At 47.1% G+C, this 71,568-nt stretch overlaps 2 protein-coding genes and 1 long non-coding RNA gene across 3 annotated transcripts in view; 2 read left to right on the top strand and 1 right to left on the bottom strand.

The window, feature by feature from the left end:
• The window catches only part of LOC149325874 (uncharacterized), a 10,486-nt gene extending 9,355 nt beyond the window's left edge, over positions 1-1,131 (top strand). Inside the window, exon 3 of the long non-coding RNA XR_016286237.1 lies at positions 1-1,131. This exon is cut by the window's left edge and continues 305 nt beyond it. This is a non-coding gene — a long non-coding RNA (uncharacterized LOC149325874).
• Positions 1,132-25,820: 24,689 nt separating this feature from the next.
• Positions 25,821-30,015, bottom strand: LOC149325873 (uncharacterized). Its single transcript, XM_089564401.1, has 4 exons — positions 29,758-30,015; positions 28,968-29,013; positions 28,233-28,244; positions 25,821-26,769 (listed from the first exon to the last, which is right to left on the bottom strand). Exons 1-4 carry the CDS (start codon positions 30,013-30,015, stop codon positions 25,823-25,825), a joined length of 1,263 nt encoding a protein of 420 aa, XP_089420527.1. The 3' UTR covers positions 25,821-25,822.
• A 9,568-nt stretch (positions 30,016-39,583) lies between these two features.
• LOC149325872 (uncharacterized) lies at positions 39,584-58,893 on the top strand. Its single transcript, XM_089564400.1, has 3 exons — positions 39,584-39,667; positions 51,436-51,652; positions 58,760-58,893. The coding sequence occupies exons 1-3, from the start codon at positions 39,593-39,595 to the stop codon at positions 58,891-58,893; spliced, it is 426 nt and encodes a 141-aa protein (XP_089420526.1). The 5' UTR covers positions 39,584-39,592.
• The last annotated feature ends 12,675 nt before the right edge of the window (positions 58,894-71,568 follow it).

Genomic DNA, 71,568 nt, shown 5'->3' with positions numbered 1-71,568 from the left:
TTCATGTCATCAACTAAACACCCGCGCCACAAAGCCGACATAACCAGTAACTGTTTTCTCAGAATCATCAGTGCATGAACACCGAACGGAGTGATACCCTTGCCGAGAAAAGGCGCTTTTACGAAATGAGTTTGAGCCATGCCCGCCAGTGATACTCGTCCAGACTGAGCCCACGACAGAAAAAAGTCCGAAAGAAGACAGGGACCAGGACGGTAGTCATTCGGCTCATGATATCTAGGCGCAGTCCCTGATAAATGCTGCCGACATGCAGGTCTGCTCTGACAACTACATAAAATTTTTTATCTTGCTAAACGCCTTTCACACATACATCTGTCTTTGCACTTAGTAAGCTTCCATGTTGAGGCAGCTTCTGTGCCTTCCCTACCGCCCCTCTTTCATCCGTTCCCTGACCGTTCTCCCCTCCTCAACACAGTATACGATGCATGGACAACATCGCCCTTTTTGATACACACTGGCAGAGCGTCTAATGAGCTCATGTTGCTGAAGACTTACTAGTGGCACGTCTCCAAGTGTTATCTGCCAGCTATGGAGTCTCGGTGAGCGGACATCATGTGAGGGGTTTATATTTTGCGTTTCTATCAAATAAACATGTTGGTTAGTAAGCATAAATGGCTTTTCGACTTGGTATATTTTGTTTTAAAATTGAATCGTTAGCGGTTAATAATATTTTTATTTGTAATCTGGAGTTGATATTCCTCTTACCCTGTAAAAAAAATTTCTTCAACAAAACATGGTGCTGGGCTAGTTGGTTATTCATACTTGGCATGAATGCCCATATCGACAAGAAGGCGGACCACTGCATTAGCGACCCATCTATAAGCCTGTACTCAGCGGAGCGCGGTTTTTTTTGAAGAATTTTTATAACAATCTTTGTAACAGATTTTACTTCCTTGCCTGGTCGTATGTCATGTGCAGTTCTTTCTTTTTTTCTTTTTTTTTCTTTTTGCAATCTGGCTCTGACAATTGCTACATTTACAGCTGAAGAGGTGATTAAACCTTTTTCATCTGTTAGTCTAAGATAGCTGGCGCTGCAAAGTGTGGCATGTGATGTGACTGGCTGGTTATAGAAATGTGACCTTGTGACAAAATAAATCGGTTGATAGTTGCGTTCTTTTGTGTCTTGTCCTCCCCTGTGGTTGTCGTTTTTGCGCTGTCTTCCTACCAAGAAAAAACAAATATCTCTACATCGTTATAGAAGACACGCAGTTTCCGTAAATGTTCCCTATGGTGCACACAGAGAAGAAGCGCACTATCGGCCACACACATTTATGGGATGCGTGTTCTTGGTAAGCAAACTTTTGCAGCATTTCTTCACGATCCATCCTCTAAATAGTATTACCTTGTCATGAAGCATGTACGTTTCCAAGCATCTACGCACATGTCATGTGCTCGGCATGCATGCGGATGTCGAAATACCTCATTCACCGCGCGATGCATCCCGCCAACGTTTGTGGTTGACGGTACGTCGTGCGGTCTTCAACGAAGTTCTTACGAAAAGTATATAAAAGTAGAGGCGCCCGAGTCCGAGTTGGGCAAGCGAAAAAATTAAAAAGGCTGCGCAACAGATTATGTGCACACTCAGAGGCAAGCATATGCAGGAAGCACGTCTTGTTTAGTACAGAACAAAGAAATTTCCGCTCATCAAACACAGAAACCAAAATAAAAAGAAAAGCCGTATGCAACACTCTACGGCTCAAATGTTAAGAAATTAAGCGCTCAAGGTAATGGTTCGCTAAGCAAGGAAAAGAATGACGGGCCTGCATGAAATAAACACATATTTAAGTACTTCGCTGGTGTTGTAAGAATGACTGGGCTGTTAATAAACTGATGAATTAGTGTGTATGCAGAAGAGTTGGAATGCGGGCCAGTTGGTACATTGTAAATGGAAAAAAACCAGTGGCGTGTACACTCCTCTTGCCCCTCGTCTTTTGTTACTGTTTTTTCTTCATTTAGTGTGTATGATAAAGCGAACGGAAGACTCGTTTTTATATTGTTACGTGGCCCAGCACCTTTACTACCCATATTACCCATACCCACACTCTGTTACCCATATTGTTACCCAGCACCTCCACCAAATGTTATGTGGCGGCCAGCGAAGAATGAGGCGTGATGAACGATGGATAAGAGGTGATTTTAATGATCTGAACGAACAAACGTAGCGTTTAAAACAGGACACAGAAAGATGAGGACAGGACGGGGCTACAACTTACAACTGAATGAAATCGATAAACGAAAGACACATCCCTTCTCGAGCAAAGACACGCATGCGCAAACTTGAAAGAATGACAAAACTGTGATAAACTAGAAAAAACCGGTAAAAGAAAAAGAGAGTTGTAGCCCCGTCCTGTCCTCATCTTTCTGTGTCCTGTTTTAAACGCTACGTTTGTTCGTTCAGATTATGTATGACCAACTGGCCCCACAGTGTACTCTGTTAAAAATGATTTTAATGGCCGCTGGCCTAACGCGAGCGCTCCGTACCGCGCCACTGCCAGCTTCGTCTTCTTCGTAACAATATTACGTCCTCCTTCAAGAAATTTCCTATTCATGTTTACCAAAGTTCATAAGCATAAGCCTTGCAAGAGTGTTCAGGAACTCAGATATGCGTTGCGGCGAGAACCTAAGACAACGCAATAAGCAACACTCAAACGTGGCATGCAAGCAAGAATCCAATACCGTAGATTGAAATTTCACGTATCAGCAGTGTAGCCCGCACCAGGAATAAGTATAATTGGCTAATTTTGTAGGGCAAGTATTATATTTAGGTTAGTTTTATAAGTAGGGTCCCAAACCAGGCGACCGTAGTTTTTTTGCATGTTAACTTGTAAGCTTCTGCTTCTGGGAAATCTCACTGCGACATCTAGAGGAGATGGTTATACAGTTGGAAAACTTACTTTGAAAATGCATTACGTGTTCAGACCATTTCTTACCAAAGTCGAAAACGAGGCCTACTGATTTGAACCTCTCCACAATTTCAATAACATTAATTTATGGCTCTAGTAGATTTCTTACATTGATATCCAGGCTAAGACGACGGTAAAACACAGCCTTAGTCTTGCTGCAGTTAATTAACAAACCATTAGGTCTCGACCAATTGCGCACAGACAAAAGGTCACATTCCCTGTATTAATTAGTTCGACGGCAGAGGAGCCGCTAAGAAACAAAAACACCTGTCACCAGAGTACTGAATTGAGCTTACACTGTGGGGTGTAATTGCACTGTCGTTTGCATGAAAATTAAAGAGGAACGGACCGAGAAGGTCACATTGCGGTACAAGGCATTGAATCAAAACAGACAATATTTGTAATTACCGGCCTTAACGACTTGCATTCGCATTTAGATAAGCCCAAAAAATTCGAGACAAGGCGCACGTACGCCATAGCTCTCGATTTCACAGAGAGACTCACCGATGCTGTAGCACGTGCTAAAAGGTCCAGCACTTATGTTATAACTCTACAAAAACTCCGTCTCTTTCCAGCTATCTCAGCGATAATGTGCTACAGTTGCATAGTGCAGGCAGCTGGAAAGTGGCTTGTGATTTGTCAGCGAAGCTTCAACCGATAAGACACTCTGGTCTTGTCGCATGCCCATGTAATGGCAGTGGTACATTTCTCCCAATTTGAGCGTGCTCTTTGTCTGCTGGTGACGTTGATGTATAGATGACACCTAGCTGGTGAACTGCTATCAATCATATGTTGCATAAGGATTGCCCAAGCCAAAACTTGCATTATCTAAGGACAAGATAGTCTCTTGTGTTGGGCACTGAGGTGTAGGCACTGGTTGCTATGTCGGAGGATTGTTTACATCTTCAAAAAAACAATGCATGGCACTGCTGCAGATGGATGCATGATCCTTGTACACTAGGTCCCTCAATAATCCTCTCTTAACAGCCAGATGCAGTATGGACCTCACAATAAAAATTACCATACCATTTAACCTCTCAAATTATGGGATATTTGTCGGGGCGGTCATGTGAATGATACAGCCATTACTTTATCCTTATCTGTGATAAAACCTGTGTTTTGCCCCTCAATAAACAGCTAAGTGTTGCACTGTGTTCGTCCTTTCCGCCCTTTCTTCTACGTGTCTTCTTGGGCCTGGATCCATTGCGCTGTTTTCTATGATTATGTCCCAACTCTGATTATAGTTGACTGCCTACGTTTTCCAAAATCACGGCATTATATAGAAAGAAGCACGTATACAGAAACACAAAATTAAAGAAAAATATTTGCTTAAAAAATATGTGAGCAACAATGCAGTCTAGGCACATTAGCCAGATATTATTTAAGTGCGAGATTATAAACAATTAGTACAGAACTATAAACCTGTAGAAGAAATACAGCTGCGAAAAATCAGATATGTTGTGATAAAATAACACCCATAACACAAACACCAAGCGGTGCAAGCTTGCGATCTATTTTACGAGCTCTCGAAATTTAATAGCGTTGATTTAAATTAAAATATATCATGGTATGGTATTCCAGACACCTAGATATAAATGATTTAGCAAAATCAGAGGTGATGCATGAGATATGTTTGAAAAGTTTAGTTTGAAAGTTTGAAAAGTTTATTCGGCTATATTTACAATATGCCCCTGGGGAGAGGCAAAAGGAAGCAGACAGAGCATGCCTCCTGACGAGGCCTACAGCCCGGCTAACACATCAGGACACAGCTAGGTCACTAAACGGAAAATCACATATGCAATAAAAAAAAACACTTTACAAGAAAAGAACAGCATATTTTAGGGTAGAATGCCTACTCACAAAGACAAGCAAAGAAAGACACTCCTAAAATCTTAAAAAAAAGAAACATTACAGCGTTACGCCCGAACTGTCTAACCAGAAAAATACAACACAACTAATACTAGCGAATTAAGGATCTTTTGCAAAATTGACAACAGACACTGGAGTACAAACATGCAAGAAAGAGAAAAATCCACAACACTGATAAAAGAACAGAAAACAGCAAAAAAAAGTGCCAACCCATTCAAATAAACACAAAATTACAAAACAGGAAAGAACAACTTCAATTTCTTTTTAAAGGCAATAGAACTCGTAGCTTCTTGAGCTATTTCCATTAAAGATGGGTGCGCATTACATAAAGCTGCAATTTGATTATTTATACTTTTTGTTCCATACTTTGTTCATGATCTTGTGGTAGATAGAGGAACCATGCACAGTTCGTATTGCCACGTATCATTACATATTTCCAGTAAAATTACGTATCATTACGTGTTTCCAGAAAGATACATATTTCGGAAAGAAGTGAAATCCTCCTTAATTTTATGAAAAATGTGAATCGCTAAACTAAAGTGATAGGAGTTAAGGAAGTTTAACATAAAATTGGTATTATCATCGCACATAAAAACTGCTCTAACTAGCCCGATCCGCCACACTTCTGAAAGAAGAACTGTTTTAGGTGGCAGAAAGGCATCATGAAGTAGATAAAGCTCATGAAAGAGAGCAAAGTGTGGAAGTTTGCAAAAGCATCAGGGTATCACTTGGGCGTGTGTTTGTAGTGCTGTCATGCAAGTGTATAGCGATTGGAATAGATTAACGGAGCACCAGTTACACTGCAATTCAGTGTAATGATGCATATTGATATTGGTCCCATGTGGCAAGTTCCTTCTCATTTTGAGGTTTTATTGGGCGAATGTAATTAGAACATTTGAGATAGTATAATAAAAGACCCACAAAATACTTAGCAGCTGCTGAAGTGAGGTTAGTGTGATAATTCCATGTCAAACTTGACTGAACATGGACTTAGATACTTATAAGTGGGCTTAACTGCATTATTTGGAGATAGGAAGAGGTTGATGAAAAATGAATTACATATGAAGGAAGCGCTATACTGGTGTTAAGGTTCATTAGGCAAGATGGATACCAGTTACTCACGGGACTGAGATTATATTTCAAATGTAGTTGGTGGACATCTGAAGTGGTATGTTATAGTTATGATATGTAAACAATCTAATCTGAGATAATTCACTGCATAAGTAGGACACAAACCCTACTGCTTAGTTTATTTCATTTCTAATGCATACTTGTGCTTTAAGTTTGTTCGGTCTTTCTACTGTTTTCATAAGGTTCAGATTAAGATCCTGGTATGCTTATACATGTCAGAAACTTAAGTATTATTTCCTGTGCAAAGCTCCATTTTCCATGCTTGAGTGATAGTATTTCACTTTTTCAGGACCTGATACAAATTTAACACACGTTGGAATGTAAGAGATTTGGAAGACTACAACATTCAATCGTTGCTAAGAGCTGATGAACACTTCTGGAAATTGTCTTTGGGCACACAAGACGTCGTCAAAAGAGAGGCAGTTAATCTTGAACGAGAAAAATAGAGATGAATGTAGTGAGAAGTGCAGGCTCTGTAGTTTTTCTAGGTAAAATCCCAGCTGAGTCAAAGCCCAAGAAAAGGAAGCACTTGACCCAGAATAGTGAATGTTATCCGCTCCATGTTTGGAATTAATAAAGTGGAACTTTCGCAGCAAACTTTAGTTCCATACTGTATAGTCTGCACAGATATGCGTATCGTATTTTTTCAGTGCTAGTAGTAATGGCATCCAAAATGATGCTGATTCACAGATGCTGGTAATAATCCCCTTACTCTACTTTTCTACAGCTGGCACTTACCAGCACAAGTACGCACAGACGAGGTCAAAGGGGGAAGTGGCGCAAAATTTGTTCCTGCTACCCACAAGACGCCTATGCTTAATAGGTTTTAATAACGACTATGGCATATGTTCCCAAGACAAGACAGCAAAAAACTTGGCCTCTATCTCCAACTTGATTTTATAACTGTAAGGTGCCCTCTCTAACCTTTAAGATAAAAGCCTTGACAGATGAAGAAAAAGCAGTGAATTGAATATTCTTCTGATAAGAGAGTCAGTGAGCATAGTTAGGGATCAGCAGAGTGCTATTGATTTGGCAATGACTGTTAATGAAGAAAAAGGGTAGTACAGTTTGCACAGCAAGTACTGCTGCCAGGAACTGTGAAGGCAAGATGGGAGTGAAATCAAGCAGGCAAAGACAAAAAGATCAATTCTGTGGTGAGTAGAATATCGCCATGCTTGCTTTTTTTTTCCTTTGCAAGGTGTCACACCACACTTGCCTTTTCGTTGCACTGTGAGGTGTCATTTACCATGTCAATGTTACTGGGGAGATTTGTTAACTAATCCTTTAATGAGCCATTCAAAGTATGCAATCAGATAAATTTAGCACGGTTGAGATAGATGTCATCAAACGCAATTTGTTTAGTGCTGAGCACTGCTGAGCACTGGAAGGTTATAAGCTACGGAGTGTCTAGCGTTCCGTCCAGACGGAACATTTGCTGCTGCTGCAGTTCCGTCCAGACCGAATATTTACTGCAGCTAGAGTTCCGACCATACAATGGACAGTTTTAGTTTCACGTACACAGAAGCTTCACGTAAGTAAAGCGCTTACGTGTCACCAGTGCTCATGCGCAGAATGTGAAGTGTCTGTGTGGGTCGCACGGACGTATACGTGAGATTCAAATCTTTGCGTTGCGGTCTTCACGTTGCTTGCGTACGTGGCGTTGGCAAGATGGCGGTGCCCTGCCCGCCCGCTTCACAATGATAACAGCTTCGTTGCTAATCCCTCGACGTGTTATCGTGCTGTAAACTGCTGTATATGCCTTCAGTTGGTCCATTCTTGCTCTCGCATGAAGTTTTAGGTGTGAACTAGCTTCTGTTTTCCAGTAGAAATCCGTTTCAGTAGCTTCTAAGCCTGACGGAGAAGCGTTTGTGGTCGTCATAGCAACGAGTGTGCCGACGGTCTCGCGAGACCACGCGAAGCTCGGAACCTCGCGGGAAATCGCGAGACCCTCGGCATAGTCAGCGGGAAAAACAAAACGGTGCACGTTTTGGCTCCACACGCAGACGTTGTCAACATGAGTAAGACACCAGCGCGCCTTCGCTTCTCGAAAAGCGATGATTTAAATATGATGCGGGACGTGAAGGAATGCAATCTCTTTGAAGATAACAGGCAACATACAGTTCGGTGGAATGAAATCGCTCAACATTTGTCAGAAGAAAGGGGGAAAGTGTTTACCGCTCGCACTGTGGCTTGGCCTGGCTCCGCTCCAAGCAGCTGGACTAAGCAAAATTAGTTTTCTTTATCGGTACTAGATGGCGCGGCACAACATGCTAGCGCATTTTTTAGGTTCTATGGTAGATATACACAGTTTGCGTCCCGTACGTGTAGCTAAAACTGTACGAAGCGACACGAGCGTACGCTACGTAGACTGCTCACGTTTACGTGCGTGAAGGTTCTACGTACGTCAAACTAAAACTGTGTAATGTCCTTACGGTCCATACCACAGAAAATGGGTGATTTCTACCCACATAAAGCATTTCTTTGCCTCTGGAATAACCAGTTGACAAAGCTGTGTCCAGATGTTCTCTCTACACATGTATACGGCACCAAAATATCTGTCCGCGTACTGCGTTTAGTTACATCCTCGAAGGTATGACTTCCGTGCATGCGTGCAGGATCGGGAAAATGACACTGTTAGAAGCAGAGTGCAGAAACTCTTCGCGAAGTGATGTGAAGCCCAGTCGCTATTTGTGCTGCAAGATGACGTAGTGCGAAAAAGACTAAGACGTACACAAACGGTCAACAAGCATTATGCAAACGCGCCAACAAACCCAAGCCAAAACTCGATATATTGCCATTTCTCACTGACTGCTTGGAAAATAAAATGATACAGCAGAATATCCTGTCACACATTAGGCGGAACACGATTGCCACTTTTTTAAATGGACTTGCAAAAGTCGGCAAGCAAACTGGTTTCCAGATCCCTAACGCCAGCTTTAATTCCGTCTTGACGTAACTCTTGTGGAAGATAATGCTGGACGGAACTATACCGTGTCAGAACAGTTCCGTCTGGACGGAACCCCATCGCTACATGCAATTCCGTCTGGACGGAACTTTGGAGCAAGTTGTAGTTCCGTCTGGACGGAACTCTAGCGCAAATTGTAGTTCCGTCTGGACGGAACTCTAGCGCAAATTGTAGTTCCGTCTGGACGGAACTCTAGCCACAGCCTATAAGCTATAAGCTATAAGTTATAAGCTTTGTTTTACAACTTGTATTTAGCATTTTTCAATTTTGCTAAGCCTGTTCTTTTTGCATATATTGTCACGTTGTAGTGACAGCAGTCCAGCGGTCAGGAAGACACCAGAAAGACTTGGAAACGAAGCTCTTTATTTGGGCTGACTTGCGCCCGCAAAAGAACTGAATCACTCGGTGGCGGCGTAAGCAACAAGCGTGCTCGTCAATCTTCGAACTACGAATCCCCGCCGCTCGCGGCATCGCTCAATTTAAAGCCGGCAAGGAAACTTCCAGATAACAGGTCAAGATCATCTACGGTAATCCGGAAAAACCTAGATGCAGCCTTTCATGGCTGCGAGCAATCGAGATTAGTCTGGTCGCTTCTCGCGTCACGAACAAAAGTGATAACCACCCTTTCCTGCTGCCTTGAGCGTGAACGAACAAACGCTGCAATGATACGTGGCATTACCCCCCTTCCAAAGAAGCATCGTCTCGATGCTTTTAAATGAAAATAAACACGGACAATGAAAACTTCGAGTCCTTTAGCGTTCATAATATGGCTTCAGGCGTACGACATGTACGACTTCCGGGCGTGTGCGGCGTCGCTGAGATGCTGTCGTGCCGTCGGGGATGACTTCATAGTCGAGGTCACCGATGCGACGAAGAACCTTGTACGGGCCAAAGTAGCGTCGCAGCAACTTTTCACTCAATCCACGGCGGCGAACTGGCGTCCATATCCAAACACGATCACCTGGCTTGTAATGCGTGTCTCGTCGGCGCAGATTGTAGCGTCGGGCGTCGGTGTGCTGCTGGTCTTGAATGCGAAGCCGCGCAAGTCTTCGGGCTTCCTCGGCGCGATGAAGGTAGGCGGCGACGTCGAGGTTGTCTTCGTCAGAAACGTGCGGGAGCATTGCGTCGAGTGTTGTCGTGGGCTTCCTGCCGTATACCAGCTGGAATGGGGTAAACCTGGTTGTCTCCTGGACGGCAGTATTATACGCGAAGATCACGTAGGGCAGAATGGAGTCCCACGTCTTGTGTTCGGCGTCGATGTACATGGAGAGCATGTCTGCGATGGTCTTGTTCAGACGCTCTGTGAGTCCTTTGGTTTGTGGATGATAGGCAGTTGTCCTCCGATGGCTTGTCTGGCTGTAGTTTAAAATGGCTTGCGTCAGCTCCGCTGTAAATGCCGTCCCTCTGTCTGTGATGAGCACTTCGGGGGCGCCGTGTCGCAGGAGAATTTGCTCGACAAAAAATTTTGCGACTTCTGTTGCGGTACCATTAGGCAACGCTTTTGCTTCGGCGTATCGGGTCATGTAGTCAGTGGCCACGATGATCCACTTGTTACCTGATGATGAAGTCGGAAAGGGGCCGAGGAGGTCCATTCCTATTTACTGAAAGGGCTTAGTTGCAGGTGGTATGGGGTTCAGGAGTCCGGCTGGTCTAGTCGGAGGCGTTTTGCGTCGCTGACACTCACGGCACGTTTTCACGTAATGGGAAACGTCGGTAGCTAGCCGCGGCCAATAGTACTTCTCCTGGATGCGGTGCAACGTGCGAGCAATCCCGAGATGCCCTGCAGTCGGCTCATCATGACATGCCTGCATAATTTCTTGCCTAAGATTCTTGGGCACGACAAGAAGATGTACTGTCCTGTTTGGCGCGAAGTTCTTCTTCAGGAGGACATTATTGTGAAGGACGAAGGACGACAGTTGGCGTTTGAACCCCCGGGGAGGCGATGCGGTCTTGCCTTTCAAATAATCAACTAGGCTTTGCAACTCAGGATCCAAGCGCTGCTGCTGCGCGAAACTGCTGTCGCTTACCGGTCCTAGGAAAGCATCGTCGTCTTCCTCTTCCGGTGCTGCGTCTACGGGGGCTCGCGATAGGCAGTCTGCATCGGAATGTTTGCGGCCAGATTTGTAGACTACAGTTATGTCGAATTCTTGAAGACGCAGGCTCCAACGAGCAAGGCGGCCGGAGGGATCTTTCAAATTGGCCAGCCAGCAGAGAGCATGGTGATCGCTCACAACCTTGAATGGTCGTCCGTATAGGTAGGGGCGAAATTTCGACGTGGCCCAAATAATGGCGAGACATTCTTTCTCTGTCGTCGAATAGTTGGCTTCGGCTCTCGACAGTGAACGGCTAGCGTACGCGATAACTTTCTCCTGTCTGCCATTTTTCTGAACGAGGACCGCTCCTAAGCCCACACTGCTTGCATCGGTATGAACTTCGGTTTCGGCGTTTTCATCAAAGTGTCCGAGCACAGGAGGGGACTGTAAGCGGCGCTTCAGCTCGTTGAAAGCTTCCTCTTGCGGCCTTTCCCATTTAAAAGTCACGTCAGCCTTGGTAAGTTGGGTCAAAGGTTCAGCGATGCGCGAAAAGTTCTTAACGAATCGCCGGTAATAAGCGCACAATCCAAGGAATCTGCGTATAGCTTTCTTGTCATTAGGCTGTGGAAACTGTGCGATCGCAGCCGTCTTCTGGGGGTCTGGGCGAACTCCATCCTTGCTTACGACGTGACCAAGGAACAGCAGCTCCTCGTAGGCGAAGTGGCACTTCTCTGGTTTCAGTGTCAGGCCTGAAGACTTGATCGTTTCCAGCACTATCTGAAGCCTTCTGAGGTGGTCTTCAAAGTTTGAGGAGAAGACAACAACGTCATCTAAGTAGACGAGGCAAATCTGCCACTTCAAGCCTGCGAGCACCGTATCCCTTACTCGCTGGAACGTCGCTGGTGCAGAGCAGAGGCCGAATGGCATCACCTTGAACTCGAAGAGTCCGTCTGGCGTGATGAACGCAGTCTTCTCGCGATCTCTTTCGTCGACTTCAATTTGCCAGTAGCCGCTCTTCAGGTCCATCGATGAGAAGTACTTAGCGTTGCACAGCCGGTCCAATGTATCGTCGATGCGGGGGAGCGGGTAGACATCCTTCTTCGTAATGCTGTTCAGGCGGCGGTAATCGACGCAAAAGCGAAGGGTGCCGTCTTTCTTTTTCACTAGGACGACTGGTGCTGCCCAGGGGCTCCTCGATGGTTGGATGACGTCGTCACGAAGCATTTCCTCAACTTGCTTGCGGATAGCTTGGCGTTCTAGCGGCGATACGCGGTAGGGGCTCTGCCGCAGTGGCCGGGCGTGTTCGTCTGTGACAATGCGGTGCTTGGCAAGGCTGGTTCGTCGCACATTCGATGTTGATGAGAAGCAGTCGCTGTACTTTTGAAGAAGGCTGCGTATTTGGTCTTGTCTGCTCCGGGTTAATGCTGGGTTGATATCAAACATTGGTTGATGGCCTTGGTCAGATGGTTCTACGGGTTGGTCGGGTAGCGCAAATATGTCTCTGATGTCTGCCAGCTCGTCGAGGAAAGCGATCGTCGTACCTTTGTTTAGATGCCGGTATTCTTCGGTGAAGTTGGTTACCAACACCTGGGCTTGGCCATGTCGGATTTCGGCGATTCCCCTTGCGACGCCCAATCCTCGATCCAGGAGTAACTGGGTATTCCCCTCGATGACGCCTTCGGCATTTTCGATGTCTCCAGTACCTATGCAGGCCAGGACACTTGATCGGGGCGGCACGCTCAGTGCTTCGTCGAGGACGTTTAAGGCAACGTGATGAGTCGCGCTCGTCGCAACAGGTATGGCTTTGTCCGTGGAAAGTTTGATCGACTTAGATCGAAGGTCGATGATCGCTCGATGTTCATTCAGGAAGTCCATTCCCAAAATCACGTCTCGCGAGCACTGCTGTAGGATCAGAAAGGTTGTCGCATAGGTTCTCCCGTTTACAGTAACTCTCGCGGTGCAGCGTCCTGACGGCGTAATCAGGTTGCCACCTGCGGTGCGGATCAGCGGGCCATCCCAAGTTGTTGTTACCTTCCTGAGTCGGACAGCGAGTGGCCCACTCATGACGGAGTAGTCAGCTCCGGTGTCCACCAAGGCAGTAACCGCGTGATCGTCGATCATAACTTCAAGGTCACTTGTTCGCGTTTTCGCATTGCACGTTGTCTTCGGTGTACGATCTCGGCTTCGTCGAGTAGTGAGGCTGCGGTCGGCGTACTCCGACGTTACTTCACTGGGCAGCGGTAAAAGCTTCAGGTCTGGCCGCGTCGTCTTCGTCGTCGTCGGTGTCATCGTCGTCGGTGTTGTCGTCGTCGATGTCGTCGTCGTAGTTGAGGCATGGTCTTCAGTACTCGTCGATGGAGGATCTTTATCATTGCGCTTAGAAGCAACCTCACCTCCAGAGGCTGCTTTATTTAGTTTAACCTTCGGGGGCTGGGGGAGCGTCCACGCACGGCGTAACCTCGGCTAGGAGATACAAAGCGCGGGGACGATGGCGACGGGGAACGTGATAGGCGGCTCGGCGATGAGTATTCTTCCCGACGCAAAAACTCCTCGATTTCGGCTGGTCGCTGGCCGGGTCGGGGTCGTGGAGCGTCCTAAGAGAACCCTCGGATGCCCAGTCTTCTGTATGGGCAGTGCCGGAGGACGTGACCGGCTTCGCCGCAGTGGAAGCATAGTGGGCGGCGCTGGTCGGGAGTTCTCCACTCGTCGCATTTCCTCGGCTGTGTGCGACGCTCGTAGGACGGGCGGGTTGGGGCGAGAGGGCGGCGGTCCTGTGCAGCTGGCTGAGGGCGATAGGGGCTTGGGTCCCGTCGTCGAGGTGCAGGACGGCGCACAGCTGCGGCGTAAGTCATGGCTGGGGGCTGCATAGGCTGCGTGGTGGTCGGCGTCACACCCAAGGCCTGTTGAACTTCGTCCCGGATTACGTCAGTAAGTGATGTAACCTGCGGCTGCGTTCCATTTGGCAGCAATCGTCGGAGCTCTTCTCGTACAACTTGGCGTATAACCTCCCGCAGGTTATCGTTGTTAGCGGCGTCCAGGCAGTTTGCTGAAAAAACGCGCTGCTGGCGCTCATATTGGCGGGCTCGGGCGTCCAGAGTTTTTTCCATCGTGGAGGCCTCTTCTATGAATTCCGCGACAGTTTTCGGTGGGTTCCGTACGAGGCCGGCAAAGAGTTGTTCTTTAACTCCTCGCATAAGCAGCTTGACTTTTTCTTCTTCCTTCATGTTCGAGTCGGCACGCCGGAAGAGACGCTTCATCGCCTCAGTGTACACTGCAACGGTCTCGTTTGGGTGTTGTATACGAGACTGTAGCAGCTGCTGGGCTCTCTCCTTTCTCACGACGTTTGTAAAAGTCTTGAGAAGCTGCTCTTTGAAGGTTTCCCAATTCTCGAGGCTGGCTTCCTCATTCTCAAACCAGACCCTTGCTGGTCCCTCCAGGGCAAAAAAGACGTACCTAAATTTCATGGCATCGTCCCAGTTGTTAAAAACAGCCACACGGTCGAACTGCTCCAGCCATTCTTCGGGGTCGGCGCCAGGCGAAGCGTCGAAGGTTGGTGGCACCCGGGGCTGCTGCAGAATGATTGGAGTCGTCGTCTGGGGCAAGCTCATGGTGGACGTTGCTGCTGGCTTTCGCTTCCGGGTAGGGTCCGGCAGAGTCCCGAACTCAGGTGCGTCCCCTAGCAGACGTCGGCTTGCGCGGTGGACTGGAGTCAGGTCTTGCGGTGGATGACTCAGAGGGCTGGCGTCACGACTTGTAGGGGGTGTCCGGAACATGAAAGGCTACCCAGCACCTCCACCAGATGTCACGTTGTAGTGACAGCAGTCCAGCGGTCAGGAAGACACCAGAAAGACTTGGAAACGAAGCTCTTTATTTGGGCTGACTTGCGCCCGCAAAAGAACTGAATCACTCGGTGGCGGCGTAAGCAACAAGCGTGCTCGTCAATCTTCGAACTACGAATCCGCGCCGCTCGCGGCATCGCTCAATTTAAAGCCGGCAAGGAAACTTCCAGATAACAGGTCAAGATCATCTACGGTAATCCGGAAAAACCTAGATGCAGCCTTTCATGGCTGCGAGCAATCGAGATTAGTCTGGTCGCTTCTCGCGTCACGAACAAAAGTGATAACCACCCTTTCCTGCTGCCTTGAGAGTGAACGAACAAACGCTGCAATGATACGTGGCAATATTATGTATTTCGCCCCTCCTGCTTGGGCCTACTGTAGGCCTGCAGTAGGTTCTAAAAAAAATAAATAAATAAAATATAGATGGCCATTTAAAGGGCAAAATAATGCCGCATATAAATAACCACCAGGGTGTGAAAACAAGGCTGGTGAATGCCTAAAAAGTAGGAGGACTGACAACAAAAAATGAATGTGGTCAGTGCAAGCGCGGTTAATATCTGTGGCGGTAAGTCTGCATAGTAAGAAGCTCAAATCTAGACAAGAGGGGTGGAATTCAAGCTTCAAGGTATGACTAAGGAGCTTAACACACCGGTGAAGTGCTTTCTGCTTCAAAAGAACAAGGGGGTGAAGTTTTGTGGGCAGGTGAACGAAAGAACCTCTCCAGTAAAGTACAAAAGTGAGGCACTTTGACTTCTCTAGCTGTGCAACACAGGAAAATAAATTATACTACAGAGAAATATATGCAAATCAGCAACATTTTACTGCACTTCATCGCTTAGCCACGCAGCATAGCCACAGAACATATGCTGCTGTTCATGGCTGTTGCATCATGTGCAACCTAAATGCTGCAGTTCATTCACCCAGCCAGCAATTCATGCTTCACATACAATTAACACAGTGTGCAGTGTATCTGTTAATACCAGCATTCATGAATTAAAAGTTTTTACTCAATATATTGCTTCATATACACTAAAAAAAAGATAATTTTATAGAAAGAAAGGCTGCATTCAACGTGTTTCACAGATCTCAAATTATATGCTAGTTGCTCATAACCCCCTTTAAGTAGGAAATTAATCGCTATTGCTTATTATCACTTTGTAACATAAACAACTGGAAACGTAAAAAATTGAAACTTTGTGTTCTATTCACAGGTGGTGCTCACATTTCGTTTCAGTCATGTAGTGAAAGTCTAGCAAGAACAAGAAATGCAACAATAAAAATGAGCATATATTTTACTGCACATATACAAGTCCGTAATTCAAACGGCGAAATGTGCAACAGCTAAACTGCTGCAATAAAATTACTTTTAGTTAGGTTGAAACCAGAATGGAAGAACATTTTTGCGATGATGAATTGAAATTTCCGAAAATCAGAACTGGGACCAACTGAGTCAACTATGGAATCAACAGAAATTGAGTTGTTTACATTTAGCTTCATACTGATCACAATTCTATTTAGCTTCATATCGATCCCGATTCAGCATTTCGCACTTGCTATTTTATAGTGAAAAAGAGCCTGAAATGGTTTAAATTATCCTTCTTTCTCATAGCCACAACCTCAGCATTTCTGTTCATAATGCCATTATTTTTATTTTCAGTTTTGTTGCACGGTGTAGAAAAAAGGAATACGCTTGTGCACTATACTCGTGCAGCCACTTTAAACATGGAGAGATTGAATAAGACTGAATGTGAAGAAATACACTCATGCCGCAGGAATGATCAATTCTGCCTGCAGGTGATAGCTTTAAGAATGTTGAAATATGAAAAGTAAATAACACAACTACTCAACCAAGTGGTATGATATATAAAACCTTATTTGAGTTTGTAGCAATCAAAACACTCATATCTGCAAAATACACTTCATAGTGACAAAGGGTAAAGATCACCATACACCTTTTCATCATATCCCCATGTTTAGAGAAGAAGCGAGGTAGGGAATCTCAACAGTGATGCACAGTACGAAATTAGGCAAAAGAGCTGAAAACTAGTACATTTAAAATATTGAGCCCTGCTCGCAACACCACAATTGTGGTTAATTGGTTTCATATGTTCCTTCTGCACATTGTCGCATTCTTTTGCACTCCTTCAGATACCATCTGAGTGTGTTGTAATTTCCTCTTCTGTAAGCCCAATGCCGCACACAAAAACACAGTTGAGCCCTGCATCCTCCTGAAATAAAGGACTCTATGCATGACTATATAGTGGTCCTTACATAAATCATGAATTTGGACTGGTTTGCACTTTGACCAGTGTAATATCTACGAAAGTGTTGACTTTGTTCCTCGCCAGAACAAGCTGATTAGAGCGAGTTATATACACTGTACCATACTGTAATATTTTTATAAATTATAATGTTACTTATACGCTGCTGCTCCTAATGGTTATAGTGCATTTTGATACTGTTGGTACTGCAAGTTATGCATATAGTGTGAATCCTTTTGCCTTCTATGTTAATGCAACGCATGGATTTGCAATACATCACAGGATTTTTTCACTTCAGAATGTGACACCAAGCAGCAATGTGTTTTGCAATCAGCCTGCTGTAAAGCAGGGCCCTAGGTTATCTTCCACGTTACAGATAGCAAGAGGGAACAGCACAGCATGGCTGCACTTTTCAGACAACTGCGACGGCTGCCACTTTTCAGATGTGACTCTAAAGTGTGAACATGTTAACAGTTGATAATGCCATCATGCAACTTTGCCAAAAATGTTTGTCCATTTAAAAACAAACTTATGCACTTGATCATATTGTTTGCATTGATAGTAGTTATACCAGTTTTCTTTACAGCAACAAACTCCCCAGGCAGTGATTTGAGGACATACCTTGTTGTCTGCATTATTTCAGCCATGACTACAATGCTCTTGACGCAGGAAATAGTATGCCATTGACAACGGCATCCAAAAGACATGCCAACAATGCGTGCATATACACCATCACAAAATACAAAAGAGTTCACTCGACGATACTTGTCTGCACAAGCAGTGGTGAATGTGAAGCCCGAATGTGTGAGTTTTTTGAAAAGCCCACTGCTTGAGCTCTTGCCTATCCCATGAACAACTACACGTGACCTCAAAGTAAGTGCATCCTTTTTCAGCTTGTAACCTTTCATGAGGCTAACAATAAATAGAGTAGCATTGGTTTTAACAGCTCCTTTGAGGGATGATGGCAAGCAAAGAATAGAGGCAGCTTTTGTCAAAGAAAATTTTAATACAATTTGATTGTGAGCATGCCTCGTCCCTTTGACAAGTTTTATCAATGTTCCATTCATTGACTCAAATGAAAAAAGCTGAATAAAACCACAATGGTCCCCAGTTTCTCACTGTGCCAGTCAAATAAAATAGAAGGTGCGTATTGTACTTCATTTCTGTTGTGCCGTAAAGTTTCTGATACTTTTTAAGGAAGTGAATCATTCTTTGCTGTGTGTTGTCAAGCTTATCAAGAGCAATGGATGGACCTAAAAGGATATGCATTATTTCAACAAATTCTATGCAAATATCAAAATATGGATTTGACAAGATGCCTTCAAGAACAATATGTGAATAGAAGAGAAGCCAATTAAGCCAATCGGTGGCTTTCCAGTATGCCCGCTCTGCTAGTGAACATGGTAGCCTTGAAAACTCATGGACAGGCTGCAGGGACGTCAAACGTTCATCCCGCTGTTCAACATAGGCACTTAAGCTGAATTTTTTCTTTTTCCTTGCGCTCAGCCACATACTGGTTGTGGAGCGTACAAATCCTAGACAGACAGCATGCATGTAGTCCACAACAAAGTTCATAGGAAATGTAAAGTAGCTGAGTGTAAGCAGTATGCTGACTCCCTTAATCCCTCGGCTCGGGGTGCCCTGTGACTCAACTTTTCTGGCATGCCTTTTGAATGATGCAGAAGTTCTGGCCTTTGACTCTTTCTGGCCAAGGGGATGGACCCTTGCATGCCCTGATCCCTTTGCCACCACGGTGCCCTTGTCTTCACACCACGCACAGCCATGGGCCCCATTGAACATGGTCATGTTTATGACCGTCCCCCCTGGCAACTGTGTCCACGGTGAAGGGGCCAGCAAATACTTTTGAGGTATGCTGATTGCCATGCATATCAGACCAGCAAAACCCTGCATTTGCAAGATGGTTCATCTCTTTGACGTAAGGTGTCATGAGCATTCATATCTGGTTTGTCGTGTCCAAACCATACAGCACCCAAGAGCATGTTTTCAGAGCGCTTATGGGCTGGCAGCTCGTTAACTGCAAGCTCCACAGGCCACACAGAATATCCAGAAGACTTGTACAAAGGAGAGCCATCGGTGTTGCCTGTTAGGGTGATGTCTCCTGGGGATAGTGGCAACCTGCCATAGCCAAGGCTTTGCCGAATGCATGAAACGTCATAACTTAATGGTCGCTCACTTTCTGACATCACATTCATGTCTACAAAGTGGACCTTCAAAATTTTCTGCAGTTGCTGTTCGATGCTCAAGACAACAAAAAATGACAAGTTTTTTGTCAGCTCCTGTGCTGAGTACTCCGAATCGCAACCTACACAGCTAACGCCTTCACCACTGTCCTCACCTATGTACACTTTGCACGATGGACAGTAAAAGTGATTGGATGGCAGCAATTCAAAATTCTGAAAATTTTTCAGAAGTGTGAAAGTTGTCTTGGCAGTGGATGTGTCAGCAGGCAGCTGCAGCTCAACAAGCCGAAGCAGGTCCTCAGTTGCTTCTTTGGAAAGCCTGTGACGCAGGCTGAATGCCACGACGATTAGTAGGCTCTCCTTTTTTGTCACCTGGGATCCAGGGTACAATTGGGCACTCTGGAAATGCAAAACAAAAATGTAACTTCCGATATGGATTGCTGGGAAAACTCGCACATGATAAGAATTTTTCACATGCAGGACAGAAATGTTGCTTGAGGATTGTACTCCTCTTATTTTATTATGTTCGGTGTTAATTCGTTTGATTCATTACGTCACCCATAACCTTCAGCTGCTAGCTCAGTTGAGGTGACTGCAGGACAAGATCTCTCTGAATAGCTTCAATCATCTTATATCTTGCAAGATATATGGTCACATATTATCAGAGAAAATTTCTTTCAAACATATTGCTCTATCTCATCTTACTCTGGCTTTCTTTATTTGGAAATACAAATACTACATAATTAACCTATGGCTTTCTCATGAAAATAATTTGAATGGCCCATATAGATCGCGATGAATGCTTTTATTACCATGTGCTGATATAGTGACGGTTCAAAAGCTGAGCACATTTAATGAGACCTTTAAATTTGTTAGTTAAATCTGGATGTAACGAACGTCCATATAGCGAATTTTTCGATATTACGAAGTTTCTCAATTTCCCAACGCCGCCCTTGAAGCGCGTGCATTTGAGACCGCCATGTGACGAAGATGTTGCGGCAGCTGACCTTGCTACACCATCGATCTGTTACCTGGAGCTGAGTTGCTCGAAATTTGGCAGAATCATGCTAAACTTTCGTGACGATAAAGCACGAATTGACGAGAGAGGAACGCCGATAGCAACGAGCGACCACAGTTGACACAACGCGCCGCGCTTCAGCGCCGTCGGCGCATCCGGCTTTTTCTCTTTTGGAACGTGACACCACACGGCATTATGACAGTTCATGCTCAAAAGCAGCGAAAAATAATAGAGCATAGCAAAAAAAGAAACGACAGCAGGCAACTGCCGCCGCGCGGTCGCACGTGTGATTACGACGGCGATAGCTCTCGCAAGTCGAGAGTGGGGAAGGCGGAGAGCGCCAGCTTCGCTTAAGAGTCCGTTTCCTGGGGCAATACAGCGCGGGGAATATCGAGAGGGAACACATGCCGCGCCTCTCCTCCTCCGCTCTCGGTCTACGGCGGCATCGTTGCCGCGCGCGTCTTTAGCTCGGCCCTGCTGCGTGTGAGCCGCGGCGGAGGCGGCTGCTGTCGCAGTCGAGCAATTAGCGCGATCGCGAAAAGCTTCTCCGCGTTTATGACTTCGGGTAACGCTGTTTTTTTTGCATTTATTTGTTTTTTTTTTGGTTTCCGTTCTGCAGTGTCCTTTCGAATGTCCTGCGAAAACTACATATCTTAAGAAAAAGTTACTTTTACGAAAATACTTTTTCAGCTTCGTTATACCCAGGTTAGGGTGGAAGGTAGAAATAAACAATTAAAAAGGAGCTATCGAGTTCTTATTCACAATTCATCAATTCGTTTATTTTATTTAGGCCCATTTACAAACAAATAGAGGGGTCCAATCCAGCTAATTCGGTAAAGCGGCTTTAGTGCACTGTGCATATAACTTGCGGTTAATTAGCGGCTAATAAACGGAGCACTCGCTGCAAATCGCAAGTTGATTAACTATATTTTACAATTAATAGAGATGAGCAACCGACGTGTCACGGTTTGGATGTCGATGCCGGCTTTTCTACAGAGCAACCTCAAAACAAGGCTTTTGCAGTGGCAAAATATAAAAGCGCCAGCGCACGTATTATGACGTACTAGGTCGCCGCCTTATCGCGTATTCTATCGTTGACGCGCGTATATTGTACAGCGTTAGATAATTGCAAAAATTCTGAGTTAACTCTAAATTTCAGAGAGTTAATTACAATCGAGCGGGATCGCGATCATGAAATAAAGGAAAAATTGTGTAATAATTAATGGATACCTTTCACGCGGCAGACACTTCATAATTGGATCCTTTCGAACCACACTGCAACACTTCCCCATCACAAGTAAGCGAGAGTAAAGAAAACAAACTAAACCGGCTATACCTGTTCTTCAGTATCACTGACAAAATTTTCATCATCGGTGTCGCTTGAGGACTCTTCGCTGTCACTTTCACTGCCGTCTTCATCTCTTTCGGAATCCACGCCAATGGAGGATGGAGGTGTGCGGTGCACAATTTCAGAGGTTTCGCTGTGTTCTCCGAGATCACAATGTTCCCATTGGTGCAAACCAGAGGTGCGGCTGAGGGATTCATCTTCTGCGGCCCTTCGTTCTTGTTCAGCTGCAGCGCTGCCTTGCTGCTGAAACTGTGCGGAGCGGAGTCGAAGCTCAGTACGCCCTGGCACTTTTGCATCAGCCTTATACAGATAGTCGCACCGGCGCTTCGACATATTTGCTTATTTAGGTGTCATATCTCGACGAGACATTGATGAGTAGGCGAAAGCTAAAACATATATGCCCAGGCTGAGTTGCACAAGAATAAACCCGCTCTTTCCAAGCCGGTCACGGAGAGGAACGCCAAAGGCTTCTAAAGTGGACGCACAAAAAAGAATCGATCTGCGTTGTACGCGCACAACGACGTTTCTGCTCGTTACCAGCTACGTCGTCTGCGCAAGCACTAAATCAACTAAACATTCGGTTTCCGCGCCCGCGACGCCGCGAGCCGCGACGGCGCAGCGTGACGTCATGTAGATGTCATGTTTAGCGCGAACATCGCAGTAAATATATAATTTTATTATTTTATTTGCGTAATATTTATAAGTTGTTAAAAGTTTAAGAATGGTTTAATACAGTAATTTGAGACTAATTTATGCTTGGAGTTTTACTTTTGGCTCAGCTTTGTGCAGTCGAGCCTATCGGATCCGGTCCAGTCTGGGGCTTTGCCGGTTTCGCGCCTTTTTGAATGCCTCTTCCCACGCCGCTTATTGTTCGACTCAGCTCCCGCAGCTCTCGCTCAAACGCGTGCGCCTTTTTGGATTTTAGTTTCGCTATGTCCCACATTCTCGTGAAATGGCTAAATGCAGATGCGTGGGACGTATACCCCATTAGAAATTTAGTAGATTTCGAAGCTGGGGGCAAACTAATAGAAAATCCAGCCTACGTCGACAGCATGGCAGGAAGAGTTTTCAAGGTTTCTTGCGGCCCCAGCGAGGACGACTTGCACGACGCCTTCATCCTTGCCGTCGGTAAGTAGTGCGAATATCGTACTCTAGTAGGTAATCTTATGTCACATTTTGTAATAGGTTCTACTCATCATGATTCTGTTCCTTTTTTTATATATAATATAGGGAACGAGAAAGCCCTCGAGAAGCGGCGCAACGCTGTGCCACCCGACATGAAAAGCCTGGGCGGCCAGCGAGTAGCTTTAGGCGACGTAAGTTTACCTATGCACCCCATATGCTTATGCTTGCGCGTTTGCACCGACAAAAGTGAACTCGATCCATGTGCGAGGATTGACTTTCGTTAAAGCCGTGCTAGCGTGAAATGACCGCACATATGTCGTGCCACGTAATATACACATCGCATAAAACAAATGTTAGTCGCCTGCTGCACCGAGGCAGTTTGTGTCACTAATGATGCATGCCTACAAGGCACCTACCTGCATATGTGACAAGAAATGTTACATAGCCCCAGAGGCACTGTTTTTTCTGCCTCTGACCTGGCAGTGCATTAATATTGGACTTGCAGTAGGAGGTAATGATACCGAGTTGTCGTTTTAGAAGTCTGCACTGTGAAATGAAATACACCTGAGGTAAACTAGGTTTCCATTCGTATTTCGATTAATATCTCTCCTGGGGAGGAAGATCTGTTGTTTCATGGCAAGTTCGTTGCAGCATAAGCATGTCAAATTGACCAGAGTGTGAACCGTGATTGGCAGCTAAGCTATTTCGCAGTCTCCACTGTTGTGTGCCTCCGTGTTCATCCTTCAGTAAATTTGAGTTTTAATATGCCAGCACCATGGATGTAGCGGTCACCAGTGTTTTAAGAAAAGGTAGGTTGCTGTATTCCATACAAGGAGGATATATAAAACTTGCTGGAGTGGAAGCCGCCTATACGCGCCTATGGGCGTGCCGAACGGGCGGCGGCCATCTTACCAGAGGCAAAAAGGAGCGCAGCGCTCCGCCGCGCCTGGCTGCGCTTCAGGTTTTTCGCGCTGCTGATGAAATTGCGCTCATACAGAAAGCAATGAAAACAAGTGGTTTTAGTTGTAAGTGCTTATTTCCCATCAACCAGCACCAAAATGCCGTGATGAAGGCAGTTTAACTGCAGAGGTATCAAGGAGAAAGGCATGGCGCATCCTGCAGAGGCAAAAAACAGCGGAGCAGCCGTGCTTCTACTTTTTCGCGCTACTCATGAAGTTGCTAGCATTCAGAAATCAACGAAAACATGTGGCTCTAGTTGTAAACGTTTATTTTCCATCAACTAGCAGCCAACTGGTGTGAAGAAGGCAGTTTAACTACGGAAATATCGAGGAGAAAAGCATAGCGCAGCCGCGCTTTTTCGCGTTTACAAAGCAACGCAAACGAGTGGTTCCATTTGTAAACGTCTATTTTTCGTCAACCAGCGGCAAACTGCCATGTAGAAGGCAGTTTGCCAGCTCAGATATTAAGAAGAAAAGCTTAGCGTTGCGTCGCTCGTGCTTTTCCGCGCTGCGGATGAAGTTGCTTGCATTTGCGGAGCAACGAATACGAGTGGTTCCAGTTATAAACGTTTCGTTTCCATCAACTAGCAGCCAACTGGCATGTAAAAGCTAGTTTAAGTGCACAAATTTTCTGGAGAAAAGCGTAGTGCTGCTCGTATTTCGAAAGGAATGCACATGTGCGGTTCTAGTTTTAGACGTTTATTTTCAATCAACCAGCAGCCGACAGATGGGCAGAAGACAGCTCAGCTGCCCAGATATTAAGGAAAAAATCTTACAGGCAGTCAAAAACATCATGACAAATACCCTACTGGTGATTGAAAATAATCACCCTTGACAAAAGTGGTCTCACTTTGCTTTTGATCAGTTCACGGTTTCGTTCTTTTGTCATGTGATGTATTCTCACTTTCACATATTCTTCAGCGATTTTTTTGCACAAATGATAAATATAGTTGTCAAGTGGGTCAAGGTCAAGGATGTGGTCCTCCAGTTTCTGAAACCACTTTGTCTCTGTGGAGGTTCCCAGTACTTCAAGGATGAGGTGTTTCGATCTTGTTGTCACCATTTTAATAGTATCATATTCTGCCTGTAGCCGTCGAAGCCCCTTTTCAACTGCTTCACAAAGGCTAACAACGTCTAGTGCCGGTGAAATAAGTCCACCTCGGCTCTTTTGCCTAATTAAAGGTGGCGGCTCATCCGAATGCAGGGCTGCGATGCACTGTTCACATGTTACCGTTGAACAAACTTTCCGAACAACAAAACCCGCAATGTACGGCACTACAGCACCGCCAAAAGCTGACAGGCTTTCTGGGCAGTCAATGCGATGAGTATAGTCATGGTCGTCGACCTGCAGGATTGATGACCAGCGCATATCAGTAAGCATGCTGCTTTCATCTACCAAAGCTCCTGTAGTTGTTGCCTTTAGAATTGAGACGATTTCTTGGGAGCAGTTTCCAGAGCTTGATGAAGTCTCTTCTGTCTGAACCAACAGACGCTTGTATGCAGCCGTAAAATGCGCCGTGGTTGGATTGTTGTTATGGCTCCCTCGTGCACGTATGGACCCGAAGAAGTTTTCGGCGTGGTCTTGGCTAAGCTTGTGCGTCAGCAAGCATTTCAGCTGACCCTTGCCAACAAGCTCATCAAACAGTTTTTCTGTGCTGGTCATGCACACCAAAAATCCAACAAACCTAGTTTTCTTGAGTCCCTGTATAACTGTACGTCCTGCCGGATCTCTTAGCCCATGTATGTAGGTTGGGGCCTCGGAAAAGAATAGCTTCCAGCAGCCTTCATTTTGCTTTCGAAGAGGTGCCTTGTATGATCTTGCAAATGGATTTCGAGAGTTCATGATGTCGAACAAGTGATCAAAAAGCCTAATGAACTTAGATGTTGCACTGGCACCCTTGAACTGTGGCAGTTTAAGCACCTGTTCGCAGAAGTCTAAGGCGTCAGCAACTGAAGCACTCAAGGTTTGTACTGCATATCGTACTTTAATTTTTTGTTTTTCCCACTGGACGTGCACTTTTGTGAGCTTGTTTCCAAGCCGCAACCCTTCGCCACGTTGTAATGCCTCCAATGCCACTATATAAGCCCACTTCACATGATTTCCTTCCATGTCAATAAGGTGGCTTACAGTTGCCAACCAGTTCCGCACAAGCTATATCATGTGACACGCATCTAAGACAAACTGGATGTTTTTGGTGGAATCAGCAGGGTTGACAAAGCTTGTGGCAAATTGTTGAGAACCTGGTTGAAGCTGAGCACCTAAACATCTTGACATGGTGAAGTTAGAGGAAGCACCATCAAATGTAAGAGAAACGACATTAGCATGCACTGACTCAAGCTTGTCAATGCACTGCTTAGTCAGCTCCGCCCTCTCCGCGCCAGTGAGTGTGTCAATCAAAAAGTAAGCGACAGGCATCTTGATTCGGAGATTGACACCAACAATCATGTACACACACACATTTCTCGCTTCAGGGAGACTGTCGTCATCTAGCCCTGTTCCAAAGTCCACATACCCGACTATTTTGTTTCCAACAAGTTCGACATGTTTTCTTATGGCCATGTCGTCCACGATCAGTGCGCAGTAGAATGGCTGACTCCGTGATTGTGCAAATTTTTCAAGGAAGCAAAATGCTTCATCTGTAAAGCCAGGCGCTCCATCGATTGATCGATACCATTGCCTAAGAGTGCGCTGTGAAGGAAGGGCGTCATTGAATTTAGACCTGACGTATTCATACGCGGCCGGGGAATAAAAATGCAATGTCAGCGCGAATGCGCGGAGCTCAGGTGCGTATGTGCCCTTTTGCTTGCTGCCCACTCTGTTCAGAAGCTGCTGAATATCACTTGAAAATGAAGATGTGAACACCTGTGATCCTTCTTCTGAAAGGAGTTTTTGTTCTTTGACTTCTTTGGTAACTTCTTGTGCTGTCTCATTTCTCTTTGCGAGTCTTCGCTTCATTTGCTGCAAAGTTTTAACTTCCTTTTTCAACTGAGTTATTTCTTCCTCAGAGGCGCTGACTTTCTCTTTGTACCATTGTTTAGTGGGTGAAGACACAGGTGGCTCTTCTTCGCTTTCAGGCTCTTCAGGCTGCAGTGAACAGTGTTACGACTCATCTTGAGACCCGAGATGAAACGGAGGGAGATTCTACGTAGCGGCAATTTTGACGGGTCGTTTAACTTCAACTTGACCCCTCGATGACCTCGCAGAAAAGGGCGACTTTCTGGGAAGTGGCCGACGAGGCTCTTCCCACACTCGGCTCGGCGAAAACGACCTCCCCTTCGAGAAGCAACCGACGACAGGAGAAGAAAGGGTGTCCCTCGTCTTGAAAAGAAAACCCGGAACGAATCCGAGGAAGCCTGCGCAGCTGCGGCTGTGACGTCAACACGACACAATGCTATAGGAATGCGGAATGCGGACTGCGGACTTAGGAATGCGGACTTGCCAGTTCCCACGTGCGGGCTCTAAACAGGTGTCTTGGCCAGCTGCGTCTGTGACGTGTGGTGGCGATCTTTTGGTGCCCCATGAGTTACCGCCTAGTGAGGGGGCTCAACAGGTCTTCGATGGCGTTGCTGGTGCCGATCTTTTGTGTCGCTATGGAAGGTCCCCTGGTGCAGGGGCGGAGTCTTGGGCTATATAACCTGCGACCAAAGTGGGCACGAACGCTCTGGACCTTCGGTAATAGGTTCATCCAGTGTGGCTCTGGACCTTCGGTAATAGGTCCATCCAGTGGCTCTGAGCCTTGGGTATCAGGCTCATCCAGACGCTCGACGCTATGAACTCTTAACGTTTGATTCCTTGTACTTCCTTTGTAAAATTTTGTAAATAAGTGTCTCAGTTTCTGGCCATTAAATCTGCTTGTTTTTGTAATCTCCAACCATCTGAAGTTCAGACAGCAGGAAGAGCGAGAGAGAGAGGAAAAATGGCGTCAGCGCGAACGTGAGAGGGAAGCAAAACTACTGAAGCTAAGGACTGAGCTCAGTAAGTTAGAAATGGAGTTGAGCAAGAGGTCGGGCAGTTGTCCCCAGCAAGTAGTACCTGTTCTCAACAAGGAGGCAGGCGAGAAGTGTAAAACTATTCCGCAGAAAAGCCTCCGCGTGGAGAAAGAACAGGAAGAGCGAAACCTTTGCGAGGAAAAAGAAAGGTGTGACGCGCGTACTGTTAGCCCTGAGACAGATAGCGCGTTGGCAGATAAGACAGTTCCTTCATCCCGGACGAGCCCCCTTGGTGACGCAACAACTGGCCACGCTACCTCGAGCCGCAACAACTGGTGTCAGAAGTGGGATCTGCTACCTTGCGTCTCAACAACTGGTGGCAGCGGTGGGATCTGCTACCTTGCGTCGCAACAACTGGTGGCAGCGGTGGGATACGAAGACCCAACTGGGATCCGAAGCCTGGGATCCGAAGCCTTGGGATCCGAAGAGACTGGTGAGATACGAAGACCCAACAACTGTGGATCAGCGATGAGAATCTGAAGCCACAAGCGACAACAACGGTCGGCCAGCGAGAGTGCAGCTGTCTTGGACATGATCACGTGTGTGGGTGAGTGCTTGGCTTTTCCTTTGATGTGGACCAGGTTCTAAAAGAGGGTTAAAATTTAGAACTGGTAGACACCTGTGCTTAAATCTTACAGGTTTGGTATTTTTGCATAGTTGTTTTGGAAATAGCTCAGACTCAGAACTATCATGGACCTACAGAGACTGCAGGAGTCGGACCTGTTGCTGTTGTGTGAGGAATTGGGGATTGAGACAAGGGGTTTGGCACGAAAACCCATGATAATTCAGGCCATTACTGATTTGGGGGCAGATGATGAGGAGCTCATTGAAGAGTGGAGTCTCATCGAACAAAAAAAGAAAGAGCGAGAAGAAGAGCAGCTCAGACAGCAGGAAGAGCGAGAGAGAGAGGAAAAATGGCGTCAGCGCGAACGTGAGAGGGAAGCAAAACTACTGAAGCTAAGGACTGAGCTCAGTAAGTTAGAAATGGAGTTGAGCAAGAGGTCGGGCAGTTGTCCCCAGCAAGTAGTACCTGTTCTCAACAAGGAGGCAGGCGAGAAGTGTAAAACTATTCCGCAGAAAAGCCTCCGCGTGGAGAAAGAACAGGAAGAGCGAAACCTTTGCGAGGAAAAAGAAAGGTGTGACGCGCGTACTGTTAGCCCTGAGACAGATAGCGCGTTGGCAGATAAGACAGTTCCTTCATCCCGGACGAGCCCCCTTGGTGACGCAACAACTGGCCACGCTACCTCGAGCCGCAACAACTGGTGTCAGAAGTGGGATCTGCTACCTTGCGTCTCAACAACAGTAACTGGCTGGGTTGTCTTGATGCTTGCGGCCTGGACGCTTCCTCTTCACCTGAAATAGAGACCGTATGTATTTCTGATGAGTCTCAAGAGGAAAATTAAGAGGAGCTGCGAAGCTACGTCTTATCTGCTACCACAAAACTTATTAGTTCATAAAGGTGGGTGTATGTAATTTTGAATTTTAGCCAAAAACATCTTTTCAAATTATTAGCCTTTTTATTTTCCTTAGTATGTAAGCTTGCATACTAATTAGGTCTCTTCTTGTTACTACTCACGCAAGCTCACTGAACACATTTGCTGATCGAAGCCGCATCCGTACAGCCTACGGTTATGAGTCTAAAAACGGTTTTCGCACTTTGTGTCCCGTGAAAACGAAACAAAAAGTGAAGCTGTGCAAAATCTAGACACAATAGTGGTCTCTATCCAATGTTATGGTTACAGCCTTGCTGAGGCAACCCTGCTAGACGGTAAATTTGATGTCATTTTCAGCGAATGTCATTCAAAAGCAATGCCCTTCATTACCTGTGACAATGGAAAATTTAATGACATTACATAAAAACGACAACCGCGATATAATGAGTTCGAGAAAGGCAGTCGCATTTCTCGCTGTTCCAGCTGACAGGTCACACAGTGTTGATTTTTATCCGCTTATCGCGATCACTTCTTTTCGACGAAAACGAGACCACCGACGCTAGAGTTCGGCTACCGTGATCCGTGATGCCACAAATACATCGCGCGAGAATCGCGAATCATTTGTCGTCCTAGCGATGGCTCGACATTCTGCAGTTATACTCACGGGCTTCTGTAGATGTTCCGGAAACGCAGGGAACGCAGATGGGACACTACCCGCACGCAGTCGCGTTGTCTGTCCAGTGCGGTCGAAGCACCCCGGCGCGAAATGCACACAGCCAAGGCGATCTCCATCTTTCGCGTGCCACCTTTCACGACGAACAGCCAGCTCCCACAGGCTCCGCAGCTCCGGATCTTTTGGAAACCTGTCGATAATTCCAGGACTATTAATCGTTGCACGCACACACAACTTATCAGTTGGCATCCATCGGCAACGCAAGCGTAGTGGCTCAATCGAACGTGTTTTCGTGTACTTAGAGGTAAAATGTGAGGCCGCAACCCTTCTTCAGCCTGTTTGCACATCCGTAGGCAACGCAGGAGGCAACCATAATCAAATAGATGGTGTTTACATGTCCATCACGTCAACTTGCACTGCCAAAAAACTCCGGAAAACAGCAGCGCGAGCCGGCGCCAAGCGCGCTTTTTGCCTCTGGTAAGATGGCGGCAGGCGGCTTCAGTCGGAGCGCGCCCTCTCCACTCTAGCAAATTCTATATATCCTCCTTGATTCTATATCACATGTGAAGGTAAGGCTTGATTTGCTGTTTTAAGCTTCCAGAACATCTTAGCTATTATACATGATTTCATATAATTGCATTTAAAGTATACATAATGCATTATTCAGCAACACAGAGTTGTGAGCTTAGAAATTTTAAAGGCCACATGTTAGTATTTATGGCAGTTAGTCATGTTGCATCAATTGTATTTGTAGCCTTTAATGTTTTAAATTCTCTTCAGTAAGTCCACTTGTGTACAGGTGCAAACTGAAGCAAATGCAGCACACTTCTCTATTTTAGGTGTATTAACGCTTATTCCATCTGAAGTTGACAGACTATATTACATGCTACTGTACTACTGCTACTTTCATGCACATGTCATGCCTTCATATTTTCTGTAAGCTAGGAGAATCTCCGCCTTTGTAGCCTTGGTAAATCCACTAGCTATCAGAAGTAGCTCATGAACCTCGTGTGCCTTGCCTTCTGTTTCTTTCCTGCCTTACATGCATGCAAGTAACAAATACGCAGCAACACATCTCAACAGAAAAATAGCCAAATTCAATTCATTATGGCTCGCTGCAGAGTGAAACTATTTGCTGTAAGCTATTAAAGTGTGATTATCCTGAAATGGTGGGTGGGGATTTAGACATGCATGGATTTATTGACTTAGGGGGTTAATTTAGAGAGCACTTCAAGTAGAAGGGTTCCTTTGAAATCAGTTTAACAATCCCTGCTCTAAGCAAGAAAAGCCTTGTTGCAACAATTCTGTATGCTCCATTTACTTGTATGTATGATTGTAGTATGTTTAAATAAGAAATGCAAATGCATTAAATGAGAACTTAAATTTCCAATAAGTGAGTAATCACCCACTGAGCACAGCTGTGTATCTACGATGAAAAGTTGCAAGCCTTTACAATAACTTTTAGTAAAGGAGAATCCGTTCTGGTCTGGTGGTTGAACCTGGGACCACAGTCTGTCAAAGGGCAGCCGCTTATTCCGTATACTGGAACACCTTTAGTGCGCTAGCACTTATAGTGGCCATTCCCCGCATTTATCCGTTGCGAGTTTGTCAGTGTCTGTCTGCCTGAAGCCAGTTTTGTCGCAGGCTGCCCACTGTGTTAGGTGGCAGCCCATATGATCGTGACAGGCTGCTCGGGAAGAGCAACCTGGGTCGCAACCCAAGTCCCACCAGAGAGAGAGAGAGAAAAACTTTATTATGGCAAGTGTGTTAGTCCCTCGACCACCGCACGGTCCCGCTCTACGTCGGAACGTTCATGTGGTGTTTGTTCATGACGTCGGCACCCTGAAGCACCGCAGCAAGCAGCGATGGCGGGTCCAGAGACGAGAGCACGACCTCCCAGTCCTCCCAACTTGATAACGCGGGCTGTCCCCGCGGGGGAGGATAAGCAGGACAGCCGAAAAAGATGCGGGAGAGTGTGGCTTGAGGTTCGCCGCACAGGGTGCATGCAGGGGAGGTTCCACAGTAGTGAGATAACAGCTGAGGGGATGAGAGAGAGTGGGTCTGGAGGCGTCTCCAGAGGATCTGTTGGGAGTGGGTAAGGGAGGGGTGTGGAGGAGGGTAAGTCCGACGGTCCAAGCGGGACATTTGCGTGAGCTCTGCAAAGGTGTGCGCCCGTTCTCTCGACCGCACGTGAGTGCACCGAGCTAAATGGAATCAGCAGCAGCGGTTAGGGGAACAGGATTCGAATTATGTTTGCGCAGTAGCTGAAGGGAAGAAGATAGGGTGGTAATTAGGTGGTAGCCTGGCACAGCAATTAGGTAATAGCTCCAAGTGACAATTCACATCATGCTAACGCACAAATCCGCATTTGGCCGAATTACCCACATCGACGCTTTTTTTTTTTTTCAACTACGACATTTGTGTGAAAGCTTTGTGGCTTTTTCCTGCAGCCATATGGCTGCATTTTGATGGATGGTAATGAGTATGAACTCTTTTATTTCATGTATACTCCACTTTAGGGGATTCCCTGAAAGACATTAGATTAATTTAAATCATTCCTTGACTGTGGAAACACTGATCAAAGGCACAAGGTGGTGTTCACTGTGCTTTTTCATTTATAGTTTATGAAACTGGTGCTACAGGCATACTGGCGCTTTTTTATTCATAATTCTAGAGCAACCGCAGTAATTTGTATTCACTTATGAGTAGGATATGAAGGCATATAAAAACTAATAAGCGAGTGATTACTCATTGGCATCCACCCGAGCGCAGCCATACGGCTACAAAGGAAAGCTATAGAGCTTTCTCAGAAACTTCGTAGTTCAAGAAAAATTTGTCCTCGTCCCGGGATTGAACCCAGGACCACCGCTTCACCGGAGCAGTCGCTCTACCAATTTAGCTAACCAGGACGGCAAGCTTATGGTAGGGCGAGAGCGAATTGATCAATAACTCGAAGTGGGAACTGTGTTTGTCAAATGTTTTAGGGGAATCCCCCAAGGTGGAGTAGTGTTGTAATTGTGTTTCTGAGAAAGCTGTATAGCTTTCCTTTGTGGCCGTATGGCTGTGCTCGGGTGGATGCCAATCAGTAATTACTCCCTTATTACAAATCTACTCCACCTTGGGGGATTCCCCTAAAACATTTGACCAGCATATAAAAATTCTGCCTAAGTGGTTTATAAGGCACTTTAGAACTGAATATACGTGGTTTTACATCCCATTGATGCTGAGAAAAGTCCTGAAATCATGTGCATCATCTTCAGTACATGGCAATTTTTAATTGTGCTTTTTAACATTTGATGACAAACAACTTCCTTGAGGTACACGTTTTTGAGTGGGCAGCATGAGGAAATAAATCATATATGTGTGTGCATAAGTGCTTTCGTTGGCTATAATTTTTTGTTCTTTCCTGTCTTCACTTCTAGCCTGCAGTAAATTTTCATGGTGCAAAGTTACATTTCATACAGTTTATTCCACGGATAAACCATTGCATTTTGAAGGCAGTCGGGGAGTAATGGCATTATGACTTAATTCGTACTGCAAAGATATGCTGCTGTTCGATGGGTTTCTACATTATCCATCCTCATATGTGCTTCCTTGATGTACTTCGCTAGTATCAGTTCCGCATGCAAATCCAATGAAATCAGCTTCTTGGATTACGTCACAACATTGATACCAGTAGCTGCAAGAGCCACAAGCTGTGGCATCTCTGCATAAGGTGCAGATGGATGTGAAAGGACTGCATTTCACGGAAAAAGATGCAGCTGCTCATTATTGTGCTGTATTTTGTCTTATCAGGTGTTGAATGCTGGATGCCTTTTAGGTAGCTTTCATATGTTGCAGCATGTACATGACAGAGTGGTCATTGACTATTTATTTCAGCCCCATGTTCCAGTTCTATAAGGTGTGAAATGTTATGCGGGTGCTTTTTGTAAAGTAGCGGTTCTCGTGCATGACGCAAAGTGAACACTAGTGCAGAGTACAAGTTTTGTACTTATGCCGTAGTCATGCATGTTTTACTTACTATAATGTGGTCATTAGCTTCCTTTTTTTCAGTTTGGCTACCTGTTCATTGGTTTTCAATGTGAATTTGAATGGCAACACTTAAGCTGTACCTGTCTGCTTGAAATGTATGTTTGGTTATGATGTATTACCTTGGCTACTTAACGTAAGCAAGGTACTTACTTAGTAGACTTGTTTTTTATAGCTGGCGAACTGTTTCAAACCCTGCCTGTGTATCATCTGCTATAGTTAGTATTTTGCTATTGCAATTTCTTTTTTTTTTGCGTCTTGTACTTTGCCCTAACATGCGTGTTTGCACACTCTCCCCAGCTTTCCATAAGCACTGAGCAGGCACAGCTGAAAGCGTTGGTGTCCGAACTGGAGGCAAAAAATGCCAAGCTAGAGCAAATGCTTGGTATGTACATGTTTGCATGTGTCCACTTATCTGCTTGGAAAGTCTTCTTTCAGTACATTTCAGAAAAGTATCATAGCCATGCAGAAATTGAGCCTTTGGGTACCACGTATCATTGTGAGAAGGATTAGCCGGGCCAGTTTGCACATGACACAAAAAGTTAGCAGTGCACTAGAAAGGACTTTGCTACATCTCTATACTGCTAGCTGTGGTACGCTTTTGTGGTTTTGCTGCTGCCTCAGTGTCCTGAGGCAACTTTAAAGCATGTCTGCAAGAATTGTTTGGAGAGCTAGCTTAAGAAGGATGTAGGATATAACTGCATATCAAAACTATACCCAAGAGGTTTATAAATAGGGCCCTTTGTTTTCAGGTGAAAGCCGATTTTACCGAATTCTTGCACCCCAAACGTATCTCTTAAAAATTGGGTTAAATAAATTTCTCCCTGAAAATGAAGCCTTCTGGATGATGTCAGTTTTCCAGCTCACAAAGCTGGACAGAAAAAGTTTTGTATGTAGTGCTTATTCCAGAGGGTTGTCTTCGGTCAACTGAGTCAGCTTGTTTTCAAAAGGGGGATAAAGATAAGTCTGAAAAGGGTGATTTACAAGCAAGAGGCCAAAACATGGCTACTGACCAGCTGTCTTAACAGAGCTACTGTATTAAGCACTACCCATGATAAAAACAATTTGATTCAAGAACCATGCTCATTCGAAAGGGTTGCTCTGGTCTTGAACGTTTTTGCACTGTACAAATAATGTCAAGCTGGTCTTACTCAGATGCAGGAGTACTCCTTAGCAGATTGGCAATGTATGCGATGAAATATTTTTAATTGATTTGGAAACAAAAAATCTTCATTGGTAAACGATTTTTTAATGACATTTGTGTTGATTTATATATTGTTTCTGAAAAAAATGCGCAAAAAAGGGGCATCTCAGGTCAAGCAGAAAAATAACTGTTACAGTAACCTCTCTTGTGTAAAAAGTTACCCAAAAAATGCCAAACGAAAATTTTTTCTGAATAACCTGATTTATAGCCAAAGTTGCACTAAAAATATAGTGCCTGTTTTTTATCTCCCGCATTCTGGAAAAAATTATACCTGAAAACAGAGGGCCGTTTTTATAAAGCACCGACTTAACTCAAAGAAGCATGTTGTTACATCTCATTTGTGCCAAGATAACTCCCGACATTTTGTTCGGTATGTGGCTATTTTGTTTTGTTGTTCATATTATGCTCTACTGTAATGATAATTTCATGCCAGATTTATGACAATATACACTGAAGCAAATGAATGAGCAGCTGAATTGATATACAGCAGCAGCCTTGAAAATAAGCATAAATAATTTTGCAAAGGAGTAGCAGCTTGCCACACAGGAAGGCATTCAAACAGGATGAAGTGGCCTAGCAGGATCTGGTATAGGCAGTACCTTAGCAGCGTACCTTTGAAGAGAAGTATATGAAAGTTTTTTAAATTTAAGTTAGCCCGAAATGGTTTTGATGGGCATATTGTAGTGCAACTGGTCTGTAGAGGTGGTCTCTGTGGGTGTTCGAGTCAAGTTTTGAAGCTCTGCGTGGACCCTATAATTTACAAATAATTTTCTAAAAATAGCTGCTCACAGTAGCTCGCAACCAATTAGGGCAACACACCTCATCGCGCGTCCCCTCCCCAGCGAGGTGAGTGGGCAGAAGGGGCCAACTTGAAGGCTGGCTGGCTCTTCCGCCTACTGACATCATCGGGGTAGGGGTCGCCCAGTAATGTGTGTTGCCCTAATTGGTTGCGAGCTACTGTGAGCAGCTATTTTTAGAAAATTATTTCTAAATTATAGGGTCCACGCAGAGCTTCAAAACTTGGCTCGAATACCCACAGAGACCACCTCTACAGACCAGTTACACTACAATATGCTCATCAAAATCATTTCGGGCTAACTTAAATTTTTTTCTCTGCATACAGAACTTTATTGTATTCTTCATTTAGTGCTGGCCCACTTGTGCCCACGTAATAATGCTGGAAGTATATTAGATATTAAACGCCCTAATGTGAGTATTATTTCTATTTTGTGAGTATTTATGTGAGTATCTATCTATTTTGAGTATTAAGGGATGTTGAATAGTTTTGTAAGCTGCTGTAATGGATCACATCCAAACTTTACCTCATTTCTTAGTTTTGAAGGATGTAAGCCTCATGCAAGTCAGGTGTATAAATACTTCAATTATTTCTGAACTTTTATTTTAAATCTCTACCTATGATGTGCTAAACACCGTGTATCTGATTATAAGGAGTGTTGCTATAGTGCCTTTCTTTGCCAAGTTTCGCACTGACTGTGTGTATAGCTAGCAGAAGACAGAGGATATAACACCTTCCAATTCCAGCTACCATGACCAATCAAAGCACTCTCTCCTTTTGAGTACATTTTTGGCTAAAAGGCCATTTATTGGCTTGCACAAGCTGTACCCTTCACAGGTTAAGTTACAATGTGAAGGTGGTCTCAACAAGGCCAGTCGTCTCTTGGGCTACTTCAGGCAAAACCCTGAGCATTCTTAGGATTTTGCTAAGGTAGCCCCCTTCCTTTCATATTCTTTAGCCCTCTCTGTATGCTGCAGTAATGCATGTGAGAATGGGAAGCAGTGGTACAGGTTGTGTGTTCCAGACACTTTGCATGAAAGCCCCTGTAAACAGTGTAACTGTGAGGGCAGTTCTGAACCTGCCACCAGTACACAGGCTAGCTTCCTCTCATTTTTATGCACTGGTACCAATCACTTGTGTTTGGTTTTCTAAGTTTTGAATTTTTATAATTTGACTACATCTTCCCTCTAATGTGATCTACAGAAAACTCTTGACAGTGTGTATAGCCACTGTAGTCGAGTAGATCTGCATGTCAGTAGATGTGCTAGCTGAGCAGGTTTAATTTTTTATTTATTTTTTATTTAACTTGTCATGGCCTGTATTGTCTTGCTTCTTGTGCATGTGTCCTGTTAATTACTGCTGTTTACTTCAAGTCAATCAATCAATCAATCAACTTTATTCAGCATTTTTTGTCCTGAACAACAGAAAAGAAATGCTAGGGTAGGAGCAAAAAGCCACAAACTCAGTAGCTTGACGAGGCTCCCACCCCTAATTGACAAGGCCAACAGACTGTCACGTTATTACATATATATATATACACACACACATACACACACACACACACACACACACACACACATATATATATATATATATATATATATATATATATATATATATATATATATATATATATATATATATGCAGGACTTAAAACCAGCGAGAAAAAAAGTATGCAATGGAATGTGCAGTAAGACAGGTGCTATATCTAAAATAGTTTTGATGTGAGAAATGAACGTGTATCTGTGTTAACTCGTCGCAGACTATTTATACATATTAAGATTACAATTCAACGCACAGAAAATGAAAGAAACATATCTAACAGGAAAACAAAAAAATCGCGTCAGCTGCTCCAAAGGGTCAAATATAATCGGGTGTACACAAGTTCACATAATAGAAGCAGGAAAATAGACGATGATAAAAAGATACAATACATCCGCAGTACAAAAGCAGTTTGTGTCGGAAAAACATAATTAAACTCATATGTCTTCAAGAATAAGGTATTTCTGCCACTTGTATTTGCTAAGGTTATGTATATCTATATTTTTATTTTGTAGGAAATTCAAATATGTAGGCATGTGGTACTGCAGCATGTGCCGACCCTGATTAGTGCGGGAAGAAGGTATAGACCAGTGTTCTCTGTTTCTGAATATGTAGGGCACTTCTAAAGGTCGATGTAAATTACATAAGTTGAGGAAAGCTTCGTTGTTAGTTTGAACAGTGTGTTTGTACTTCATAACGAGGTTAAGTTTATGTATGTGGTGTATGGGGAGTACATTAAACGAAGCAAAAAGTTCTCTTGTATGGGCGTCATATGAGGCATTTGCTACATGACGAATTGCTTTCTTTTGTAATAGCATCAATTTGGTAAGGTTGGATTGAGTTCTGTCCGTCCATACAAGACTGCAGTAGTTAATATGGGGAGCGAAAATTGAATTATAAAGGATTAACTTAACTTTAGTCGGAAGCATCGTTCTAAACTTACAGGTTTCCCGCCACGCGTTCCACGTGGGCATTCCAGTTTAGATGTTGATTGAACGTCACACCCAATGCTTTTATTTCTTTAACGACTTTTATTTGTTTGGAACCGAGTTTTATGTCGATATCCCGACTGATAACCTTCTCTACAGGAGTAAATAATATGGCTCTTGTTTTAGCAACGTTAATTTGTAAACTATTTATTTGAGTCCATTCAGAGAATTTTTCAAGTGTAAAATTTGCGAAATCAGTGAGTTCTTCAATACTGGCGGACTGGAAAAAAATGCTTGTGTCGTCTGCATAAATGATGTAAGATGCAAGTGTGCTGGTGTTTACTGTATCATTTATGCAAATATTAAATAAAACCGGTCCGAGTATACTGCCTTGCGGCACACCTGACGTGACATTTAATAGGGAAGAGTGAGCTTTGTTAATCACGACGCATTGTTTACGGTGGTTTAAATATGACTTGAGAAGGTTACCAGAAACTCCTCGAAATCCATAATGCTCTTTGTGGATAAAATTTTGTGGTCAATTCTGTCGAATGCTTTCGAGAAATCGATCAGAATACCTAGGGTCATTTTGTTATTTTCAAACCCTCTAAGTATTAGTTCCTCCTGCGTCAACAAAGCTAATTCAGTGGACATACCTCGACGGAACCCGAATTGCTGTGGAGATAAAAGCTTGTGCTTATCACAGAAACTGGTGATTCGCTTGCATATTATTTTTTCTAGACCTTTGGAAAAAACGGGTAACACTGAGATCGGTCGATAATTTGAAAAGTTATTTTGATCGCCTGATTTATATATCACTTCTACTCTTGCACACTGCATAATATCTGGAAAGGTACCAGTATGTAAACACGTATTGTAAATGTGACAAAGAGCTGGAGTCAGCAGGTCTAAGACGTATTTAACGGGTTTAATTTCAAGATCATCAATGTCCCGGGCTTTACTATTCTTGAAGGACATAAAGGTAGAGTAAATTTCTTCATCAGTAGTCGGTTCAAAAAAGGCAGATTGAGGATTTAGGATTCAGATGCCTTCTGCTTGCTTCAATGTCTTGGCAATCTGGAAAGTAGCAGCTGTCTCCAGATAGCATATCAGCCATTCAAAATCTGAAGTGTTAGGGTCAGTTATGCACACAGTGGCGAGCAATGAAAAGTGTCTTGGTCCCATTGGAAAGCTGTTTTAAGCTGGTGCATGAGTGATAACCGAGGTGTTACAGTATTTATTTACAACTGCATGCTAAACTGTCTTGGTTAAAGCAATCTACAAAATTATGTTTGTACTGGCTTTTCTAATTAGATGCGGCAAAGATGGTGAAGCGTTTGAAAAAAATTGTTGAGACTATGGAAGAAACACCAGCACGGAGTGGAGAATCATCCTCCCAGGTTTGTTACTTTTATTTTTGGCGTTCAGTATGCATGTTTTTTTTTTCATGTGTCCTGATGCACAACCATCACCTTTCATGGGCCATATTATTCGGCGTTAAGTGTGTTGGTGTTGGTACATGTAGCATTTGACTGAGAACTTTTATTTCGGTTTTTATGTGAGCAGGAAAACATGAACCAGGTACCAACAAGATATCCCAGCAGGCCCACTGTGTTTATTCATTGAACTTTTGCACTCATTGGCTTTTGGGAGAAGTTTGGCAGCACACTGGAATTTTCCGTGGGATGAAATATAGCTAGAAGCTATAAGTGCTGTCTGGCGCCTACTGTGGCATGTGAGACTATTATTCATTTCCATCCTGAATTGGGCTGCCTTATATTTGCTTCAAGGCAAAAGCTGTATCCTATGCAAGCTTCATGGGTATTGACGAAAATATGATTCCCACTCTGCAATTTGTATAAAGTAATTGTGGTCATCATTCAGCAGCTGTTAAAATAGGTGGTACTGCCATGGCAGCAAGGAAGGGCTGCAAGCAGTTTTTCATGATTGTATGTTCAAAGTAGAACTGTTGATGTGCGGGGCAAGTGACAAAAGCAGGAAATCATTGGTGGTCTCGAGCACATTATAGCAGAATCCCTTGATTTAGTAAACCATATTTACTTGCGTATAGGTTGACCTGTGTTTTCAAACTTGCACTCTCCAAACTTGGTTTTTGATCAGCAAACTATAGTCAGTGGCAGCTTTTCTTGGTAATGAAGGGAAAGGTACTACGCCAGAACCTCTGTTGTGCATCACTCTGTCAATATTTCGGCCACGTTGCACGCTGCTTGCTATGCAATCACTTCGCTCACTTGCTGGAGGAGCTGGTGCCATTTGTGGAAGCTGTTGCAATTGTATGTGCCTAAACAACTCCACTCTAAAGATAACTGCTGGTTCTTAAGGGTAAGACTGGATTCCAAGAGAAAGGAAGCATGGGGGGGGGGGGGGCAGAAAGTTAGGTGTGCGGATGATATGAGATGAGATTAGTTTGTGGGGATAGGGCGGCCGCTGCTGGCAAAGGACATGGTTAATTGGAGAGATATGGGAGAGCCCTTTTTCCTGCAGTGGGCGTAATCAGGATGGTGATGATGGTGCAGATGCGGCAGATAAAGCCTGCATGAAAAATGAGCTCATTAGATCAGCTTTTGGCTGCATTCAGCTCATATAATAGTTATAAAATTGTTGATGCACTAGCGGCCTTCTAGAATTTTGCCTTGTGCCACATTAGAAAACTACTTATTAGTTCACTTCGTGAAGCATATGCTTGCATTGCAAGTGGATGTGCTAACTGAGCATCAGTAATGAAGTTACAGCTTAGAACTGGGGAACGTTTACACTACAGTTGAGCCCATTTATAAAGGCCGCATTTATTAATGCGGACCTACCGTCAAAATGTATATTAGGGCTATGGCATTGTGTCTCAGACAAAACGAACAACTGTGGCCGCACCACTTGGTTATAACAAAAAAGTAGCCGCCACAAACTCTCCCCTGCAGTCAAAAAATGTACGTTTCCTGCCAATGCGTTGACTGAAGAGTGTCTACCAGTTTCCATGATCTCTCCCCCTCTGTCAAAAAAAAAGTATAGACCCTCCTCCATAAAATCCAAAAAAAGGCATTAAAAAAGTGGTATTGGTACTGTGGTTAACTGCCAGCCAAGCACGCCCCAAAAGGCTGCGAAGTAAATCGGTGCATGCATGGGTGGTGGCTGGGCAAAAGTGCCTAAAGTGGATACATACGCGTGGTAAGCACAACACAAGGTTACCGCTGAAAGCGGAATTACTGCACACTGCTGGTGATCAACCAATGACAGTAACTTTAGAAGTTTTTGTACCAGTTGCCACAAGTGAATTGGCGGCCCAAATGGTCACATGGCGTGCATCCTGTGCTTATTCGGATCTCCTTTTTCTGCACTGCGCTGCGTGCAGGCAGCTCACAGGCAGCAGTCTGTGCCAGCATTGTGTAGAGTGGTCAAGCCGTGTACATCAATCAATGAAAACTGAAATCATACCATGGCCAATGGTTTTCGGTTCAAGTGCTAGTTCCTACCTGGCGTGTAGTGCAGTGCAGCTCTAATTTCGCGCAAAGACTGCTTCAAGACCCTAGCAACTGAGGTGAGGTGTCGCCTTATTTGTAGCCCCCCCAGTAGCACAAGGTGGCGGGCCCATGCGGGTCCGACATGGGCAATGAGGGCTGGTGGCTGCCCGCAGTAAACCCACAGGGGTCCCCCGTGGGTGCAGTGCTGGCACAAAACGCTGGGGCTGCCCACTTCGTGCCCGAAAGGGACCCTCCTCGGCTAGGCATAGGCTTAAACAGACTGGGCAGCCCACCTAGGTCCCACCGCAGATACATGCGGGCTAGGAGGCGGGCTCTATTATGGTGAAGCGCGGGCAACCCCAAAAGGGGCTGCCCGTACACCACCATGAGGGAGCCGCAGTGTTTTTGTGTGGGCAAAGAGCTAGTATTCCCGCCTTCAGCCGACATGGGTCCCGCGTAGGAAATACAGGGGCTAAACTATGGGCTTCACAGTGGCGAAGTGTTTCAGGCATGCAGTTTGGGCTGTCTTAGCAACACCGGCGAAGGTCCCGCGTGGGCTGGGCATGGGCACATTTGCCATTCCGACGTCTTCACCGCCTGTATTTTAAATCGGGTATGAAAAAGGTAAGCATGGGCTGCGTGCAGTTCGCGTGCATAAAAGATGGGGCTACATGACGGTGAAGTGCGGGCACATCCAACAGGGGCTGCCCGTGCAGCGCCCTAACGGAACCAATTGGGCTGTAGGTGGGCTAACACCAGTATTCCCGCCTGTAGCCTAAATTGGTCCTGCATGGAAAATATATGGGCTAGGCATGGGCACAATTGCGATTACAACATCTTCCCCGCCTGTATCGTACATAACTGGTAGAAAAGGCCAAAGCGTGAGCTGCGCAGTAGCAAGGCATACAGTGTGTAAATCCTGTAAATCGTAAATCCTGCGCAGACTACTCTGGGCTTCACAGTGCAGAAACATCATGCGCCATTAGCGAGTTGCCGGGCAAAACCTATCGACAGTCACACGTACACTACTTGTACTCGGGAAGAGTTGACATTCTTGCATTTAGTCTGCCTGCATATCCTCTACATCAGAGGTGAAAGGGTTCAGCGTGACCAAATAGCAAGTCCTTGCACGTTTCACTCTGACGAAGAGCTGCTCTTTGAATATCGTAATAACAAAAGAACCAGCTTCTGAGATTTGCTGGTGCTTCTTTTGCGTTTATCGCATTGTATTTTTTTCTGGTGTGCTGCGGTCGCCGCGGAGAAAGCTGCCAGGATAAGGTTTCTTGCTTGTTTCCACGCACTTCAATTGCGCCAGCACTTCAAGCGCTTTCGTCGTCTCCATGCAACATGTGGCGCATGGAATTCATGACTACTTGATGAACATAGTGAGCCTGCGGCGACTGCGCCAGAGGCTGCAAAAGGTTTGTTACTGTCGCGTTAATTGCAGCAGCTTTCTTAATGTCCTCTAGCAGCAGTCTATAGCGACGCATCGATGAAGACACAAAATTCTTGGTTTTTGAGCAGGCATTCTTTGCGCGTCTTCTTCTTCTAGTGATCGCACATTGATAACGCAACTTGGCCAAGCGCCATCGCGAGCTGCCCCACCCTTCACCCTATCAGGTAGAGATACTAGTCACAAATCGCCGAGAACATTTCTATCGACGAACAAGAAAAGGTTACCTAGCGAAAATGTACAGTGCTAGAGAGAACAAAATAAAAACTAACTCCTGTAGAAACGTCACACTTTTTGCGCACTTTGCGCACTTTTTTTCAAGTTTTTTTCTCCTCTCACCACCGCCTTCCCTGCTTTTCCTGGGTCCACTCTCAAAAAAAAAAAAAACCTGCTCAACCGTGGTTTTTCTGTCTGGCTTTGTTCCTTCCCCGAGGGCTCCTCTGTATCTGTCGTGTCCCTCCCCCCCCCCCCCCTTCTCTAAAATGGCGCGGAGGCACTCACTCTACAGCCCACTACGGAACATTTTAAGCCGCCCTCCCGAGCACACTCCCCGCGACGCTCCATGAAGGGGAGAGGGGGCTCCGATTCTACTTGTTCACTGTGTCCGGTCGCTGCACCCCCGCCTTTCCTGCGTTTGTTTGGAACATGTTTTTCTTTCCTGCGGTTGGGTTGAGTGTCAAGGGATGAAGGTAGCTGCGAAAACACGCTGGCACTCGCTAGTCCTCGTTGAATTTGTGTTGTACAGTTTTTTGTGCCTTTCCTCGTGTTGCTTGATCAATCCACTATCGAAGATGACATCGCCTTCCATGCGTACGTCTAGTGCACGTATGGTGGAACCCAGTCGTCCTTGTCTCAGTGTTGAATAACTTCGCTCCGAAAGACGTGAGTGGTGAACAGTGACATTTACTGACATTTGAGCGGTGGAGGCCACGGCGGAGAAGGCGGATTTTATGACGGCGACGTCGTGCTGCTAGAACGTAAGTACGCATTTGAAATCACTCTGTTGTCTGAGTACTGCCGCCGTCTCAGTTATATGCTCGGCGTCAACAGAAACTTTCTAGTTGTTCAGTGTCTTTTTCGAACCAGCCAGTTCTAGATTGCACAGCGTAGACAGACAAAATAACGAAAAATTTTCTCTGTTACCTACCTAAATTTCTTGTCCTTGATATGGTAACAAGACTAAAATTAGTTTTGTGGTGTGTATTTGTTGAAGATTTGCGGGGTCGCAGCGTAGCACCAGAGAGAGACGACCAGCGTGGCAGGCTTCTAGTTCCGAACTGCCAGTGCAGGGCGTGCGCCCCGAGCACGCGCTGTCCATCTTTATTTTCTTCTAGCGCGCGCTGTAACGCCGATCTCAGCGCCGGCGCTTTATAGCGTCGCCGGGCGGCGTGTTCGCCAAATGCAGCCGGTACAGCCAGCGATGTCAGCGCCGCCCACCGGCAGGTAGCAGCCACCATTAAGGCTGGTTATAAATATTCATTCAGAACGACGGCTTGACATCGCCGCTATGGCGCAGTGGATTAGAGGCACGTGTTGCGTATGGAAGGTCGGCCGTTCGACTCCGCTCTCTGTACTGTAATTTTATTGTTTTTATTTAATTTCATTTCTTAATTTTTGTCCCTTTTAGGTCGCAAATCGTGATGCTTAGTGGCATATAACGCCGTTTAAGCATTATTTAGGGAATAATTATCCCTTTTAGGTAAGCCGTTGTGACAATCTTCAGTCACCGTGATCAATTCACCGTGGTTTCAAGCCTTGTGGCTGTACAGGCTGCAGTTGGCGAATACGCCGCCGGGCGCTATAGGGCCCCCCGCCTAGACGGAACGGCGAAATGTACGCGCCGACGGGGCACAGATGGAGGTCACACGATGGAGGGAGGGTCCGGTCAGTTCATGTCAGTGTCCGGGAAGAGCCGTCGGGTGGAGTGCGCGGGCTCAGGTGGACGAGCCTGGCTGCTTCGCAACGGGCGAATGGTGCTGGGTGCCGAGTTGACAAAGGACATGGGGGCAGGGAAGCCCAAGGTCGGGCCGTCACCGACTGTGGTGCTGCCCGCGGACACAAGTGTCGTCGGTGTTGGGACGTTGGAGCTGGTGTCGGTGGGAATGTGGCGCGCCGAGTACGTCGTCACAAGCGCTGGAATGGGTGAAACGGCTCCGTGGACAGACAGCAGCTATGCTGCGACAGCAGCAGCTGTAACAGTATTTGGCACAGGTGTGACCGTCGACACAACGGTGAGAGCCGTCACGATGGCGGAGGAAGTTGCAGGGCACAATGTCAGGTGCTTGGCTGAAGCGGGATCGAAAGTCCGGAGCGGTTGGCCAGGGATGATGCGCGTGTGAGCATGGTCGGCTGTAGGTGGCTGCAAAAAGGTTGTTGCAGTGACAGGCCGTTCAGCTGAGACTGCTACATAAGATGGCTGGCTGGCAGCAAAAGACACAGCTTTTGGATGGACAACTGCCGCGCTACTCGGTGTGGGTAGCTCGACCATTCGTTGCCGAAGGTGGCGGAAGTCAGGCACCAAAACAGACGCTTGCTGAGGCAGTGTCGAGCTGCCAGGGTCAGAATCCGAGAAGTGGTTGACCGTACTGAGGGCTTGGGGTGGGGCCTCTTGGGCAGGAGGTGTGGCCGCCGGGGTAGTGGGGCTGGTATGTGGCATATGCTGCGGTGGCGGCTTCAACCTCACAGCAGAGGCCTGCAGAGCTGTTGGCGGTACTGACGAGGTAGAGGGAGATGCCAGAAGCCTCGGCACGGCTGCTGCCGCAGAGTCGTCCTTGGCTGCAGGAGGCTCTGGCGACAACGCCACTGAAGCGCAAAGAGGCAGGGCCAGAGACGCGGGTACGATAGTAGTGGGAGCAGGACACGAGGCGAAGCTCGTGCGGATCCCACCTGGTGTGGCGTCGAGAGGGACGGCCGGGCTGGAGACGCTGGACTGGAGTGGCGGCGATGCGGCGAGGGCCTGCTGAGGCGGGCCGGATTCTGATGAAGGCTGCGTGGGCGCAAGCGAGGCCGGTGCAGGGCCAGAGGCTGGCGGCGGCGAAAACGGGTCCGCTGCGTCGTAGAGCGGCGGCGGAACGTAGTAGGCGCCGAAGTCCGCCAAGACGGCCGCACGCAGCTCATCGTATGGCCGGCAGCCGAAGGCAGAGTAGGTGAGCCGACGCAGGAGGTCGGGCGGGAGGATATCGCAAAGGACTGCGTGTTTAAACGGCTGGATGGTGATGCCGTTCAGGTACATCGCAGCCTCCAGTTGGGCGAACCACCCGCCGATGCCTGCAGGCCGGAACGCCGGGAGCGGCGGGTCGAAACTTGGGTGCTGCCACTACGCCATGCTAGGACGCCGCTGGGATAGAAGGTACGGTTCGCCGGGTCACCACTGTTGAAGATTTGCGGGGTCGCAGCGGAGCACCAGAGAGAGACGACCAGCGTGGCAGGCTTCTAGTTCCGAACTGCCCGTGCCGGGCGTGCGCCCCGAGCACGCACTGTCCATCTTTATTTTCTTCTAGCGCGCGCTGTAACGCCGATCTCAGCGCCGCCGCTTTATAGCGTCGCCGGGAGCTATATATTCTTTCTTTACACAGGCATATGGTGCATACGTGCGAGCGCAATCAGCGACGAGGGTCCTGAGGGGGAGCGGCTCAAGGCCCTGAACAAACATCACGCATCGCATCGATGCTGCGGATTGTGCCGTAAATAAAGAAGGATGACCAAACAAGCATTGGAATCGTCCGAGCAACCTGTTTACACACCAACAATGTTACGACACACATTTGAAACACAATATTGATTCAGATACGAAAGGCGTGAGGTGCATTCACGATACTGAGCATTGCCAATCGTCAGGGCCAGGCGTCATGAGACGCCTGGCTTGTCCGTGCCTTCTCTTTTGTCCTGTCTTCTTTTGCACGCATTATCTCTTTTTAAGTAATGTGACGTACACCTTCCGCTGCGTGAGATTCTCGGTAGCTTCTTTTCGTCTTTTTTTCTTTTTCTTATTTCTTAGCGATTACCAATCCACAATCCTTATCTAGCTTACAGAGCACGGCATACTACGCCACTTTTACACATACACACCATTTGTTCCAGTACACTGAAGCACAATAACAGCCCTGTTCATTCCGTCCAATTTCTGACGCGTAATTTGCATATTAACATTTGTCTGGCTCCGCGGTGGCTCAATGGCTACGGCTCTCGGCTGCTGTCCCGAAAGACGCGGGTTCGATCCCGGACGCGGCGGCCGAATATCGATGAAGGCGAAATTCTAGAGGCCCGTGTACTGTGCGATGTCTGCACGTTAAAGAACCCCAGGTGGTCGAAATTTCCGAAGCCCTTCACTACATCGTCCCTCATAGCCTGAGTCGCTTTGGGACTTTAAGCCCCCATACACGACACCAATATTTTTTTCACTACTGTCAGACCAGAAAACATCCCAAACACAGGTTACTAAGCCATACACCCGACCACGCGTTCAATGGGTGTCGCTGAAACACGCCTGAAGCAATTACCCTTCGTGGCCTACGGGAATAAAGAACAAACAAAAACCTTCGTGGCACACGCGTTAGTTGCGCACCTGGCGCATTGGGGCTATTTGGTTTTTCTATTTACAGGAATTTGGGGTTTTTTCCGACGGGCGGAGCCAGGATTTCACCTGAACGAGCTCCTTACGCTGTCGCTTAATACCTGCGACTGTCAAATATAGACCTTGCCCGGAATGCATCACAGCTCGCGTTTCATGTTCAATGGGAAAAAGATAGCGCGCACCGAGGTGTCTCTAACAAGGAGAACAAATTGGGAGGGGGAGCCATCACCCAAGGAAAACCAGTTGAGAAGCAAAAGTGGACTGTTTTGCCTGCGGATGAGGTCCAGATTGGGCTAATTAGTGTATATTCATAATGATAGTTCAACAGCACGAACACACCAAGTCCAAGAAAGAGAGAGGACACACACACCAGCGCTGAATTCAGCGCTGGTGTGTGTCCTGTCTCTTTCTTGGTCTATGTGTGTTTGCCTGTGGGCCGAACTTGGGCTAGCCCACGTGGGCCGGACTTGGGCTTGCCCATGTGGGCCGGACTTTGGCTTGCCCATGTGGGACGGACTTGGGCTAGCCCGTGCGGGTCCCCGCTGCACTGCCGCCTAAGCCCCCCTGGAGGTCCCCTCTAAGAAGCCCATTACTGCCCCTATGGGTCCCACAAAGGACCGAGGAAAGCCCCCTGTATCGTTTTTATGCATGCAGACCATAGGGGTCCCCTGCTGGTCCTATGCAGCAAGCCCACTGGGCTGCCCCTGTGGGTCCCGCGCGATGCCGACTTGCAAATCCCGCACATATCCCACATCGGGCCCCCATGGGCTGTCCGTGTGGGGCCCACGAGGGCCCGCAATTCCGAGCCCCGTATGTGCTACTGGGGCCTATGTGCTACTCGGGAGCTTTACACAAAGGTGTAAAGCACACATACTACGAGACACAGACTACGTTCTGCATGCACATGCGCCGTCGTAGCTTTGCTGCTACATCCTTGTCAAGGATCAAAGACGAGGATGCTGGCCTACTAGTCATTGTTGTGAATGTCTCAGTCGCCAGTGGTATTATCTCATCCCAAGAGCAGCTGATCTGCAGCCAGTATCTTGGCCAGGAGCACGTGACCACGTTAGAGAGCTTAGAAAGTGGCTTGTTAGGGTCTGATTTAGAGAAACAGACATCTGCAGTGGGCTTTTTTAGGAAGTAAACTACACTTTTGACTGACCTGATTTTTTTCGGCTTTAGCAGGGCAAGTCCACTTAATATGAACCACGGGTGCAACAAATGCAATCCGCGTGACCGTCAGGTTTGTTATAAGTGGGCTGAACTGTGCGTTGAATTCCTGTGAACAAAGTTGCCTTCTGTCTTCAGGGCTGAGTGAATATCTTGGTCCTTTAAAATTAAAAGCATTGTTTTCTGCAAATCATGAGTGCTACTTTTTTAAGGGAAGCAAATAAAATTGTACGCATGTAATGTATAATTCATGCCTATATTAGTTTACAAAGAAAGATATAACTATGTGTTGGACTTTTCAGTTTTTATTGTTTAGAAATTCGGCTCACTTTTTTTGTTTTTATTTCAGAATGCAAGTTTGTCTTTTCTTCGGTTAATATTATTTTCCACGAATGAAATACGGGCTTCTTTTTGATCATTTAATGTAGCGATTCTGTGTGGTCAAAAGTTACTTAAAGTCTACCTCACTGTTTTTGTCGTCCTGAACAACTTATTACCAGCAATTAACATAAAAATGGTAGTACTTGGAGCTGTGCTTGCAGAAAAAATTGCTGTCACCATTATAAAAAGTAACTCAGTCTAAATGACATTGCCGGCGGACACAAACGGAAGTGGAAGTTTACTTCTAAAGGCCGGGATACATGCTACGTTTTTTTCGACGACATTCGCGCGGCAGAAAACGTCGCGGTGGCGCGACGCCCGGCTAGAGATACAAGCAGCGTTGAAGCGGCGGCGCGCCACCGCGCATCCCGCGACGTGAAAGCAAAAAATGTGATCAACAAGTGGCAAACACCAACTGTGCAAGGAGGTCTGTGAGAACAGCGACGCTGACCATTCTGTTAATCAGGAAAGTTTCACTTCGACACCACTGTACAAAATTTAGCACGCGCGCTTAAGTATCTATAAAGATTTGCGTGCTCGAATGCATGTCGTCGCGTACCTTTCGACGCCCGCTCAGCCGTGGACACCAGCGGCTGCGGTTTTCTTCGACACATTCGCTTCAGGGAGGGAGCACAGGCATTCCGATCCAAGATTCGGCCATGTTCTCTAAAAAAAGTCACATTTCAACTCTGACGAAGCGTTTATTTTCACGACAAAACCATTTGCGTGCCAAAAACACGGCGTAGCTCGACGGCCATGGCCGTCGAGGTGCGCCGTGTTTTTGGCACGGAAATATTATTGTCGTGAAAATAAACGCTTCATCAGACTTGAAACGTCGCTTTTTTTGGAGAACACGGCGGAATCTTGGATCGGAATGCCTGCGCTCCCTCCCTGAAGCGAATGTGTCGAAGAAACCCGCAGCCGCTGGTGCCCGCGGCTGAGCGGGCGTCCATAGGTACGCGACGGCATGCATTCGAGCACGCAAATCTTTATAGATACTTAAGCGCGCGTGCTAAAATTTGTACAGTGGTGTCGAAGTGAAACTTTCCTGATTCTAACGGAATGGTCAGTATCGCTGTCCTCACAGACCTCCTTGCACAGTGGTGTTTGCCACTTGTTGATCACATTTGCTTTCGCGTCGAGGGATACGCGGCGCCGCGCCGCCGCTTCAACGCTCCATGTATCTCCAGCCGGGCGTCGCGCCGCCGCGACGTTTTCTGCCGCGCGAATGTCGTCGAAAAAAACGCCGCATGTATCCCGGCCTTAAGAGCTTAGTTGACATGTTATCGTAGGGTTGTCACGCTGGGTGGAGCGCGAAGGTGTAGCATCACGTGGTCTGTGTGTTGATGGCAGTGATGGAACTACCACTCAATCATCGTGACAGCTGGAACATACTTTTTCATGATGCCCATGCATGGTTTCATGTGAGTGTCCTACATGTAGCTGATTAACCTACTTAACAGACTAACTACTCTAAGCATGTGATGATAGTGAACAAATAATGCTTAGGTAGAAGGCAGCGAGGAGATGGTGCTTCCTGTCTGCGGAGGTTTGTACGCCAGCAGAGCAATACCTAAAATCACACAATTGCAATGCTTATCCAACGGTACCATGTTCCTATATCATGCTCCTGTCTTCCCTATCTAGTTTAAACATCGACTCAGTGTAACTCACACTTAACAGCGAGCTGGCTATGTTTTGCATGCAAAGAATACTGACCTTTCTCAGTTAAAACAAATTTCAGAAACAGAATTGTTGTACTTTTATTTTGTTTATTGGCTTCAACTGAAAAGTCCAACCTCTAGATGTAACCTTCATTCGCTGGTGTAATGACATACCTGAAGCTGGTTTATCGAGCAGCACATCTTCTGCACCTGCGAATATAGTTGGCACTATAACTATGTTTTCTTGACTGTTTAGAAACGTGATTTGCATGGATTGATTCATTGTCTTCATACCAGCAAAAAAAATGACCAGCTCTCATCAGGCTAAAGAGTATTGACAATGGTTCACAAATGGTGCAGTGGCCATTAACAGACTAAACTCTTGCAAATGGCTGATGTTGACAATAAAACTGTCTGTATTTGCATGCCTTTGCTTTCTTTTTAAACATAGGTAGACATTGGAAACGGAGTCACCATTCCAAAAGTGTTGCTGGACAAATGGAGAGCCTTCTGCCCCACTGCACCAAGATTTGCTCGGACTCTCCTCAGCAGTGTGTTCACTCCTGAGGAACTTCAGGGGTGCTCCTTATTTGGACAGCGCAGTAATTTGCGGCCGGGAATTCCAGCGAAACCAGCGCTGGACAAAGCGAAAGTGGATGCCATAATAGGTGTGTGGTTCTGCATGCAATAACTTGCACTATTGGTTTGTCAGTTGCTGTTGTAAAAAGCGTAAAATATCAAAAGTTAGCATTGGTTTTTGTTGCGAGTTCTGAAAGTCCCTTTTCTTTACAAGGTAATTGATGCAATATTTTGATATCAGATTGTGTAGTGGAGTTGATTGGGTGTGTGTTAAATTTCTTTCTGACCCATTAGCACTTATATTTGATGCCTAAGTGAAGAGGCATGGCACATGACAAGTTATGAAGAGGTTGCAAGCATCCTCACTGGATGCAGTCATCACTGAACTTGCATGTCCAATATGTTGTAGTTTGAGTTCAGGACTCAAGTTGTGACATGTTAATTTTGAAGGAAACAGCTGGTCGTATAGACACCTTATCTCAACGGTCACCTTCCTCGTAGCACCCGGAATAAGTTATTGAAAATATGCCTGGGAAGAAATTCTTTCTGGCAGAAATAATAACATTTCATTCCACAAAAGTCGTCAGTCTGTCGTTACATTTTTAATCTCATTTGGAGAACAGTCAAGCTACTACTGACAACATTCTCTGCTGTTGAATGTCACCCTTCAAACATTTCCCTTGCGGCACCCACTGTATGAGTCTGTCGTGGGAGGGACAGTTGTTTCTGAAACACCTCTATATTTCTATATTTTCTTCGGGAAAAGAACGTGCTCATGGAGAATGCCAATCCATCCCCGACTTCTATTTGCCGATAGGAATAAAAGCTGATCTCAGATACATTCTGCGCAATTTTGCTTGGAATTTTTACTTTTGTTTGGGGAGTCGGTGTTTTGCCCAAATTATTTGTGGGACCAATTTTTTGTGAGTTGAGTATAATTAGACATGTGGAGTTTGCATGTCATGCCTGTAAAAGACAAAGCAAGTACCCAATACTTGCACACTTCTATGAATACAGTCGAGCCTACTTACAATGGTCTCAATTATAACTATGGGTTGGACATTTCGGTTTAAACAAAAAAAAAACTGACAAAAGAGTGCCGAATTCACTTTTCGAGATTCAGTTTCAGCTAAAAAAAGAGGAGTCAGTATTTGTGGCTTGCAAAGCATAGCTAACTGGCTGCTGAGTACGACTTACACTCAAAGTTGAAAATGAACTAAGTGGGCAAGCCGGGGCATGATGCAATGATTGTGTTGTAGGATAAGCAGCGCAGTTGTGTGATTTGAGGCGTTGCTGTGCTAGCTTACATGCTTCTGCGGACGGCGAACCGTAAACTCCTCGCTATCGTCTAGCTAAGCACTGTTTCTTCACTATCATTACCTGCTTAGACCAGATACCTGGAATAGGTTAATCAGATGCATGTAGGACGTTGACATGACACCGTCAATAGGCTTCATGAAAAAGTATCTTTTGGCTACCGCGACACTGAACAGCAGTTCCATCGCTGCCATCAACACGCAGACCACGTGATGCCCCGCCGTGGCGTTGGAAATTAATATAACTTAGCTGCAGGTAATGTTTATGGGCTGAGTAATATTGTAACGTAACGTTACAAAGAAGTCTCCTGCGCCGACGAAAACCAGCAGCCAGTCAGGTCAGCCCGAGACGGAGCAGAGTTACTTCGTCCTTCTCCAATTGCCCGTTGCGTTCTTCCTCGTCTTCTAAGGAAGGCATGCGTCATTGCCCCCCGTGTTTGCAGCATCGCCTCGATGCGGCCGACTAGGAGCATACTGGTGAGCTATGGGCTGACAGATAGTGTGCTAGGTTGGTACAGAAGGAGCACAACACAAAACGGGGCATTATCACTCTCCAGATCAGTCAGCAGGGCGGCCGTGCTAGGGTTTCATTCGGACGACGTGTACAATGTCAGTGAGCTTGCGTCGTCTGCGGCTTGAGGGGTCTTGGGTGGCAGATTCTACTTCGTAGGTAACGTCACTGATGCGGCGGAGGACACGGTATGGTCCGAAGTACCGGTGCAGTAATTTTTCAGACAGTCCGCGATGGCGAACGGGTGTCCAAATCCATACATAGTCTCCAGGCTCGTAGGAAACGAAGCGCCGTCCCTGGTTGTAGCGATCAGCGTCTAGTTGCTGTTGTAGGTATATGCGCTGCCGTGCCAGCTGCCGCGCTTCTTCTGCACGCTGAGCAAAACTAGCGACGTCCATATCAAGTTCACTTTCGCAGTCGGGGTATACGGGCAACATCGTATCCAGGGGAGTGGTCACCCGGCGGCCGAAGACAAGCTCGATTGAGTAAGCCGCGTCGCCTCTTGAAGTGCCGTATTGTATGCGAACGTGGCGTATTTGAGAATTTGATCCCAGGTCTTATGCTCTATATCCACGTACATGGACAGCATCTCGGCCAGAGTTCTGTTTAGCCGTTCCACCAGGCCGTTAGTCTGCGGGTGGTACGCCGTGGCCCGTCTATGGCTGGTGTGTGTAAGATTCAGCACTGCCTTAGTCAGGCGGGTCGTAAAAGCTGCCCCACGGTCGGTAATAATAATAGCCGGGGCGCCATGGCGCAATACGATGTCGTGAACAAAGAATGCTGCGACTTCGATGGCAGTTCCATTTGCGAGCGACGCGGTCTCAGAATACCGGGTCAGGTAATCCGTCGCGACAACAATCCAACGCTTTCCATTAGTTGACTTTGGAAAAGGGCCAAGGAGATCCATTCCCACTTGTTGGAAAGGAGTTTTCGGTGGAGCAATAGGTTGAAGAAATCCGGCTGGTTTCATGCGGGGAGATTTTCGACGTTGACAGTCACGGCAGGTTTTAACATAAGATCGTATTGAAGGTAATAATTTCGGCCAATAATACTTCGCCCCCATTCTGGCAAACGTGCGACTAACTCCCAAGTGGCCGGCGGATGGTTCGTCGTGAGAAGCGCTCAAGATGTCAGGTCGTAGGTTCATAGGTACTACGAGTAGGAATGTCTCTTGTGATCTTTCAAAATTGCGCCTGTAGAGAACTCCACTTCGTAAAGTGTATGACTGCAAGCCACGACGAAAAACAGGCGGTGCCCGACCACCGCGGCCTTCTAGATACTCGATGAGCGGTGCCAGCTCCTGGTCCGTGCGTTGAAGGTCAGCCATATGGGATTGAGTAATGGTCCCAATGAAGGGAAAATCGTCGGTGCTTTCCAGTGCAGCGGAGTCTAAGGGCGGGCGTGATAAGCAATCTGCGTCTTGGTGTTTAAGTCCCGACTTATAAACAACAGTAACATCATACTCTTGAAGACGAAGGCTCCGTCGAGCCAAGCGTCCAGACGGGTCTTTGAGGCTGGCCAGCCAGCACAGCGAATGATGGTCGCTGACAATACGGAAGGGTCGTCCATACAGGTATGGTCGAAACTTGCTTATGGCCCAGATTACCGCATGACACTCCTTCTCCGTCGTTGAATAGTTCGCCTCCGATCGGGATAGTGTTCGACTCGCGTAAGCGATTACTCGTTCTACGCCATCTTGCCACTGGATAAGTACAGCCCCAAGGCCAACGTTGCTGGCATCAGTGTGGACGTCAGTTGCTGCGTTTTCATCGAAATGGGAGAGTATGGGGGGCCTGTGGAGGCGGCTTCGGAGCTCCTGGAAAGCTTGTTCTTGATCGCCTCCCCACAGGAAGGGTATGTCTTCTCTGGTTAGTGCTGTCAATGGTTCAGCTATCTTGGAGAAATCTTGGACGAAGCGTCGGTAGCAAGAGCAAAGGCCCAGAAATCGCCGAAGTGCCTGTTTGTCGCTGGGACGTGGAAAACTTGACACTGCGGTAGTCTCGTCGGGATCAGGGAGTACGCCCTGTGCACTGACAACATGGCCGAGAAAGCGAAGTTATTTGAAAGCGAAATGGCATTTCTCCGGCTTGATCGTTAATTGTGCGCCTTTGAGTGCTTGAAGCACAATGCGCAACCGGTCCAGGTGTTGCTCGAAAGTAGGCGAGAAAACGACGACATCATCTCAGTACACTAAGCACGACTGCCACTTCAGACCTGATAAAACCGTGTCCATCATACGTTGGAACGTGGCCGGCGCAGAGCAAAGACCAAACGGAAGCACCTTAAACTCGAATAGGCCGTCGGGCGTCACAAATGCAGTCTTCTCTCGGTCTCGCTTATCCACCTCGATTTGCCAGTATCCGCTTTTGAGGTCTAATGAGGAGAAGTACCTGGCATCGCGTAGACGGTCGAGGGCACCATCAATGCTGGGGAGCGGATAGACGTCTTTTTTGTCACGTTGTTTAGTTTCCGGTAATCGACACAGAATCTCAGGGTGCCATCTTTCTTCTTGACGAGGACTACTGGCGACGCCCATGGGCTCGTCGAAGGCTGGATAACGTCGTCCGCAAGCATCTCATCCACTTGCGTTTGAATGGCTTCACGTTCCTTAGGAGAAACCCGGTACGGGCGTTGGCATACCGGTAACATGGCCTCATCGGTGATGATGCGACGCTTGGCGACAGGAGTACGACCGACTTTGGAGTCAGTGGCGAAGCAGTCTGCGAAATCAGTCAGAAGAGCCGAAAGAAGATTCCTTTGATCGGGTGTCAAGACCGGGCTAATTTTAACGGTTTGAAGGAGACGGCAAGATGTAGCCTCCTCTTGAGGGTTGGCCCCGGCGGTGCATAAACGAGGCGATGCAGTAACGTCGTGAAGGAAGACAACAGCCGTTTCCTTGGCGAGGTGCCGCATCTCATTAGCAAAATTCGTCAGGAGGACAGTAGCACAACCGTTATGGAGTTGAACGAGTCCTCGAGCAACGGCCATCTCCTTCTCGAGAAGTAGCGGGAGGTGCCCATCCGCGATGCCCTCGTAGTCATGAAACAAATCATGACGCACAAGAACAAGCACACTAGACCGAGCTGGCACCCTCACGTCATCGTCGACAATACGTGTCGTCGATAATACAATACATATTGAGCTCTCAGATAAATGAACTTCGCCCAGAAAATTACAAATTCTGAGGTGAGAATAGATATCTTTTTTGAATGTCAAAGTTTACTAAAAGTGTATTGCCATAAATCTGTAGATTGTAGACAAGTCTACTTGCTTAACAGACATGTCTATTGACAAAGTACACTGGTTTCATAGACATGTCTATAGACAATCTGTAGACAAAAGTCTACTGATTTCATAGTCATGTCTATAGACAATCTATAGACAAAAGTCTACTAAAAGCATATGGCCATAAATCTATAGCCTGTATATAGACAGTCTATAGATAAAAGTCTACTGGCATGATAGACATAAGTCTATAGATAGTCTATAGACAAAACTCTACTAAAAGTCAATGGCCATAAATCTATAGACTGTCTATAGACAAAAGTCTATTGACTTAATCGACATTTGTTTATAGACAATCCATAGACAATCCATAAACAAAAGCCTATTGACCTAATAGACATTTGTCTATAGACAATCCATAGACAGTCTATAGAAAAATGTCAATAGGCCATCTTTAGACAAAAGTCTAATAGACATATGTCTATAGACTCTCTATAGACAGTCTATTGAAATTGTCTATAGACAGTCTATAGACAGAAGTCTACTAAAAGTGTATGGCCATAAATCTATGGATTGTCTATAGATTAGTCTATAGGATTTGTCTATAGATAGTCTATAGACCTTATTGACAGAAGTCTATAGAGAGTCTATGGACTTTCTAAAGAAATTTTTGTAAGGAACCGTCCGTTCTAACAGTCTCTATGTCGCCAGACAACAAAAACAAGGAAATAATGACATGAGAACACTCAGTGGCAATGGCAAGGCAGCACTGCGGGGTCGGCAGCTGTATCAAAAAGTAATCACTAGATTTCTTAGCGTAAAGAACATGGCTTACTAACCTGCATAGCGAGGCAGAACGGGTTAAGCGACTGCATCGTGGCACAACCACCGAGCCCACGAAGAGACGGCGGTGGCCGCAGCTGTTTAAAAGCTAGAGCGGAATCAGATGTCGATGGCGATGGTGTTTCCAATTGTCTGTCGAGGGTGCAGTGCACTGGTGAGGTCAGCGCACGATCGGTCGAAGCGGTGATGGCGCAAGGGTGGCATACATTGGTTCGACTGAGAGCGGGCGTCCATTCCGGCGAGATGTCCGGTGGACAGGCAGCCAGAGGGTCGGGGAACCGCATGGCAGTCCAGAGGGGAGCGACCACCTGCATAGCGAGGCAGAACGGGTTAAGCGACTGCATCGTGGCACAGCCACCGAGCCCACCGAGAACACGCTGGCACTCGCTCGTCCTAGTTAAATTTGTCTATACAGTTTCTTCCGCCTTTCCTCGTGTTGCCTTGATCAATCCATGATCGAAGATGACATCGGCTTTCATGCGTTCATGCAGTGCAAGTATGGTAGAACCCTATTGTCCTTGTCTCAGTGATGAATGACTTCGCTCCGAAAGACGTGAGTGGTGAACAGTAATATTTACTGATGCTTGAGCGGTGGAGGCCACGGCGGTGAAGGCGGATTTTATGAAGGCGACGTCGGGCGGCTAGGACGTAAGTATGCATTGGCCGTAAGTTGCATGTCGCAGTGCTCCATGCATTGTGCTGTGCGTCAGTGCTCAGTTAGATGATCAGCTGGGGGCATTATGTACTAGCAATTATATTTTCTTCTCTGTAGGTGCTTTCGACTACTGCATTGGCCAGCACCCTGTAGAGACCCCAGCTCCGGCAGATCGTCGCAAAAAGTTAAATTATTACCTCAGTGAGCTGGTTCAAGACATGCGAAAGAAATAAAGACCTTCAGAAGTTTTTGATGCATTATAATACACACCAAGTTGCCAATACTTAGTGAAAGCTGCGAGCAAATAACACAACTGCACATCGACCTCAATGCGAGTCGCCGTAATCGGAGATTACCAGTTTTTGAGGCTCTGTATATTGTAGCATTTGGCATGTACACTTATGGCACTTGTTGGAGAAATGCCCCAGTTTTTGTACAGATTTAGTACAAGTGGAATATATTGGAAGCATTTTATTCCTGCCTCTGCCCTGTGATACAGGGCCCTCCTGTATCATAAGGGGCTAGCCTGTAGAATACACGACTGTCCTGTTTTATACAGGATACTCCGGTATTCCGGTATCGCAAATCCTGTACAATAACCCGGTATGAGGTTCCGGTTTAAAATTCATACCGCATTTCTCAATAGGGATGGTACGTGAAAAGCTCCTCAGGGACAACCACTTGACCCTGCAGAAGCAGAACAAGCCTGTAAAGAAGCTGAACCATCAGCAACTCACAAGGAAATGTGGAACACCAAGTGCATCCTATCAGCAGGACTAGCACGAGCCGCGAAAGCCGAGAACAGACACGTTATGATTGCCGAAACTGCGGCAGAAAACACGCCCCATGAATGTTCCTTGCTTTTAGAAAAACGTGCTGGAGATGCCAGCGGAAAAACCGCTTTGCCAGATGTTGTAAAGCGACGGCAGTTGTTTCCGACTTACAAAGCGGCCAAGACGATTTCGAGATACTCGACGTATCCGCAAGGAACGTGTCAAGCAAGCATGACTGGACGGCGGAAGTCCACATCAAGAACGTGGCAGTTCAGTAAATGGTTGACACTGGATCGGAAGGCAAATTTGTCGCCTTATGGAATATACGCCGAAATGAACCCACAGCCGCCCCTGTACCCTAGCAGTGCGATTTTACGCTCCTACGGCGGAGATGCATTCAAACACAGTGGCGTCATGTGGGCTGAAGTCTCTTTAAATGGTCGCATTGCCATGCTGAGCTTTTTCGTGGCACGAAAGGGGCGCCAAGCACTCCTAGGACTTGAGGCGAATGAACGCCTGGGACTGATTTCACGCATGAACAGCGTGTCGCAAAACAGCTTTGAAGAAGTGGTTGCCAGCTATCGTCACCTTTTCACTGGCACCGGCTGCGTCAAACGAGTATACCACTTGATGCTTCGCAAGGACGCCACGCCAGTGGTTCAGAGACCTCGTCGAGTACAACTGGCCTTAGAGGAGCCACTCCGGGAAGAGTTGGCACGCATGGAGCAAGCCGGAATAATTGCAAAAGTCACTGAGCCAACAGACTGGGTGAGTCCCCTTGGTATCGTACGAAAGAAAGACGGGAAGCTGCGAATCTGCATGGACCTCAGGAAAATAACTGAGTCCCTCAAGCGCAAGCTCTACGCGATGCCGAGGCGGAAGGATATAGAGGCCGAGCTGGCCGGCGCAAAAGTATTCACTCGTCTAGGTGCAAACGCAGGGTTTCACCAAAGTCTCTTAGATGAGGAGACGTCGACGATATGCACTTTTGCAACACTCTTCCGCCGCTATCGATTTTTGCGACTGCCTTTCGGAATACCGTCAGCGTCCGAAGTAGTTGAGCAAACCCTAAGCGAAATTTTTGACGCCCTTCCTGGCGTGAGAGTGTATGTCGATGACATACTCGTATGGGGCAATTCCCAACAGGAGCACGACCAACGTCTCAGATGAGTGCTAGACGCGGCAGAGCGTGCGAGCCTAACGTTCAATCCAGCAAAGTGTGAGTTTGGCGTTCAACAAATTGAATTCCTTGGCGACGTGATAAACGAAGAAGGAAGCCGTCCAAATGCATCCCATGTTTCAGAAGCCAACCCCTAGTGATAAACTAGCCGTTCAACGCATGCTGGGTGTCGTGAACTATTTTGGAAAGCTTTTGCCAGCACTAGCTAAAAGGACAGCGCTTCCCAGAAGCTTGCTAAAAAACACTGTTTTATAATGGTCGGCAAATCACGAAAAAAAGTGGAGAGCGCTGTGCGACAGCCTTGGCAACAAGCCCTTACTATCAGTTTTTGACCCTGAAAAAGAAACCAGGTTATCTTGCGATGCGTCACAAAACGGAATCGGTGCTATCTTGCTGCTGTATCACAACGTTTCATAGAAGCCGGTTGCTTACGCCTCCAGAGTGCTTACAGAGATGCAGAAACGCTATTCACAGATTGAAAAGGAAGCAATGGCCATAGTTTTCTTCTGCGAAAAATTTAATCATTTCATGTATGGGCGAAAGGTTGTCGTTGAGACAGACCACCGTCCGTTGACCGCCATTTCGCAGAAGGCGATCGGTAACATGTCGATAAGACTACAGCGATTTTTTTGCGTCTGCTACGCTATGACATTTTTATGCATTATGTTCCAGGAAAAAAATCTTCTGTTAGCGGACATGCTGTCAAGATCCATTAAGGGGGCAGCAGGTAACGCAGACAACGACGACGTCGATGTGCACGGAGTAAGTGTGGTCGGTTCTATTGTCAGCGAAACCACGTGTTAAGAACTGGCTTCCGATACACGGAAGGACACAGCTCACCGCTGTGCTAGTGCACCTGGAGAACGGGCAACCAATTGAAGGGCCACTCAAGCCTTTTGCCGCTGAGCTATCGGAAGTAAAAGGGGTTCTCTTGAAAGGTTATTCAGGGGTTCTCTTATTGTTATTCCGGCCAGTATTAGGTGCGATATGTTGGCAAGAATTCATGAAGGCCACATGGGAATTAACAAATGCAATGAAAGGGCACGGCGCCTGGTGTTCTGGCCAGAAATGAACGCTGATATCAAGAGAAGTATTCAGTGCCCTGCAGGCAGTCGAGGGCGTCTTCAATACAAGAGAGAGGGTAAACATCCTTGCGTGTAATCATGTTCAGACGACGGTAGTCAACGCTGTTGGGCCATAGAGGTGGTCCCGTTGCGCTCGCCACCCGTTTTGTGACTGAGCGTTGCCAGCTCTCTTAGCGGTAGCGAAGACTCCGAGTCAGGCGTCGGTGAGACTAAGAAAACGCTTTATACACTATGTACAGGACATAATATAGTTCAACATCGGCACGGGGGCCGAGAGCTACACAACGCGACTGTTCTCGCACAGCGACGATCAGCGAGATACCAGCACGTCACACCATCCGACTCCACTCGTGAGCAGCACTCGACTCACGGTGGGTCGGTCACTCGGTCACTCCGTCACCCACTTCCAAGCTGCAGCGTTGGGGCTTATATAGCCTGAGGAACGGTGGCCCCTCAGAACTGGCCAATCCAAAGGCAGCACTCGACGGCAGTCCGAAAGGACCAATCAGCGATCGCGCGGGCCAACCGCTTCAAATTTTGCCGCGCGCGGTGGCGTCCGGGAGAGAAGGAATCTGGCGCCTCGCTGTCTGGCCTCTTGCGACAGGTCGAGGCGTGTTGCTCGCAGATGCTTCTCCTTAGGACTCCGCTGCCGTACGGCGCAGCATCGTGGCTTGTCAGGGAGCGTTAGGGCGCGTGCCTTGCGGCGCAGCACCAGGGCTTGTCAAAAGGGACGCTCGTAGGAGAAAGTTAGCGGCCGGCAGAATTGGAATCCGGGCGAGTTTCCCGGCATGACAGCATCCCCGCCATCAGATAAGGCGCCGGGAAGACGAGCTGCTTCCACGTGGCTCGGATGCCAGGCGCGCATCTTCGTCAGGCTCTTCCAAGTTCACGTCCAGTCCAGGTAACTTCACGAGCACCAGGTCCCACTCGCAGGCCAGGAGCTCTGTTGACCTCGTTGTCGCCAAGGCACCTCGACCAGCTTCGCTGAGGTCGTTCCGATCCCCTTGCTTCTCGCCACTGGTCATGGTTGGTAGTTCTGCAGACTACAAAACCGACCGGCAAAAGGCAACACCCAACACAAGCAAGTGCCCTCTGTCTCCCATCAAACACCAGACGAAGCCATAATCCAAATTAACCTAACTAAATTGATGTCCCCATTTATTCCCGCTGCAACAAGAGGCATGTGTACGATGTGGTACACAAGGTTCAAACAACCATTTTGCAAAGTATCAACACATCAAAATAGCAGGAGCACTTAATAATCAACAATAATAATGAAAATAAGATTGGTCCCCTAGAAATCATTTGGACCGAAAACACACTACTGAGGAAGCAAATGAGGTCATTCATTTTTGCCCCTTTCTTCCTTCGAACATGATAGTTTGCTGCAAAGCGAGAGAAGGTAAGTAACGAGGAGGTCACTGAAAGAAGCGAGGCCTAGAATGCACGACTTAGAGCATCGGCGTTCGCGTTCAACCTTCCCTTCTTATAGCGGACAACCAGATTGTGCTGCTGGAGGGTCATGCTCCACCTCAGCAAACGGCCGCTTTTAGACGACATGTTACTTAACCAGGTTAGGGGGCAATGGTCCGTTTCCACAACAAACTTAGAACCGGAGACATAACAAGCCAGCTTCTGAACTGCCCACACAAGGCAGGCGCACTCTTTTTCAGAGGTGCTGTATGCCTCTTCCCTACAACTTAGTTTTCGACTCAAATACAAAATTGGTCGTTCATGACCACTAGCATCTTCTTGGCATAGCACCGCTCCCATTCCGCGATCACTCGCGTCACATTGAATGATGAAACCTTTCGAAAAGTCTGGCGCCGTTAGTACCGGCTTATGGCTCAATGCTTGTTTCAACATTTGGAACGCATTTTCTTTCTTCGAGTCCCACGTCACCTTAACGGGCTCCGATTTTCGAAGCGCGTCTGTTAGCGGGCTGGCAAGGTCAGAGTAGTCTCTCACATAGTGTTGGTAATATCCAGCTAAACCTAAAAAAAGCCCTTATATCCGTCTTAGTGGTTGGCCGGGGATAGTTTACAATAGCGGCTACCTTGATGTCGGAAGGTCTACGCCGGCCGCGCCCCACCACATGGCCCAAATAAGTCACCTCACCGCAACCTAGGTGACATTTAGCTGGTTTCACAGTGAGGCCTGCCTCTTTCAACCTGCACAATACAACTCGCAAGTGCTCGAGATGTTCTTCCCAAGTGTCCGAAAAGATGGCAACATCGTCGAGGTATGGCAATGCAAACTCGCCCAAACCATGAAGCACTCTGTCCATCAGGCTAGAGAAACAATACGGCGCGTTTTTAAGTCCGAAGCTCAGCATGAGTGGGCGGAAGGTTCCGAACGGGGAAACGAACGCGGCGCAACGGCTAGCCCGTTCCGTAAGGGGTACTTGCCAATAGCCTCGCACGAGGTCCAGCGTAGATATATAATTTGACTTCGACACCGTCTCCACTCTTTCTTCTAGGTTCGGTATCGGATATATCTGATCTCGGGTGATCGCGTTCAGACGCCGATAATCGACGCATGGCCTCGGATCCTTTCCCGGAACCTGGACAAGTATCAGGGGCGATGTGTAGTCGCTCTCACTTGCCACTATAACCCCCAAGTCACGCATGCGCTGAATCTCCTCAGCCATGATTTTTTTCTGCACAGGTGAACAACGATACGGTTTACTGCGGATCGGTTGCTCAGATGTTAGCTCGATGTCGTGCTCTAAGACCGTGGTCTTTCCGGGACGGTTCGAAAAAACCTCCTTAAACTCGGAAACTATTCCCTTTAAATCCTCCTTTTGGGTGGTACTTAGACGCGCGTCCAAAGTCAGCTGTTCCAACATTAGCTCTAAACCACAATCTTTCATGTCAGCTGTCGTCAGGATTTCCGCCCCTTCCTCATCGGCAGCATTTATCGTCATGCTTACAATCGCGTGACGCTGAATGTAGGGCTTCATCAAGTTGCTGTGATAAATTTTTTTGGGCCGTCTCCCTAATTTCACTTCGTAGTTGGTATCGGAAAGCTTCGATACAACCTTCGCGGGTCCTTCCCAGTGAACCTCGAGCTTGTTTTTCTTCGACGGACGCAGCAACATCACTTGACTACCTACTTCGAAGGTGCGTTTTTTTTGCTGACTTGTCGTAATATCCCTTTGACAAGATTTGCGCCGCCTTCATGTGCCTCTCTACAATATCTTTTGTTTTCCCGAGCCTCTGAAGAAGGTCGAGGACGTAGGAGACTACATTTGGGTCGTCATCACTGCCTTCCCAAGACTCTCGCAACATGCGCAGCGGAGTTCTAAGGCTTCGGCCATACACGAGCTCCGCGGGGCTAAAGCCTGTGCTCTCATGGGGAGCAGACCTCAAGGCGAACATAGCGGCGGGAATGCAGGCCTCCCAGTCACAGTGACGCTCAAAGCACAGGGCTCTCAATATGCGCTTCAGCACCGAATGCATTCGCTCTACTGGATTAGATTGCGGGTGATGGATAGAACTGTGCACCACTTTAATGCCGCATCTTTCCAAAAAGGTAGAAGTTAGGCAGCTGGTGAAGACGCTGCCATTGTCGCACTGGATCTCAGAAGGGAACCCGACGCGTGCGAACATTGAGAGCAGAGCGTCCACGACCTGGGAAGAATTTAGCTCCTTAAGTGGTACCGCCTCCGGGAACTTGGTCGCGACGCACAGGGCCGTCAGAACATACCTACACCCGTTCGTTGATTCTGGCAGAGGACCTACAATATCAATTACCAGTCGCCGAAAAGGTTCTGTTATGACTGGCACTAACTTCATCGGCGCCTTCCACTTGTCAGTGGATTTGCCCACTCTCTGGCAGGTTTTGCAAGATCGCACGAATTGTTCGACATCCTTCCAACAATACAGCCAATAAAACTCCTGAGCCAATCTAGCATTGGTCTTTTTTAAGCCAAGATGCCCTGCCCACGCATTTTCGTGCGCGAGTTCCAGTAACTGACAGCGATATTTTCGAGGGATCAAAATCTGCTCATATTTGCGACCCTGCTTATCGGTGTAGCAGCGATACAATAAGCCAGATCTCTCGTAAAATGAAACCCTCTTTTTCTCCACTCCCAGTCTGACGCTCTTCATCACATCGGCTATTGAGCAGTCTTGCTGCTGCTCGCGAATGAGCGTTTCCTTTTCAACTGCGGCCAGCTCCTGCCAGCTGGCGGAAACCGGAGCGAGTATGGAGCCCGCGCCGCCTAACTGCGGCGTCGTGTCTAGATCGCGGCTAGCAGTGCACGTATCACTCTCAGTCTCGTCCAAACCGCGCTCTCCCAAGCCAGTCTCCGAGCTCTGCATCTCCCGTGTCTGCCCGCCACTCAAGTTACTTTGATCGCTCCGCGTGCCGCACGGCTGTTCGTTCACCGACCAAAGTCCAGTTCTCTCGACAGTTGGCGCGCTTTGGATCGCGTGAGGGCCATGTACGCCACGTCGGCAAAGAATGATTTGCCCTGATCCTTCAGCATCTGCTCCGAGCTATTTGAGAACAGGTAGGGAAAGTGCTCCGGAAGGGCGGCAGACACAGCGGCTTCTGTGTTAAGTTTTCCAAACTCTCCTTCAATGATGACCGCTGCGATCGGTAAGCAGACACTCTCATCCTCGGCCACTTGCCGTATCCAAGCGCATTCTCCTGTAAAGTCACTAGAGGAGACGAAAGACGGGTGGACGACGTCCATAGTTGCTGCCGAGTCCCGAAGTGCTCTGCACTTCTTGCCGTTTACTTTAATTTCCTGCATGTATGGCTCCAACAGTCGCATGTTTTTGTTTGTTTCCCGTATCGTTGCAAAAGCAACTTTCTCTTGGCAGTTCGCCGCGATGTGCCCTTGCTTTTTGCAGTTGTAGCAGATTAACGGCTTCCGTTTTTCAAAAGAACGCGTCGCATCGTTTCGCTGCTTGGGACCATCGCTAGCATTCTGAGATGCATTCTGCCCTTCCTTCGCAGTTTCTTTGGTAAGGGACTCGTCTTTCCGAAACTCGCGACGCTTGATTTGCTTCCGTTCGTCGGGCTTCCCTGAAAACCCGCCTCTCTTATCTGCTTTTTCTACACGCACTGCCCTGCTGTGCAAGCTGCGGCGGAGGTAATACTCTCCAGCTAATTCTGCTGCCTTGTCTAGCTTAACCTCCTTTAGCCTATCTTGCAGCCAGAGCTTGACATCCTCATCAATGCAACGGTAGAACTGTTCTAACGCGATGCATTCGACGACTTTATCGCGGTCGTCGTAAACCTCTTCGCCTTTCAGCCATTCAACCAGGTCGGCTTTTAGACGAAACGCGAAGTCAACATGTGACTCCCTGCCCTTCTGTGCATACCGGAACCTCTGCCGGAAAGCTTCGGGCGACAGTTTGTACTTTCGCAATAGCGCCTCCTTCACATCACTGTAGCTCTCAAACGCCTCTTTCGATAAGCAAGTTATCACGTCAGATGCCTCCCCAGGAAGCAAGGCTAACAGATTCTGTGCCCAGAGGGATCGCTCAATGTCATTCCGTTCGCACACATGCTCAAATTTAACGATGTATTTAGCCATATCCTTGCCGACTACAAAGGGCGGCAGTTGGTCGCGTATTTTTGGAGCGTTAGAGGGAACCGTCGTCGAAGCAAGACTAGGCGCTGGCGAGGTTTTTCGGAGCTCCAGCTCTTTCATTTTAACCTCGTGCTCTCTAAGCGCCTGGCGCTCTCGCATCTCCTTTTCTTTCATTTCCTCCTCGCGACGTTGACGTTCCTTTTCTCTCTTTTCCTCCCGTTCACGCCTTTCATTGATATCAGCCCAGGCCTCTTCGGCTTCCTCAGCCGTCACGTCCGCAGTCCTCATGACCTCAAGGATCGCATTCTTTCTTTTTGTTGAGCCCAAATCAATGCCCAACTCTTCACAAATTTGGAGAAGTTCTTTAACCTTGTAACTCTCCATCGTTCACACTGCCTCTTGCTGTTTGCCCTTTTAGAAACTATTTGCCGTACACTACTATATCGCTACTAGTTCGGTACGCGCAAGAATTTCACACACTGCCTTGTTTACCCCTTCAGCATCCCTTGGTTTTCAAAACACTCTTCCTAGGCTTGAAACACACAAGGTTAACGCAATGCTACACCAATTCTTTCTCTAAGCTACTATAACCTGTGTTAGAGAAAGTCTGGCGTTTGAGGAAAACTTCAGGCACTCACCGCGCCGAGGTAGCTGATGTCGGTCGATCCCATAGCTGCCATCCAATGTTGTGCCATAGAGGTGGTCCCGTTGCGCTCGCCACCCGTTTCGTGACTGAGCGTTGCCAGCTCTCTTAGCGGTAGCGAAGACTCCGAGTCAGGCGTCGGTGAGACTAAGAAAACGCTTTATACACTATGTACAGGACATAATATAGTTCAACATCGGCACGGGGGCCGAGAGCTACACAACGCGACTGTTCTCGCACAGCGACGATCAGCGAGATACCAGCACGTCACACCATCCGACTCCACTCGTGAGCAGCACTCGACTCACGGTGGGTCGGTCACTCGGTCACTCCGTCACCCACTTCCAAGCTGCAGCGTTGGGGCTTATATAGCCTGAGGAACGGTGGCCCCTCAGAACTGGCCAATCCAAAGGCAGCACTCGACGGCAGTCCGAAAGGACCAATCAGCGATCGCGCGGGCCAACCGCTTCAAATTTTGCCGCGCGCGCTGGCGTCCGGGAGAGAAGGAATCTGGCGCCTCGCTGTCTGGCCTCTTGCGACAGGTCCAGGCGTGTTGCTTGCAGATGCTTCTCCTTAGGACTCCGCTGCCGTACGGCGCAGCATCGTGGCTTGTCAGGGAGCGTTAGGGCGCGTGCCTTGCGGCGCAGCACCAGGGCTTGTCAAAAGGGACGCTCGTAGGAGAAAGTTAGCGGCCGGCAGAATTGGAATCCGGGCGGGTTTCCCGGCATGACAACGCACTTCCGGATGGAAGCGTCTTTTTTCTTAACAAGGACCACCGGTGATGCCCAGAGGCTTTCCTACGGCTGTATCATGTGACGCTTGAGCATGTCGGTCACCTGTTCGTCAATGATGCGGTGCTCAGCGGCTGACACGCGGTACGGACGTTGGCGCAAAGGGGCATGTGTGCCAGTATCAATACAGTGGGTAACAGTGGTTGCGCGGCCAAGTGAAGTTTGCTGGAAGTCAAACGAAGCTGCAAAACAGTGCAGGACGGCGGCAAGTTGGGCCCGTTGGGTAGGTGCCAGGGCAGCATCGACGGAAGGGTGAAAACATCGAGAGGAGACGGATTGGCGATGGGAACCGTCATAATGGCGCTGACGTGAAGGTCGGCCGTGCTATCGACGAGGGGGTATGCTGAGGCGGGATTGAGCACAGCAACACTACCAAGCGATTGGCCACGGAGCAAAGTGGTAGGGCAAGAGAACGGATTGGACACATAAATAGCGCTTGAGCCACGAATAATAGTCAAGACAGCATGAGGCAGCAAAACATATTTCTGGTCAGCGCATCGTAAAAAGGGCGTATATGTGACAGTTGCGTCGGGGAGAGCAGCACAAGAAAGAGGCACCAGCACTGAAGAAAAAGGCGGAACGTCAGTGTCCTCTGAGACGACCACAGTAGCGGCAGCAGCTCCGGGTACGTCCAAGGGAGCGTCACTGAAGGGCGATATCTCAAGCTGAGCACGGGCGCAGTCAATAACAGCGTGACTGGAAAGGAAGTCCCAACTAAGGATGACGTCGTGAGATGAGCGGGCGAGGACGATGAACTCTATTGTGTAGGGGACGTTCTCGATAGGCAAGCAGGCGGTGCAGGCGGCTAACGGTCGAATGCCCTGAGATCTGGCAGTGCGGAGAGAAACGTCGGGAAGAGGCGCCGTCACTTTTTTGAGCCTGGGACCGAGGGTATTGCTAAGAACAGAAACGGCTGCGCCAGTGTCAACAAGAGCTTCGGCGGCGACTGCCTCAACTATTAAGCGTAGAAAGTTGGGCTAGTTGGTTGCTAGTACTATTGTGAGACTGGTTGGTTTTGGTTTTGTGGGGTTTAACGTCCCAAAGCGACTAAGGCTATGAGAGACGCCGCAGTGAAGGGCTCCGGAAATTTCGACCACCTGGGGTTCTTTAACGTGCACTGACATCGCACAGTACACGGGCCTCTAGAATTTCTCCTGCAAAGAAATTCTAGCCGCCGCGGCCGGGATCGAACCCGCGTCTTTTGGGTCAGCAGCCGAGCACCACAGCCACTGAGCCACCGCGGCGGCTATTGTGAGACATTCCAGCGGCTAAAAAGACAGGGACGAAGGTAGACAGACAGAACGAACGCCGGACTTCAGCTGAGGTTTATTTCACAAACAGCTATAATATACACAAGGGGGCGCAAAGAAAAGTAATCTGTGACAAGATAAACCCATATTCCAAAAAAATGCAGAAGGCGCCTGTGCCAAGCAACTCATGTTTTCCACATCGGCGCACCTTCTTTTTATCGCCTACCTGGCTGAAGCAACACGTTTGCCTTGAGGTAATCTATTTCTTTTTTTTGCGTAGCGCCACTGAAGCTCACGAATTACCGCAGGAAGGTCGCATCCAGTTCCTTGATGTGTGCCTTATATTCGAAGAAACGCGTGTGTGCTGGCAGCATCAGCCACGGTAGAAGAAACAAATTCTGAACTATGATTCGGCCCATTCCAAGCTCGTAAAAAGAGCTATAGCAAAAATTGCGTCCGGTCTGCTCTAGCCAAGTCGTGCGAGCATCAAGTGCGTGACGGCGTCCATGCCTAACTATGGCTATTGGATAAGGATGGGTATCGAAGAGAAACTGTGGCGTCAGTGGTGGAAACCCAGATTCGCGAGGTGAAATCTGGTGGTCGGTGCAAGCCAAGCGAAAACGCACGTACCAAACAGCGACCTGTCGCTGTGCCCTACTGGCATCAGGTCTCACACCGCCTCAAGAAGGTCGGCGACAAGCGTGACGTGCGTATAGTTTTTTCTGCCCCGGAAAAGCTGGGACGCATGTGCCGCCTAGTAAATGATGCCAAAAAGAGGCCTATGTGCAAAATTAAGCACATCAAACCTATGGGTTTGTTATACCTGTTCTTAATAGGTTCGCAATAAAGAACAGAAAGATGAAAGCATATTAATGATGATGATGTCCTCAGTCTTAATGGCACGTACTCACGACGGGGGATAGGCCAGGGTGCATAGCGGATACGAACGCATCATGCACAAAGAGTTGTATTCTTAGGAGCAAATTTCATCATTTTCCTCTTCTCGACATCGGAATGAACAGCCCACAGATTTACTACCGTTAGCTGCAAGGTAAAATTAGTCATATGACTGCGTACACCTCAAAATCATTTCGACAGGCCATGGTGCGTTAACTAGGTATGACAACTCTTGTGCACGCGTAGTAATGCGACGTGGCGTGGACTCAGCACGCAGGGCTTGTACGCCAAATGGACAAAGGTGACTGTCGTAATGGTTACCCTAAGAGCACAATGCGGCAAAATACTGATTTCTAGAATATCACAGAGCGAGGAAGTGTTGTTTGGTTTATGGGTTAAAGTCCCAAAGTGGCTCAGACTCTGAAGGATACAATAGTGAAGGGCTTCGGAAATTTCAACCACCTGGGGTTCTTTAAGGTGCTCTGATATTCGGGCCTCTAGAATTTCACCTCCACAGAAATTCTACCGCCGTGGCCAGGATCGAACCCGCGTCCTTCGGGTCAGCAGCCGAGCGCCAGAACGTCTGAGCCAAAGCGGTAGCTGAAGAAGTACTGGCTACGTCTGGAGTCACTTGGCTCCTTTAAAGTACATATAGGGACATATTTGTCCCAGCCCCTGTCTTTTCCCGTCTTATACCGATTTCATTATCCATTTTTTTGTTGCTCTGGAGGCCACAGTACAAGCAAATGTCGTATTATTCAACTTCCTGTACCTCGTTTTCTTGTGTATCTGAAGGGGTTAAGAGTACATAGGCTGCGTCACTTGCCGACACTAACTAGAGAGGAAAAAATTGGCAGAGGCTTAGCTTGGTTAAGCCTAGTAAATTGCGAAAGCAAGACTGCCAGGCTACTGTTGAACGCGTTCGCCTGGCTGCATAACAGGCACACCGTTTAGCTAAACGTTGTTCCCGCTCTTCAACCATTTCTTCCGCACGCCGCCGCTTCTTAGCTGCAGCACATCGTTGCAGCTTCACCTTATACACATCATCCGATATATTGTGGAGGATTCGCTGGGACGACTGGGACGAGCCCAGTTGGAGGGGCCACTTTTCAACAGCTGGCATGACGTCACGTACAGCGAGCGCCCCTCGCGGCAGCGAAGCGCAGCTGCGGCATGGAGGATTCGCTGGGACGATCGCGATGAGCCGAGTTGGGGCCCCGCTTTTCAACAGCTGGTATGACGTCACACATAAGTCACGCTAAATGTCAATGGTGGATTCTCCGGGACG

The sequence above is a fragment of the Amblyomma mixtum genome, chromosome 10 (assembly GCF_055824585.1).
Source record: "Amblyomma mixtum isolate Tamu chromosome 10, ASM5582458v1, whole genome shotgun sequence".
NCBI classification, from domain to species: domain Eukaryota; kingdom Metazoa; phylum Arthropoda; class Arachnida; order Ixodida; family Ixodidae; genus Amblyomma; species Amblyomma mixtum.
The sequence above is the reverse complement of the archived record's forward strand: the minus strand, read 5'-3'. Positions and strand labels throughout refer to the sequence as shown.

Excerpts from the sequence above, each read along its gene's own strand:
- LOC149325873 (XM_089564401.1), bottom strand. The coding sequence starts at position 30,015 with ATGCCAACTGATAAGTTGTGTGTGCGTGCAACGATTAATAGTCCTGGA. Across the intron at positions 29,014-29,757 it reads CGGAACATCTACAGAAGCCC|GTGAAGAGGAAGCGTCCAGG; the intron begins GTGAGTATAACT and ends TCTCTATTTCAG.
- LOC149325872 (XM_089564400.1), top strand. The coding sequence starts at position 39,593 with ATGGTGAAGCGTTTGAAAAAAATTGTTGAGACTATGGAAGAAACACCA. Across the intron at positions 39,668-51,435 it reads GTGGAGAATCATCCTCCCAG|GTAGACATTGGAAACGGAGT; the intron begins GTTTGTTACTTT and ends TTTTAAACATAG. Across the intron at positions 51,653-58,759 it reads GAAAGTGGATGCCATAATAG|GGATGGTACGTGAAAAGCTC; the intron begins GTGTGTGGTTCT and ends ATTTCTCAATAG.